This window comes from Tyto alba, unplaced genomic scaffold (assembly GCF_018691265.1).
Source record: "Tyto alba isolate M040663 unplaced genomic scaffold, T.alba_DEE_v4.0 Super-Scaffold_7, whole genome shotgun sequence".
Classification (NCBI taxonomy): domain Eukaryota; kingdom Metazoa; phylum Chordata; class Aves; order Strigiformes; family Tytonidae; genus Tyto; species Tyto alba.
Window position 1 is genome coordinate 26,742,578 of NW_024881328.1, and position 72,089 is coordinate 26,814,666.

Sequence of the window (72,089 nt, forward strand, 5' to 3'; positions counted from 1 at the left end):
GCAAAATACAGTGCAACAACAACATAAAGTACTTAGACTTACAGTTGTTTGTTTCACATGCAGTATTCTAAAATGATCAGGTACCTCACCATCTTCCAGTAAATACAATATTGAATTTACCCAGATTAAATCCTGAAGAGTAAGAAGTTAACCAAATTATTCATGCAGCTGATTCTGTTTCAATCCAATTCCCTTCTCTTAATAAATTTAATTTTATTACTAATCTCATGGTTTTAAATTGTTTATGAACTTCATGTTAATCATTTTTCATTAGATGAAAATTTTTAACCTCAAAGGTACTACCAGGGATGCTCACATATTCTAGATTATTCGTTCAAAGGGAAACAAGACTTAGAAATAAAGCACAAGAGATGTGTACCAGTTTTACATGGGAAGAAAGCTATTATTAATATAACACTGAGTTATGCACATACTATCTTACTTTTGTGTAAGTATTGCTATAACAACAAAATAATAGACTCTCAGTCCTATTAATACTCAAGAACAGCTCCCCCTATAGCTAGTGTGGTAAAGAGTATTTCGTAAGAAAAATTATACAGACTTCGTGAATATTTTGGGGGAGTGATCATTTTTACTACCATTTATCACGAAAATAACACAAATAACATTTGGGAATACAGACCAGAACAAATTTATATTAGATTTTAAAAAGATGATTTTTATTAAGCACAAACAGCTTTTAATACATTATCAATACAAATAGGAAAACATCTGTTTAATGAATTTGATATATCAAAGATTTGATGGGCAAGGTTGCATACTGGCACAATAAAAATGACCTTTCTTTAAAATAAAAAAAAAGTATTTCAAATTAAAATTATAGGGTCACCACTGTCTACACTGCAGGAACTTTACCTACAGTCTAAAATTACTACATCACGTGGGCAGAGGGGGAAGCAAAGAACTACAATTTCCTAATACGGAACTCCTAACACTTTCATTAGCACCATTCAAAGCTTGCATCAGCTGTTTATCTAAGAAGCAGCTGACAGGTCAGATAAAGCTTTACAGCAAATTTCAGTGCAAAGTTTACAGTTCCTTTTCATAAGATACTTGGAATCTATGGTTTCATAGCATGTTAAATAATTATGGCTTGATAGATGTACAGTGTTAAGATGCTGAGACATTTACTTTGAAAATAGATGAGATTTATAACAGCTGTGAAATGCTTTTTAATATATTATGCCAAATTCTGTAATATGCAAACAACATGCTGGATTACAAACTGAAGTCCTATTATGAATTCATAGATAAGGGTCAGTATTAGCTCTCTGGGGTAGTGGCTTCTGGTTGTCTCAGCTGCTGCTTTTTCAGGCTAACTAGCTTCATCTTCTCTCTAATGTGTTCTGCTGCAGAAGCCATATCACTTGGGCTCCCAAAGTACTGCTCAGACCTAAAAGAAAAAAAAAACAACTCAAAGTCACATAAAGTTATTAGTGAAAAATAAGACAGTACATGAATATACATATGAAAAGCACTAGAAAACACGAAGCAGATAAGGAAAATAGGCACTATTTCCTCCTGAAATTTAAAAGCCACATTTAAAAGGCTTTGGAGACTCAGTGATGAGATTTGACAACAGATCTTGATGAAATTATTACAAATAAAAGTGAACCTTTCATACCCAAAGGATTTTCTCAACAGTAGGGCACTCCTAAAGCTGTCTTTTTACCTCCCTTCTCTGGCTACCCTCCAAGTCAGTCTAGCAGTTTTGAGTACTATGACAATCAAGGAAATATGCCTATACGTGAATTCTGCATCTATACAATTGATCCATTATTGAAGGACTCTGTGTATGTGTAGTCAGCCACATCCTGTCAAATTATGTCATCTATCTCTCAAACTCAATAGAACACATGGCTGTGTAAGTTGATTTCTCCCATTCAAATACAACAAAAGAACAGCTGAAATGTTAGGGAAACCACTAACCAAGCTGTCAGCAAAAGGAGGATTTGAGCAGAATATGTTTCAGAAGAAGAACAGGTATCAGATCTAATTACAAAGCACAGAGGTTGAAGATTTTGGAAATGGCAGTAGGACAAAGGACTTGGGAGAGATTAGGGGGACAGGCATAAATTATTTCACACAAGAGTAGTCTAGCTTGACTAAGAAACACCAAAGACAACCGACTGCACAGCTGCACAAAGGATCACCCTAAGGGCAGATGTTTTTCCTGATGAAGATTAGAAGCCATGAGCAGGACAGGGAACAGTGACTTGCAGTTCTACGAAGATACCAACAGAAGTCCAAAGCAGTGAAGAGGCTGATGAAGATGCTTCCAAGCATTTTATAACATTTACTCTGTTCCTACACTACTTAAACTACTTCTAGCAACGAGTGAGCCATTTGCAAATTGTTTGTTAAATGCCTCAAAAATAGAATGCCTACAGATGATGAGCAGGGCATCCTGGGATTTAGGACAGTTAAGATCCCACTTTTGAGAAGAGGGACATGCAGAACTCTGCTGAAATGCCAGAGGGGAACATGATATTTTGGAAATAAGATGACAGTAAATTAATTTTCATGACCAGCTTCCTGTAACTGTATTTTTCAGATTGACTTCAGGTAACTCATAATGCAGTTGCCCGATACCATCTCGTAAGGTATCAAAATACTGACTTCACATCTCATTCATTATGGTGCAGAGACTAGTTCCAAGGCTTGGTGATACTCATAAAAAATTAACTACAAGCTTAGCATCACAGTGGACAAGTGTATTTTACTGAACACAGTACTGAGTTTTATTATGGCTGAAATTCCAAATTAAATTTGCTTTTGTAGCTCAAGCCAGCCACCAGTTTTAAATTAGTATGAATAGCTCACGAGGGAAGTACTGTTTTATTTGCTGAATAACTCAAATGTAAATTCATCTTCAGTGTACTGGCTTAAGACTTCAGCTAGATAAAATTACAAATAAATTAATCAAAATACCATAATTCTAATCTGATATCTTGTTGCAGGGAGAAGAGATTGGGACTGGTCATTCTTCTGTTACTTCTATATACTTTGCTGGTATAAAATCTGCATAAATTAATAATTACTGAGTGGGAAAAAATCACTACTATGAAAAAATGGGCACACTGTCTTTGGAAAATTTGAAATTGGACCTGCCTCCTTTCTGTGAAAAGATGGGAAATAATTTTTCATGAGGAGTAGTGCACTGCCTTTTTAATTTCAGCAATAAGCATTCAGGATTCTTCTGCATATGAGACTACTACAAAACTTTACCAAAAGCATATTCAGAAGACATTAGAAAAACATTTTGCATACCCATCGGGATAAACTACAGGCACTGTTAGTCTGTCCAACAGCGACTTCCCAACTGCTTCAATTTCATCAAATTGCTCCATTTCACTAAAAGCTTCAGGCTGCTCTGGACATTCTTGCAAAATCTGTTTAAAAAAAAAAAAGGAAATGCAGAATCAAGTACACAAGGGATAGCATGTAGTGTTTTAAATGCCATTAACTGGCCGAGTGAATGCTCTTTCATCATCTTCACTGCCACATTTGTATGAGATTAACTGAAATATTCATAGAATTCAAGAAAGGAAAATACTGATTAAGCTACATTGAGAAGATAGCTCAGGGCTACCACTGTTCTGTACTAAAGCATTTTCCATTACTTCTAAGAGGAAACAAAAAAGAAAATAGTCTTGCTAGACAATATTCCAGCAACAAATATAAAATGCATAAAAATAGTAACCTTCAACATTAAATATATGAGACAGTCATATAAAATGAAAGAATCATGAATAACAAAGATCTCTTACAAGCAATTTCAAAACTGAAATCTGTATCTGGCAGAGAACAGGTGGGATTAAAAAAAACTCTGAACGCAAGTGTTTCCAGACAGGATTAGGACCCAATACTTGTACTTCTGTATTTTCTTCCACTTCTCCCTCTACCACTTCTTGCTTTTCTCCAAAGCAGTGTGGATATTAACAGCATATTTTTTTCTCCTCACAGACTCATTACTATGTCACCATAGTGCTAGAAGAATTAAGTTTTTGAACTAGAGCATTATTTTTTCAGACATCCACTTACTTTTTTTAAACGTATGATGGCCTAAAAAACCATAGCAATTAACTACTGCAATAATGAAAGAATGCTCATAGTAAGGACTGAGACAATCAACTCTATGAGCTTATGAACCTCTGCATTCTAACTTGGTATCAAGGAAAACTTTAAGACATCTGTGGCAGCATAGATGATATTACTCCTTTTGTGAACCTCCATCAGCTCCCAATGCCTACAAATTTAAAGTATCTTCCATTAATACAAACAAGAAATTAGTAAAAGCAAAGAGCAAAAGAGCATATGAATCAGCTTTGCATCCATGAGCTCCTTCAATGAGAGAATCAATTTTTTTTTTTAGCTATGTGCAATGTTGGCTTTTTTGCAGTTACATGCAATTTTATTGTCAATATTAGAGATAAACACTCTAAAATGCATTCCACAGAAAGAATGGCTCCCAGATGAAAATGTCCTGCCTCTCATGAACTACATTAATGGACATTGTCTCGAATTCAGGCATTTGTAAACACTCAACTTGCCCCCCTTCAGCAAGCTGTTACTGAATAGCAACTCTTCCTCATAACATTCTTGGTTGCTCATCTTCCTCTGTGGCTTCTAGCATCATCCAACCAGGTACAGTGGTGAGACTTGGTTACCAGAGTTTGAAAATCATATCAAGTTAGGTGTGTTTTGAAGAAAGCATGTTCAAAACCTTCCAAGTACAAAATACAAAATGCAGCAACACAGAACGCATGGAAGCTAAACTAGTGACAGTTGCATTCATTTATTCAACATGCACATAGCTTAAAAGGCAATACTCCTTTTAACTCTCCAAAGATCTTAAATGACCCATTGCTTTGTATTATACCTTGCACAAAAACACAAATCAAGAAGTTTTCCTTGCCTTTAAGAATTACAGTCTAAAACACACACAAAAAAATGCTTGATTATCAATGTCAGAGTTCCCTTCTGAAGATTTAAAAAAAAAAATTTCTTCCTAGCCCCAACTCAATGCACCTGAACTTCAGGGTTGCTGTTCTTTTTCTTAAGCAGGCCCTATACCAATATAGGTATGCAAACAATAATTGCCTTAAATATTGAAATTAACAATTCAAAAAATATGCTTAAATTCTCAGCTTTTTGTTTAATAAAAGGGGGAAAAAATATACAGACAACTTCATTTTTCTTACATTTTGTTTGCTTACATTGTGATAAGAAATTTTTCTTCTTAAAGCCACAACACTCACCTTTTCAGCACTTGAATGAAATGCAACAGCCGTTTCCAGCCGGTGTACTCTTTCTTCAGAAGTTATTGTAAACTGTTTCCACACTCGATTCAGTCTTGGAAGTGTGTCCCCTGAGGACCTTGAAGTGCATCTCAGGGACTGGCACAGGACAACAGTTGCCTGCAGTAACTGCCTCCCATAATCGTAAGTACTCTAAAAGTTGGAGGAGATATGAAAGAAAGAACACGTAAAAACTCTGCATTTAACTACGGAGCTAATTGCTATCTTAAAACAATAGCAGACAAGTTTATGAAAGCTCCTCAATTTAGGTCCACAAAGTATATTGAACTAATCTGGTCTAATAGAAAATGCTGCTGAAGTATGAATAAAATGGCCATGATGAAACAGTGCTTTTGCTTTTTAAGAAAATAAAAATAAAAAATAGTCCCCTGTTGTCTAGAGTTTACACTGGCAAAAGAAAGGACCTTCCTGAAAATTCTGAATAGCTGCTTGGATCTTACATGAGATACCCCATATCTACTGCCAGGATGACTGCCTCATTGACGTCACTGTCACCATGCTTGTGGTCACCCAGCATCCAGATGCATTGTGGCACACCACTGTAACAGCACACTACCCTCCTGTCACTGTCCATTCTAATTAATCACAAGAGAAAAATCGGTTCCAGTGTAACAGGTGCAATTCGAAAACATCACATCTGTTAACTGGCTAGTCTGAATTAGGCATTCCTAAAAGCAGTACACATCTGATAAAACACCGGAACAAGGTCCGGCTTGTACACTTTCTATTCTTAGGTGAGATTCTTTCACATGTACCTGGCATCTGTTTGCATATTCAAGATTTGCAAACAGGTGTGCAAGCACGCCCTATGGCTTCAGTGAATTTCAGTAGACTCTTGTACAGCAGGATTCATTAGTTGGCTGCTGCAGTCAAGAATTAAAGCTGTCGGTTCTGTACAACCACTAACTCTTGTAGTGCCAAAACATGTATGGGCAGGACCATCATACACCAACAGTCAACTCTATCTGGAAAACCAACAGAAAGACAGGCTTTGCTTAATGAAGTACAGCACAAAATAGGATGAAACCAAGTGGCCCATCCATATTTCAGTACTGTATTTAAGTCCTTCAAAAAAGTAAGTATAAAGACTTCAAAATATATGCCTTTTAAGGAAGTCAATGTGAACTTTATGTTTTGTAAGTTTGCATTGCCTGGGTGAAGTGGATAAAGCAAGGCAGTAAACTGCAGCATTGCTATTGTTCATGGAACTTCAAAATCTCATTAGGCTCATCACCAATTCCAGCAATCATGACTTCTTCATTCAAGCACTGAGGCAAACCATTAAAGACTAGTAACAGCTGTCCCATGACTGTCCATACAGGTATCAATTTTATTTAGGAGATCTAAAACAGTACAAAATCCATATTGCTAAAAAAATAATTTCACCTGTGCAACATCAACAAATTTTCGATGTTTCTCCAGTAAAACTTTTGTTTCTTGAGCATCATCACCCAATCGGATGTGTGTCTTCAGCAGAGCATCCAACAGTTCACTTAACCATTCTACTGCCTTAAAACCAGAAGTTAAAAAAATTAGTAAATTAAAAAGAAACGAATCCAGAAGGGTGAAGTAACTTTAGTATTAGCATATACTTTTGATTTGGAAAAAAGTTAAAAGATATATCACAAACTGGTAGATCATGCATGCAATCACCAAATACACTATTTTTAGTCATTGCCGTATCTTTATTTTCACTGTACATATTCACTAAATAGAACTACATTTCAAAGTGGCAAAAATAATACTGCACAACTATTAACTCCCATAACCACTGGACTAGAAAGACCAGATTGATTAAATTCTATAGGCACTTCCATACCTGAGCAGCATCCTCTTCGCATTTAAATAACTGTACCATCTGAAGCATCTTCAGTCGCCGCACATCCACCATATCCTCACACCTTAAACGGTAGCACAGACAGACTCACCAACACACATACAGCAGACAATACGCTCAGAGTTTGACGAGAATGTTTTCAGTGAGCAACATGAAAAGGTGTTCATGAAAAGGCGATTAAAGCATTTTTGTGCTGCTTAGCTCGGCCAAAATACATAATGCCTCACATAACAATAAGAAACAGGTGAAAAATAGAACTGAGCACTACAACCCACCAAAATCATGATCCTCAAGACTCTTGATATGGCTAAGCTACAGGCAGTAATACCAGCAGTAGCTACAAGGCCTTCCAGCAGCATTGCAGGTTCCTTACCTTGTTGCACTCGTAAGATTTGCCACACAGAGGCCTAGATGGCCAAGACAGACATTATCCTACTGATGTCTAGGTGAAAGCTGACTTAAACCTGGCGTAATTCTGAATTGTACTGTAAGCTGGTCGCAAAGTTTCCTTGGTCAGTAAAGTAAGAGCTGTTTAAAAGATGTTAATACATCTTACAATTTTTCTTTTCAGTTAACTAAAGCTTGTGTTAAGTAAACCCTTATAAGATGATATTCTTTGCTATAACTTGTCAGGAAGCATTTCAAAATCTAATTCATATAAAAACTAATTCTAAATTCCTTGTTCTGAATTAAGCATATTTTGCAGTTCTTTCTCTAGTTAGAATTTAAAAAAAGTATTGAAATTTCTTCTTTCCACAGTGAGAGCTAAGCAAATACATTTAGTAGAATGACCTTTCCACTTCAATTTCAGAGCCTACTAAGTAGACAGCAAGATCCAGACTCCCAGTCAGTGCAAATGGAATTACTAAAGTCAACAACAGTTAGCACTATAAGTGAATGCAAAAGATAGTATATACAGACCTGTTTTTCAAAACAGTTGCAAACACAAGCACTTCCAAAGAACAGTTTGTTAGCATGCTGTGTTGTTACATGTCCTGTAGTGCTGTGATGTTTACAGAAAGGAAATTTGTTGCTCTAATAATGAAGGAAAACAGCTTATGGGTTCCAAACACATAACTAAAGCAGCAAAATGGCCCTAGAGATAAACATTATACTACATGACAATATAAATAATAAGAAGCATTCAATAGAATTTGGAAAAAAGTGTCACAAAAATTACTATTAAATGCTACTGAGAGACAGTAGTAATTAGTGTACTTTGTCTCATCCAGGCTGAAGACCCTTGTTTAATTGTTCATCATCTAGAAGCTGCTTCATACCTTTTAACATTTTATTGAATTTTTGATCCTCTAATTGACTTCCCACAATTCTACACCCCTTCTGAGAATAGGGACCAGAATTGTGTAACACTTAAAACAGAAATGGACTACAAATCTACACAGTGTCACAATAATGTTTTCCTTTTAGTCTTCTATTCCTTTCCTAATAATTCTTAGTGTTCTACTTGCTTCTCACAGTATGACTAAGCATTAGAACAATTTTTACAAAAAAGTTTTCCAACATTTGAGTAGACAGCTGGTTCAGAGTCCATTCTCATGTATATAAATTCTACCCTTCTCCCATTCACATTTCTTTTCTCAGTACTGAATTCAAACTGCCATTTTATTGCCATGACACATGGTCCTCTTTACAGTAGATCCTCTAAACACAAGCACTGCTCAAAAGTAAATAGGATTCAGAAGAAATACTTAAAACAATACCTTCTCTAAGCGCTACCCAAAATACATGGTTTCTTACACTAAGATCCCTAAGAAAACAATTTGTGAGTGGTCGAATTGATTCCTAAAATGAGCAACTTGATGCTCATTAGACCTTGTTATTCCCTAGCAGCACCTTTTTGTTCAGCTGTTGACCTCAATATTCAGGCACGTTCTATGGAGACTATTTTGTCTCAGGGGTTCCAGCAGTTATAATGAGCAACATTATGTGATTCTTCCACACCAAGTACAAAAAAAAAGGCAGTACTATAGCCAATCCAGTACTACTACATCTGTAAGAAAAAATAATCAGTGAAAGGCTTGCAGGAGTAGGATGATGACAGAATCCATCCTTCGTGCAAATTCACCTCTCCCCGGCATTTTTCCCTAATAAATTCTCCACTCTTTTTGCAAAACTCACAGAAAACACATTGTAAAAACTGAACTCTGTGCATATATGTATACAGTGACCTACCAGCACAGGAAAGCCTTAAGGACTAGAACTGTTATTACCTTTGTTTTCTAAGTTGCATATCTTCCATTACTCCTTGGATATGGTCCACATTTTCTTTGTTTTCAATGGTCACATCTTTTCCATAGGCCCAGGATGCCTGATTAGATATCTGATCAAGAAGACTTTGACCTTTCTCACGCAAGCCTTGCAAGCCTAAGTCTAAAGAACAAAACAAAAAAGGAAGAAAAAGTAAGTCAATGGTCACTCCTATAAATTGTTATTTTTTTTTCCCCCCAAAGGAGCAATGTAATGCAAGAGAATCTGAGATGGAAGGCTGGAAAGTAAAAAGGACATTACTATGTCTTCCACTGCCCTTTCCAACTTTGAAGTTCAAGTGAGCATTTGTCTATATTAACAAAGAGCTAAGGCTTTGCTCCTTCCTGACCTAGCAGATAAGAAAAGGAATAAAAGCTGACAGTGAGTGTTAACTTTTCAGCATATAAATAGCTAATTAATGTCTTTAATCCACACAGTCGCACAATACCTAAAATATCTATCACCGCTAAGCAGTTGTAGCCTAAATGTTCTCCCATGGCTGACAAAAGTTGCTACTTTATAACACATCTGATATGGCTGATATATTTTTCTATACTGCAATATGCCAACTCTTAGGATCTCCTGTTATATTTATTATTTGGCAGCTCTACTTTCTGTTTTCCTAAAGGAGCAACTAATTTATGCATCAAACTGTTACATATTCCAATTGTAACTACTTCTACCATATATGATTTTGCTTTAAATCTCTTTCTCCTAGAACATATCCAACTAGGGAATCACTGTAGGTCCCTTCAAACTGAAATATCTATTCTATATGCTTAATAGTGTAACAACCTCAAACGTGCCATTTAACATATACATTCAAAGCTACTGCAGAATATTCAGTACAAGCATTCTAAAACTGAGTGGGTAACAATCACCAAGGGGGAAGTTCTGGAGACAAAAATCATCTAAGCACTGTATTTCCAAAATACAAAGGATGATTGTGTGTGTTGTGTGTGGAGTTTGTTTACTGATTAAATGCACGATAATTGTATATAACAAATTTAAATTACATGTAAAAACATTTAAAAGAAAACATTTCCAGATCATTTTCCCAGATAGAACTACTATGCAGTAGATAGCATAAGCAAGTCAAAAGTAGTTATGTGGAGCATTACTTAGCTAGGAATCAGAAGAGATAGGTAATTTTTCTGCTTTTTTTTAAATGGGGTTGTGGGATTACTGTTTTGTTTTGATGTTTTGGGGTTTTTTGTTTGGCTTTGTTTTTTTGTGTTTTTTTTTTTTTTTCTTCTGTAATGCATTTGTCAGAACGTATCTGAAACACAGAAATATTTTGCTTACCAACACTTTTCAATTTCTCTTCCAGTAGTTTTAAAGTTTGTTGAATTGATGCTCCATCTGCTGGTGCTACATCTACACACAACATTCCTAGTAAGCCATCCAATTGCTGAGACAACTAAAATGGAAAACAACATAAATGTTGATATTTAGAAAGAAGTTTGAGCTTCAGGTGGCTGGCTCTGCAACCTTCTAAATATTTGGAAGTCTGTCATTTTATAAGTTTCTCTTTGCATCTATAGGAAATTAAAGTCAAGATAGAAGATAAATGACCCATCTGCCTATAAAATTGCAAGAGCATACATCCCTAGATAAGGGGAGGGAAGGAACCAGGATGGTTTTTTTACTTTACTTTTTTCTTTTGAACAGGTATAGGAAAGGAATAACAACCAATTTAAAAAAGAAACTATGGAAAGTACACCAAATTGTGGTTCAATTAATGCATATGCCTCAATTTATATAAATAAACGGGGGGGGGGAAGCAACTTTTTAGCTAGTAACCATTTTATTTCAAATGCTATTGAAATGTATGACATATTACAAAGCACTTCCCTCCTAAAAATGGGTAAATTCATCTTCTCACTGTTTCAATTATAGTAAATGAAGGCTTACAGCATTTTCCAAGTGACATCATATTTCCCCTCAGCCCCCTACTTCTTTTCCAACATATTCAACATTTATAATACGAAGGCAATAATACATTGACACATGAGCCTGTGAAAAGTTAAAAAGAAAAACTTACATCCTGGGCAACACTGTGGAATTCAAGTGCTGCTTGTAATAGATTCTGCCTGAATTCCAGCTGACTGGCCTGCCGGTAACATACATCACTCAGCTGTTGCTGCAATGCTTTCAATTCCACAAGGTCCTCCTCATCCCCTGCATTTAGAAGAGCTGCTATCTGCTGATTAAGCTCAACATAAACAGCAAACCATTCCTACAAACACAAAAAAAATAAGCATTAAAATAATACCAAACACAATTCTATTTCTCTTAAAATGGCATACATCTAACTGCAGACTAATAAATAATCAGATTTTAAAAAGAACTTACAGCTTACACTGTAATTATGATCTCACACAGGAGGATACCACATTTCTAGTCTCAAATCAACTCAAAAAGTGCTTAGTACATTTTGATATGTGTACTGTAGTATAAAAAAAGGTGCAGAAAGATGGGAAGATTACAAAGCATGGCTACTAGCTCCCACTCAAACTGTTTTACTGACTCAACACAGAGGAATTCTAGTACTTTCAAATAAATTTCTAATGTTTACATATCTATAGTGCTCTAATGAAATTCAAGACCTTTTGTCCAGTAGTAAATTACAAAAAGCTGTTCATAAGACTACCTAAGTGTTGCTTTCAGTGACATGACTGCACTAATTTTCATAACACATTTAGAAAAACATACTAGCATTGACAAAGTGGAAGTAATCGCTATCTTCTGAATAAAACAGAATATCCATGTACGGAAACTTCAAAAAGATCCTTATTTCTTATTTAAGGAGAGCTTTATACTACTCAGTTCAAAATATACAGATTTGCTTTTCAAAGGCTTTGATTACTGAATACATACATAGGAGTTAGTTACGTTGTCATGGTGGAATATTTGCAAAAGAAAATAGTTCAAATATTTAACAATACTGTGAGATTTAAAACCAGCTTGATACAAGATCACATTCACATCTTGCATGATTGAGATGCCTGTAAAGTAAAACATGTTTGCTCAACAGCTTTTATTTTGGCCTACAGTAAAATGACCTTCAAATGCCCTATGCATTTTAATGCTATGGAATAGCACCATCTATTGGCCTAAAATATCTGATTTAATTAGTATTCTTGTCACACTACTATCAGGATGTTTGTGTTTCTTTTTAAATTATGCCTTCAGCTTTTGCATCATTTATTTACAAAGCATGCAAAATATAAATATCCATATTCTGATTTTTTTTTTCTTTTTACCCAAAGCTGTCTCTACCATCTGCTCACAGGAAGAAACAGAATATGAAAAGATGTAAGGAGGGGAAAAAAAGTAATGAAAAAGCTGTTAGCAATCAGTCAAAAATTTAAAAGCCGAATAAATCTCTCATCTACTCCAAAACCAGCAACTAAGATGACATAATATGTAAAGATCTTCCTTTGACACACATTTACTACAGATAGTTTCAGTAACTTCAGTTTACACAACATAACTCTTATTACCTTTAGACACCGAACATACAAATGTAGCTTATTGAGTGTGACAAGTCAGCTATAACATGAGAAATCAAACAAAAAAAAAAAATCTAGACTAATGGTAAAAATAAAAACCAGAAATTATTAAAGAAAAACAGTTGCAGCAATTGATTTTAGTCAAGCTATCAGTGAAATTAAGACTGGCAAACCAGATAAAAAGAGTGTTTCTGACTCTTTCCATAGGGAAAAGTTAGGCACAGCTGTACTTGACAGCTCAAAACCATGGAGAAAATGCCAACATTTGGTCAAAAATAACAGTTCTAGTATATTGTTCATGAATAAAGCAGACAGAAAAATGAAAACACAAACACACACACACACACCCCCCCAAAAAAAAGGCAAGAAACAAGCCAAAACAACAACAAAAAAAAAAAAAACACACTAAAAAAAATTATTTCACTTCAGAGTAAATTGAAGTGAAAAAGATAATCTTTAAAACAAATCGCATACAAGCTGTCAAACCCGTTATTAGTAGAGAAAAAAAATATAGGAAAACAATGAAAGAGGAAAAGTATGCTCAGCAATGATGAGATGTTCAAAAAAATCAACGAAAAAAGGAAAGCACTTTTTCCCAGTGCTGGTGTCAAAAAATGGTTTTCATTTATAAACAGGCATCTAAATGTAAGGTAGGCCAGTCGTCTCCCAGTTACTTTTTTTAGTATAAAATTAAAAATTTTTCTGAGTTTTTTCTACAAACTCCTGCCTGCACCTGAAAACCAAGCAGCCTTGTCAGTGCTTTAGTGATGAACAAACAGTAGGCCTGCAAACTTCAGTGGGATTTCAGTGATTTCAAGGACTGAACTTAGCCCCAGCTAAAGCATAGTTCTCTGTTACAGATATCCAAGTGAGAACAAAGTATATTCAACCTTGTTTTTTCTTTTCAGTCTGAAGTGCTAAGATGACTGAAAGATATTCAAAATTATTTTTGTCAATGAAGTACGCAGGGGATTTTTTTTTCCTTTCCAATTAGGATTTTAACTGTAAGATGTTTTACACTTCAGGAGGTACTGGTTTCCAGAGTAGACATTGCTTGAGAAGCTTAAAGCAATGAGAAGACAGAGAAGATTGGTTTCACTTGACCAAACACAGACCCACACACACCTCTGCATCAGAGCAAGGCAACTGTACTCAGTACAGATATGGTCAATAGAACCAGTGTAGTCTAGGGCACAGTGTTTCTCAGACTAAATGTTTGGGTTGTTTTTTTTCCTAAATTATGTCAGAAAAATTCTAACCCAGTGACTATTTTCTTTGCCATGACTGTAAAGGGAACTTAGGAAAAATGGACAGAATTGTCGATGGCTGCATCAAGGAAAGTCAAAAAAAAAAAGAAAAGCACTGGGAGCAACACTCCCTTTGGAAATACTGAATATTCATAACCCAGTTAGAGGTAATCATCTAATGGAAAGACAAAAGTCTACTGAATCTTAGGAAGTCTTCAAAATTAGAAGCAAAGGTATGAAGTCAGTACAGTTACAAAACAGTCTCCAAGATTTCATTATGAACAGAAACTATATATTAAGTCTTGATCAATGAAAGTGTTAAGCCAGTTTCAGCTACTGGTAACTGTAGTGTAATAAAGACAAAAAGATCAACATTCACCTGAGAAGTACAGGACTTCTCAGTCATTTTGGCAGGGAGAAAAAAAGAAATTTACTCCTCCCGCTCAATATGAAAATTTAAGAGCTGCTGTAACATAATAAAAACAAGAAAAATCATGGACAGAAATCAGTATTTTTCTACACCAGAAAACAAAATAATGTGTACATATAATGACCACATTAAGTTCTTAAACTGCTCAGGTACTCTCCTCTGTAACCCATAATGTCATGCACTATGCAAAATTCCTAGATAATCATAACCAAAATACATTGCTTATAACTGTATGTACTTAGAATTATTTTGCTACTTGAAAAGGGTATGGGAAATCTCACACTGTGCTGACTCTCAATCTCTTCATGTTTCTGTTGCAAAGCTTGTGAAGCTCTAATTGAATCACCTATTCCCCACTGGGTTCTTAGCTGTTCCGATCCAGGTCCTTCAAGCCAATTGACTACCTGTCAACAAGATAAAGATGACAAAAATAAAGGAGCAAATAAATTACATCGAAACTGGAATAAAAACAATTTTGTAACATAAGCAGAAATATTTCAAAGTACACATTTATGAAAAAAAAATCTTTTTAGAATCTGTCGAAGTCTTGCTGTTGAATACATTCACACTTTCAAAAGCTTTAAGTAGAAACTACTTTTCATTAACCTTAGCCTATCAGCTCCATGAAAGCAGGTGGCAGCCAGCAAAACGTCACATACATACTTGTCATTTCATATCTGTCAATAAGAGCTTAAAACACCATTTTTTTGATAAATGACCTCCTGCATTCAAACAAGAACTTTTTTTTTGCCTAAGTCAATTACAATGCACAACTGCATTCAAGCTCACACCTGAGAGCTGTCTCCTTATTTTGTTGTATATATTAACACTCAAGTACAGAATATGTACTTATTCCAAAAGAAAGATACACAACAACTTAATATTTTATATATTTATGGCTTTCACCTTACTCAAGTAACAGAAGCCTATTATAGAGTCTTAATGGCCACATCTCGTGCAATCTGCCTCTGCAGAAATCTTTGCAGGTCATGGCAACACAATTTGACTACAGTATTGGATTTCTTTTATTATTACTATTCTTATTATTCTTTTGAAACTATTTTATTTGATGTTAATATTACTCAAAGCAAAGCAGAGTATCTCAGATTTTGGCTTCCTTACACACATCTTGAATTATCTGATGATATCTATGGCAAAATTTTATGTTAAACTTTTAAACATCTAGAAAACAGAGACATCTGTGATGAAACCTAGTGCAAAAGTCACTTACTGCTGGATTCCTGAAGTAAGGAAATACAGGAATGCCTCCACATTCTGAACCTTAATGGAAAAGCATAGGAATAGCTTCCTCTCTTTAATGTGACTTTGTTTAAACAAAGATGACAGAACAACTTCACACAGTTTTTCAGGAAATATAATACAGTACACAATGTAATACCATAAGCATGAAGACAAATGAAAAAGGAACTAACTGGACCATTTTCCTAGCACTACTAGGCTACATTGCAACAGTAATCACAAATGACCATTACCATTACAAAAGGTTACTCAACTCACCCCACTTTTTAGTCATCACATCTGTGTCTCCCCACCTCCCTCTTTTGCACTCCCCCTAAGCACTGTTTCAGAGCGTATTTCCTTCGCTCCAAAAGCACCCTAAGCCTTCCTTTTATCATATCTAGAGCAAATTAAGACTACAGTTCTAGGTTCTTTTTTGTTTCAAGTAAGACTTCCTGTTGTGCTCAGCACCCTCTGCACAGCTGTTGCTGGTTAAATATGGAATGGACCTAGAAGTAAAGGCACCCAGAGGTCCCCCTGTCAACCTCAGTGTGGCCTGGAAAACTCACACATGGAAATGACGGTTCTCATGCAAGTCTGAAACAGTGTGCAAGACTACTGCTTAGCAATGCCCTCTCTGACCAAGACCATGTCCCCATTACAGGTTTCCACCAACTACAGCATTGCCTCTGAAACAGCTTAGCTTAGCACATCACCATTCTTGTGTGACAGATGCTTGAACTGAGGAGAGGAGAGCCACTAGGGGATGTGCATAAAGCAGTGATGTTATTTTCATAAAATACATATTTTAAATGGTTAATGAGTAGACTACTGCAAGACCTGATATTCATTTTTGTGAATTAAGATTAGAAAAATAGTAATTAACAGCTCTGCTAAGGAAAGACAAAGCTAGAATTTATTATAACATATAGAGTTGCTCATCAGCAGTCTGTTTAGTAGAACTGTTCATCAGAAAACATCTGGAAATCATTTCCATCTTTACATGAAAAATGAAGGAAAGGGAAACAAAACTATGGAATAGAAGCAAGACTAGAGGGGTAGTTAAAAAGAGAGGATAGGATATTGAAGTCACAAGGGAAGAGAGGTGATTATGGATAAGAGTTTTGAGACAGGAGTAAGAACTAAGCAGTTCAGAGTGAGCAGAAGCCACAAATAGTGAAAATGAAATAGGAACACAAAAGCAAGCCAGGGTGGTTAGCAATATGAGCAGCTATACAAAGAAAACTAACATGAAATAAAACACCGGGGGGAAAAAAAAAAAGAAAAAATATTCAGCAACACAAGAGAAAAACTTTCTATGTACACACTCATTCCAACTGAAAATACTGCAAGCATGTTATACTGCAATTTCTGTTTGTTTTGGCAAAATAAATTCCATGGCACTCTGCCTCTATTGGTTTTCTTCAGTCCATCACTATCTTCTTACCTTTCTCAGTCTAATTTTCTCCCATAAACCAAAAAGGCAACTAAATCAATTACTAGATTTAGTAAGTTTTTCCCATATGTTTGTATGCTATTTAGAGCGCTTTTACATGTGCTTTATAAAACTGATTGGCTTGTTAAAATAGCAAAACACATTTTTCCTGCATTCTGAGACTCAGTTCACTTACTGCATACGTCCATAGTGTAGACAGAGCAAACACATAGCTGTTTCTACTATAAATATTGCAAAATGAAGCTGATGTCCCAGTAAACAAATTATTTAAATGTATTAACAATGTCAGATTGCCAAAGTACGTTATAAATTTCATTTCAATCAGCACATCTTGTTCAACCAATATAACACAGGAAAAAAAAAAAAATCTCACCTGATTATACCCATGGCCATGTTAATATGTTCTGTATAATAATATTTTAATCTCTTGCATATTTTTATTATTTCTAGCTCAACATATCAAAAGATGACATTTGCTTTTTAAGATTTTTTTAGAATAATCTGAATTACTACATAAGTGAAAATTATTTCCTCAGTAGATTTATATTTTCACTGCTAGAAATAACAAGATTGATTAGTTTTTATCTTTACCCATACCTGGAACAGTGTGAAGTGCAAGTACTTGATTTGCACTCCTCATGCATTAGAAATGTCAATGTTGAAAGGTTAACAGCAATATCCATTCCATTTTCTGCATATTAAAACTATACAGAAACTGAAAAACATATAAATCTAATTTCAAGTAATAAACACAGGAGGAATAAATTAATTCTATTTCCTTGATTTTTCTCTACTGAGACTTCTGAGAAAGTGTTGGAAGTGCTAATCACATGCCTGTTTCCAAAGGACCAAGCCAATTCATTACGACCTTTAACACACAATTGATAGGAAGGTTTGTAACTCATTCTTGTCAGGTTATCCTTGAAATACAGTTTAATAACTTAGTTAAAACACCAATCATTAGACAAATGAAGGAATAAATAATGACTTATCTTCAGTAATGGAAACTTAAAATAACATGGGCAGGGGATGGTTTCCAACTCTCAAGCAAGGTTACAGTTAAATGTGTCTTATTTGTCAATGTTCCTCTCTTTCCTAACAGGTCAGGCATTTACCCCTCTGACAATGTAATAGTAGACTGCCATGGTATGCAACAAAGGGATAACATGAAAGTTCTTCGACATGATGGCAAAAGAGCATGTTTCTAATCACCTCCACCATCAGAACAGCCTTCGGTAAAGTCGCTCTGGTAGCCACAATGTAAAGCATCAAGTGACACTAGCACACTGCAGTTTGAGGAGTGAAAGGAGGCATGAAGCTCTCACCTCTGATACTTAGTTTTGCAGGAAGCACAGCCTGGGACTTGAGCTACCTCACAGTATTCAAGAACAACTCCAAGCTTACCTGCATTACCTTCTGTTGAATCTCCTCTAGTTGTGTGCGTTTGCTCCGTTGTCTGCAAACTTCCTGGTAGCGTGTATATTGCTCTCTGAGTGAGTCTAGTAACTTCATGACCTGTGGCTGAGCAAGTAGTTCATCATCCATTGGAGACCAGGATACCCCTCCATCTGAACCATTGAATCGACGCTGTTGTAACTCAGAGAGTAACTCATGACCTTTAAGAATACATACAATGATGGGGTTAACTTAGATGCAAAAAAAAAAAAAAAAAAAAAAAAAAAAAAAAAAAAAAAAAAAAAAGCAGCACAAAAATTATTAGTAAGCATGCCTGCCTTTAGACCATCCAGTGGTACCTTTTTGCAGCTAAAGATCATTCATGCACTGAGCATGTTTAATGGTACTATTTCATGCAGAACACTGGCCAGTTTCTGGGGTTGTATCAGTCATAAAATACTGTTGTATGTTTCAGATGCATAGAAGAGATACCGTAACATTCATATTGACGATACTATTGATTAATGTAAAGAAACAATTGCAAAGCACAATCCTGAGTCTGAAAGAAGAATAACCATTCCAGTTTACTTCAAAACTCTGTGTAGCATCTAAAGTATTCCTATCAAACAATTCATACTCCTGTATTAAATGAATGATCTAGAAGCACTAACAAAGTGAGCATATAACTTCTCTGTTATCTTTGAGGACTTTTATAGCAAGTACAAAACCCTCACAGACAGTGTGGAGCTGAATACTAGGCATTTTGATTTTTTATTTTCCTCACTTATCTCACCTTTTACTTTGTGCTCTTAAGCACCATATCAGTGTATAGACTATCTAGAGTGTAATTACTTTACTAGATGCAAAAATAGTATGTTTTGACTATTTAATCCTCTGCTTAAATTGTCTGAAGAATATTATTGTTAAGTTGTGGTAAAGTTTTCAGGATGTAAACACCATAGTGTTAGTAAGCCCAAATCAATTTGCTCTCCCCCAAAGCTCAATGAACAAGTTAACAAAAAACACAGTGTTTGGTTAGTAAAGAAATGTTGGTGTAAAAGTGAATATCTGCCAATTCCACATTATCAGTTCTGCAGGTCTTAAGATAGTAACATGCCAGTTCACTAAAAGAAAAAAAAAATTACCACGAGAATAGTAACTGTAGTACCTCAAGGAAAAAGCAGAAATAGAGACTCTAAATTCAACTGGTATTATCTAGACAATCACAATGTCAAGGGCTTTGGACACTGCATCAAGCAACTTCAAATTACTCAGCATATATTACTGTGAAATGAACTTGTCTTAAGAATTCAAATACATTTTGCCACACTATGGAAATAAACATCTTGGATTTCATCTTTTATAATACTACACAGATGGGCACAGGTAGCTGCAGAGCAAACATATTTAAAAGCTTTTACAAGTCATAATACTACTGGGATGATTTTTTATTTTTATTGTATTGTTTCAGTAGTAAAGGATTAACGCTTTCAAGGTAAAAACATTTGTTTAAACTAGATTTCTATCAAATCCTAAAAACTATACTTTATATGTGGATCTGGAATTTGTGAAAGCAACAGTACTTGTAACAATGGGAGAGAGAAGTCTTTCATCTAAAACATGTTTGTTCATATTTACCCTTAAGAGATGGGAAAGCTTAACTGGGAAGAGCTTAATTTTTTTCTTCTCAAACTTTCAATACAGTGAATCTAACGATGAGTAATGTTGTCTCTTAGGAACTCCCATGATCTAATGAAAGTTATTAAGCTTCATACCTCAAAAAAAATTCATTATGCCATAGTTAAGAAAACAGAGAACGCATATAAACTAATGTTCTTGGGAGCCATCTTCTTACATAAAATCAAAGTGATGTTTTGTCCAAAAATTTTACCATTAAAGAGGGATACACAAATAGACTAAAAATCTAGTGACTGTCTACAGATACTTCATATTCTAAAAACTTAAAAGGCCACAGCAAGGAACTAGTTTCACCTTTCAGCCTAAACATTATTATCCCACATCTAAATAAACTAAAATCCTACACAGAGGGCATGTAAAGCCAGTAGTTCTCTGTGGCAAATATTACATGTGATCCACACATCAGTTTGTAGAAGGCAAGGATTCTGAGTACTCAGACTCTGATCACCACCAACGCTATGCATTACTCTCTCTTCTACAAAGGCACAAATCTAAGCAAATTTCTAGTCCAAATCAAGTCTATTATACTTTATCATCAATAGGAAATTCACCCTAAAAAAAAAAAAATTCAAAGAACCCTAAATTGTTTAATGCTGAAAGGAGAGTCTAAGCAGCAGTCAGAAGACTGTATGCCTCACTTCTAGAGATGGTCAGCTCAGAATGAGGCTGATGCAATTATCAGAATTGTGCAGGAAAATGCTATCTGCATTGTAACCATTTGGTGGCTACTAAGACAAATTCATTTCAAGGCCAACATATCGATATCATCTAGAAACAATGTATTCTCAAAATTACATGTATTTTATGGTAATACAGTAAAGATGTTATCCGGATTATTAAAAACTGTATTAAAGACAGACACATTTGGAGTTCTTCCATTTATTTAACATCATGGTTTTTAACCCAAAGAAGATGACATTAATTGATGAGCTTGTCACATTGTGATGATGGCTAAGATAATTATTGTGCCTTCTAGGCTTTCTCTTGGAGCTTAAAAATGAATAATGTTACTTTATTGATCAACTTCATTATTTTTTGACTTACTATACCTGTCTGCAATACTGTCTCAGGATCAACTGATGGAAGGAAGTTCAAATCTATTGATCTTGAATAAAGTAACAAACACATTATTAGTAATAATAAACATAATTACTTAAAGTAACAAATACATTATTATTTGTATTACAGTAGCACTAAAATCTTCAACTAAGGCTAAAGCTACCTGATGCTCTTAAGAGACTGTTTCTTTCTTCACTCGGTAGAGCCCTCACTATTTCAACTCATTCTATCAAAGCAAAACTGCAGCTGCATGTAGTCATTAACCAAAAAAGCATTCATCTGCACACACACTGATAAATTTTGTAGTTTATGTTGAACTTTCAGAATTTTTTTACAAGTTTCAAAATATTGAAGACATTTCATATTTTCAATATAGTTTGGATTTCCAATGACATTTTATAATCCAAAAGCACTGATTTCAAAAAACAAATCACACACCTCTCTTTTTCCTGTTGAGTTCCTTTATCACTTCCATTGTTAATTAGAGCAAGTTCATCCAGTAAAGATGTTGAGTCTTTCGTGAACTTTTCAAATACCTAAATAAGAGGCAGATTTTAATTTAAGAAATGAAAATTATATGTGATAGTATTGAAGGCATCATTGCAAATTTATCCACTAGTTCTGTTAGTCTACTTCAATCTTTACACAGTGTAATTATTCCACAACATTCAGATGGTAAGGTAGGAAGAGTTGAAAATAAAGTTTTTTTCAGAAAACACTTAAGAGCACTAAGACTCCTTAGGGAGACAGTGAGTGTTACACTGAATATAATGAAGATGGACTGAATTCTGAAATACTGAAAAATTGAGATTTCTGTAAAACCTGTAACTTTGTCGGACATGTTTATTTTACATCTTCATTTAAGCCTCCAAGTAAATCTTAAGAATAATGCTAGAGAATCAAGACATGTTACACAAGCATCTGACAGCTCACATGAATGGCTTATAATAACCAACCTGGTGAAGATTCTAACTTTTAATCACTACTAATATGAGCTATATTGTAACAAGTAACTAAGAAAAAAGAAAGATGTATTATACAGAAAGAAATACTCCCATCAGTTTCTTTGACTATAAGGGCTTCTGATCTCAGATAACAAGGCCCGTATAGTCAGACATGGGGTATCATTCAGACGATTCCTCTGTACTTGACTTCTGAGGGTTGTTTTTTGGGGGTTTTGTTTTTAACAGAACTGAGCATGATTAGGTGCCATGTGACATGCACAATACCTTTCAGGTCTTTTTGGTGTTAATAAATTATTAATCAATAGCCTGCAGATCAACGTTCTTTAACCTATCTAGGACTACTAAAATTTCAGAGAAAACATTAAAGTACATGAAGTGGACAGCTCCTAAAAGCCCATTTATAAGCGAGTGGTTTATAAAATACAAGCTAAATTCAGTTGTTACAAAAAGAAAAAAAAAATCCATATACTTAAAATGTGTAAACAGTTGTAAACTATTTTTCAGCTACCACCTTAAACATCCTTTCTTCTCTCGTCTAGTTTCAGAATTCAGGAGTTGCAATGGAGGAGGTTCTTCATTAATATACGAAACAAGTGAAACAAGGCAAGAGAGGAACAATGGGAGAAAAATTTTCAGTTGTAGTCTGAACCAAATATAAAGTAGAAGTTCCAGCCAGAGTACTGTCCTTATGAATTTTATGAATGCAGGAATGAGTAGAAGCCAGATTTGTATATACCAGACAAAAAATGACGGAAGTATGAGATTTCCCTTCTCTCCCCTGTGACCAGGTGCACTCAGTTTCAAGCAGAGAAGAAACAAGCTGTCTTGCCCTAATCCACACACACATAAAGGCCATGCAAAGACCAGTAGAAAAAAAGCTGCTCAACAGATGATGCTCTCTGCCCTTGGGTGTGAACACAAAATTTGTCAAGATTCAGTAAAAAAGAAACATGGTACACATGGTGTAAGCCCTCAAATTTCTTGAGGGAGAAGTACTGCTGTGAGATTGGCTGACGAGAATGTTTGAAGGCTTTGGGCAGTTCCTACTGAGACACACTGAAGTATTCCTTGTCCAGGATCCCACCTGGAAGACCTAGACAGAGATGCATATTTTAAGAATAGATTGCACGGGAAAGGAACACGTGGTTTCACTGAAGTTTAAAATTGAATTTTAAAAACAATATTAAGTAACTGAAAAACAAGTATCAATGAAGAACAGATTTAAAACATTCTGAAGTGCTATGTGCAACAACGGCTGCTTAAACAATTTGTGTCTATTAATGATTTTGGGGTGTATTTGCTCCTAGACGTTTTCTGCATCTCTGTATCTACTGGGGAAACTGCACTGACAGCGGTTTTAGTGTAGGACAGCTTAAAACCTGTCTCTTACTCCACAGGAACCAAGGGCTAAGAGATAACCTCAAAGATGTGCGGAGTCCAAGTACTCCATCCTCGTTTTGGATTTCTCCTATCAGCAGCTGAGCAACTTCCCTTTGTAGCAACTATACTGTATGTTCAGGCTCTTCAAGAGTAAGGGTCTACATTAAGGAGCTTCATTAAGGAACTTACTGGTTCAACAAATGGATTACGTTAGCTGTATCATCTCTTGAACAAATTCAGTGTTAGTTATCATCATGAGACTATTCATGCACACACTCCTACACATATGGCAATTTCTACACACTTAGCATGCCCTACACAAATAAAACTTCATGGCTTAAGAAAAAGACATTTAAAAAAAACAAAAACAAAAAAAGCAAACAAACATAAAACTAACCAGCCTCTTATTCAGCCAATCCATGTGATCATAGGTGAGAGTTCCTCCAAAATCTTCTGTTAGTTGGCATGGTTCTATATATCGAGTCAGCTTGTTAGCAGATACTAAAATAACCTGCAACAATAAAAGAAATTTTAGGTACATTTGTAAGTAATGCTTGTATTTTAACTTAAGTACCTGAGAAGTTGTGTTAAGTGTGTCCAGAGGTACTGAGTAGACCTTTCTGTGCTTCAGAGAAAGTGTCCCTTTTACTTCTAAATGTTTAAATGAAGTATGGCTGGTTGCAATTAACATGAGCCTAAAACAGATAGGTAATTTTGATATTCAGTGTATACCTCATGCATAATTCTGTAAGAATTTAATCTGTACCACCTTGTCTATTTACAATAGGAAAAAGAAATACATTCCTTGCATATCTGTTTCTAATGGTAACTAATGCTTCTTGATTACACCATACACCACATGCTCTTTTTTTAGTGAATATAGTAGCAGGATATCATACTACAAAGCACTTTGTAATTTTATCACTCTCTCACAATATTTCCAGTCCCAGAGGTGAGTTTGTGCCATGAAAGTTAAGTGCCTGCATCCACTGTGTAAAGATGCTCAGCAAGAGTTGGATCAATCATACTCTTTCCATTAGTAGTCAAATTCAAATCACAGTATGCTTAAAAGCCCAAGTCATTTGCCCAGGAGACAAATCACGTTCATCAACCACTTCAGGAAACGAAGGAATACAGGTCCACTGCCAGTCAGAAGACTAAATTCCTCCCTTCATTTCTGCATTCTAGAGGCTTCTAGCTGAGCATTATTTGTATAAACCTAAACCAAAAGTTGGCAGCACAGGTTGCTTTGATGCGTGATATGCTAAACTCCTGTGGAAAAAAACTCTATTGCCAATATGTCTGCTTCCATATATATCCAGAAAGAAAAAAGAGGAGATAATTTTGAGAACCCATCAGAACATGTATATATTCTTGCAGAAGACAAGAGTATGTGGAAAGAGCCTTCTTCTAATCCATCTCCACTTTTCTGCAGACACAGGAAAACAGAAAATCCATCCCAAACTTTGGGGTTTTCTCCTTAAAATTACCTCAGTGGTGTTGTCTTCCACTACTGCTGGATAGTTCAGACCTGCTTAGGTCACTAAACCAATTTGATATACCAAATCATTGACGAAAATACTTTGTTTCTGAGATGGGTTCTGAGATCAAAAGCCATTCAAGTCAACAACCATTGGTCATCTTTAAAAACTGAAAGTAGAGGTTGCATAGCCTCCATCCTTAAAAGTTTTTCAAGACCCAAATGGATAAAGCCCTGAGTGACCTCATCTAGTCTCATCTGGAGTAGTTTCAAACAATCTAATATTTAAGGTACAGAAACATCTTCCAGCAATATTCAGCAAAAATAGGTTATTCTCCTGTATTCTTAATGGTATGTAGCTGCCATAAATGGAATTAACTTGTAGTTTCTTTAAGTAATGCCAGTAACCAGCCTGAATGCCAAATGACTCCGGCTCCAAGAAAAATAAAGCATTTGTTTTCCTTCTTCAGGCACATATTTATATTTTAAGTCATTTTTATAGTTTCTTTTCATCTCTATGAGTTCATAAAAAAAGAAAAAAATAATTTACTCAATCAGGACATTTTGGTGTGGAAACTAAGGTAAATAGGGTAGCTGGTTCACATCACTGAACTACCTGTTTAAAAAAAAAATCAAACAAAAAACCCAACAAATAGCCTTAATGATGGACTACATTGAGACCACTTATTTCTGATTTTTTTAACTGAGATCCTTCAGGAAGGAGAGCAGTCAAGGCATATTCTTTATAAGCTTGTACCAGGGAAACATTTTTGTTTTTTTTTTCCTCAAACAAAACCTGTCTGTAACAGATATATTGACTATATGATAAAATAATCCTCTGACAAAAACAAACAGACCAACCAAGGGAGATTTGGTCAAAGAACATAAATTTCTTTTGCACCTTATTAGAAAAATTTTGAAAAACTTCCACCTCAATACTAAGCCTTGTTTTAACTTAAGACACTGCTCCAAAACCCATTCATTCTCTAGGTTGTTTTTTTAAAAAACTGTTTATTGACTGTTCACTGGCATAACTGCAGAAACCCTGTCTGAAGACTTCAAAAACTAAACAAGCATTTGAATTTTTGACAAGGACATGGCAGAAAAGAGGTTCCTGAGCACAATTTAGCTCTTGTTCTAGACCTAGACTAGTGGCAGTGCTAATATAACACCCTCCATATTCTTTAAGTTAGTAACTTTGGTATTTCTAGGTTTCAAATGTGCAATTTGCCTCTTGGAAGCTTCTGAAACAGTTTTAATCAGCTACTATAGATTAATAGTCCATAAGAACATAGACTGAGAGCCAAAGAGAAAAAAAAAATGTGGAAAATCAGTAGATATGATGTTGCACACAGAGAAAGTAAGACAATTCTCTTTTAAAGACATGAATTCCTACTTTAATTTCAGCACCTACAGCATGCAAGCTTCTGCTGTCACAGATTTCTAAAACTTCTCAAAATCCAATCACTATAACTGTCTTTGGTATTTTCACAAAAGGTCAGATTAGCACATCCTGAAAGAAGTTTTCATTTATGAATTGGTGTTCTACCTTTGCATTTGAATTTCATACCTCAGCAGTCACAAAGCTTTTAGTTACATGGGCTCTTCAAAATCCTCAATAGATTAATACTTTGTTAACAGGATACTTGGAATTATTTGTTGTCCTTCCCTCTAAAATTATCATTACCAAACTGCACTACACCACTAACCACAGAGGACATCTGTAGTTTCATCTGCGAAGAGAATGATGGCCTTCTATTGCTTGACCAGCTCTCAATACTCTTGACAAGACAAAGGTATGGATGAAGACAATTTACAGTTATAAAATTATCCCACTGTTTGCTTGCAACTGGACCGATTTTTTTTTTTTTTTTTCAAAATAATCTTATTGACTCTAGGAGAAAAAACCCAAACAAAAAAAAAAAAAAAAAAAAAAAAAACAAACAAACAACACAACAAAACCCTCACTTTTCTTAACCCAAAGTAAGAGCCTTTGAACAGCAGATTACAGTTGGATGGTAAAGTGAACATTTTAAACTTCCTAAGGAAGAAATGAATAGATCTGGACAGATGGTAAGAGAGATGAAAAAAGTATAAATTATTTTAAATCTTTGCTTCTCTTCCCACTTAACCCACCAACAGTGACAGCTAATAAGGTGACAGTGGTACAAGGATTCAAATATGCCCTGTTTGCTACCAACCAGAGTCCCTATCATCATCACCTCTACTCAGTTCTTTAAAACCTAGAAGAATGGTAGGAGCTCTCATCATTGCTCTATTCTAATCAGCAAACTTGCTTTGTACAGTATCGGTCCGCTAAAACATCATGAAAGCCTTTCGAGAAATAACTAAGGACAGTGTTTTATAAGAAGATGAAGTGCTGTATTTTTGAACAAAATCAAAGCAACCCTTTTAAGAACTACCAAACAAAAATCAACTACAAAATTTCCTTATTTTCAGGAGTGAGACTACAGTTATTTTTTCTAGTAACATGATTTCAACCCATGCAACAGTGCCACTAATACTTATCTCTCAATAAAAGAGCTTTGAATACTGTTTGTACAAAGCTGACTTCTCTGTCTACATCATTTGCTGTTTTTCACAATTATTTTCATTTATCATCTGCAATGAGATGTAGGCAGATATCAAGATCAGAGGAGAATTTTGGATGTTCCATAGGACATGTAAAAGTGCCCCCAAAAATGCTAAAAACATCCATCTGAACAAACTTTCTTGGGGGAAGAAATTAAAAATCTCTTTAATACAAATGTCAGTCAAACCCAGGAGCTACTGGAAGACAGGATGGTGTGAAATTTCACTAACAAGGTGTTTTTTATTAAGTGTAGAATATCACAGGAGTAACACTGAATCTAATAAGGAGTACTTTCCAAAAGAACACAACACACATGTCCCTTAAAAATACAAAATTTCAACAAGTTAAACCTAAACATATGATCTTCTGACAGAAGGAAGTATCTGTATTAATCTTTGTAGCTTGGTATCAATGAGTAATACATTCCAGTTCTGGGATAAATTAAGAAAATTATATAAAATTGGATGGTAATATTCTACTTCTATTACCAGAGCAAAAACTTTGCACTAGGAAATATGTATAAAAGCACCATAAAAGGACTAAATCATATTTTTACTTCTATTTTTAATAGGAGTGGAAAGGTCTTAAAAAAAAAAAATCAGATTTAGTTCAAAAGAATAATTGGTGTCACCTTAGAAAAAATATTTATTAAAAACTGAGATTTATACAACACTATAAACCTAAAAGTACACTGATTTTCACAGAACAGAAAAAGCCAATCCTGACAAAATCATTTCTGGAAACAGAGGAAATAATTAATTACATACACATATCTATACTGCTTATAATTTCTTAGTCTGTTTTTTGTTTTGTGGTGGTTTTTTTGGTTAGTTAGTTTGTGGCTTTTGTTTTGTTTTTTACACTTCAAGAAACCTAATATCCAACAGCCAAAAAGTCTGATCAAGTTCACAATTCTTTGTAAATAATTCTTACCAGGTGTGCCCAACCGCTGAGAAGTTTATAGGGGCTGAAAAAAGTGTATTGCCAACATGTGCCACAGTTTCTCACTTATTTTAAGTAGCCCTCATGATCATATGGGTACAAAGTGATGCTAGTCATGAAGTTAAATGCATCTTTAGAAAAGGATTCTAAGAATATAATGTATGTATTACACAGAGCATTACCTGTTTGATATTATGTAAAATTGATAGAAAAGCAACTGATGGCAAGAACATTTATGCATACACTAATATATATAAAGTTTAAATTATCTGTTCCAATTTATTATATTGCAGTGTAACTGACTATAAACATAGCTACTCTAAGACTATATTAAGGTATTTACTCAATATGAACAGCATATCACCACCTCATTTACTCATTTTAATAAACTAGCATCAAAATATTTAATACTTTTTTCATTTACTTACTGGAACATAAGAATCTGTCATTCCTAAAATACTTTTTATAAAAGACCATTAATAAAGCGTGCTAAAAGCTTATCATACTTATCTGGTCACTGATAGGTAATTTTGGACAAATTTCATTCAAGCAGGCATAAGTAGAGGAGGTTTTTGTTAATTTCTCAAAAATTCTTCTACGAAACATTGGGAAGCCTACCTAGATAGCTCTTCTCTTAAGCTTGGTTGATAGGGATATCATGCTGAATTTTGATAAAGTCCTTTGGGCTCAATATTAAAGCCGTTGTCTCAGTGGATTAATTCTTGATGATTTGTTATGTCAGCAGCTTACATATCCAAACAACTTTGCAAAAATACAGGGAAAGCTTTCATGAACAAGGCAGATATTTTGCGAGAATATGTTTGCACTTCAGAGTGTGCAGAAATCCAAATTGAAGAATGTCTATGTACATTTTTCACATTAAACTGAAGGCAGCTTTTGTATAAAACACAGCAATTTATTTATTTTTTAAAAATTAACTGTGAATCCTAATTGTTTCATAAAGCACAATCAGATTCACCTTCAGCATTTGTTTTTTTGAAAGTTAGCTGTGCTTATTCTTCAGTGAACTCAGTTGCTGTAAAAACTTAAATACAACCTCAACAACTCTCCTGGTGATTTCTCAAGAATAACTATGGCCCTTTTAACAGACAAAACATAGGTGCCCAAGTATCTGGTCTGACAGTGATTCATTGCCATGGAACTGTAAAGCAAAGACTTACTCTTCCCAAGAAAAATCCTTTTGTTTGATCACAAATTATTTAAATCCTTTTTTTGAAACACTATTTGATTAAACACTGAGTGGGATAGAGTGTTATTTGTTAATATGGAACACTAATCTATACAATGATCATTTGCTTTAATATTACAAGAACCAAAGTTAAATATTTATCTGGCCAGTATCACACAGAAATCTGTCATACTAGAAAGCCAAGAGCAGCTAGCAGGATCTAGATATACACTAAACTCAACTCCATTCCCTGTAACTGCCATCCCCACTTTGAAGCACTCATGTTTTTGCCCACTCATTCACCTCCCCTCCAGGACTCCTGATAATAATTAGTACACCCTTTTTTCCAATCCCAGAGAAGACACTAATAGGCACACACAAGCTAGTATTTTTCAACACACTTTTCTTTAGGACTTAATTTAAAATGTGATGTAAACACATGCTCATGTACTCCAGCTCCACAGGAACAAATTTCCTGATTTGGCCCAGGTTTTTAAGAGAAACAAGCCATTGCCTCTGGTGTTAAAACAGCCGCATAGATACATGAAGAGATTAAAATAGAGGTGTATTTTGATAAAAAATTGGAACTCGTACACATTTTGGGTAAAGGCAAGGAAAGCTACAAATTTGAGTGCTTCAGTATTAAAACACTGGACTGTAAGATCTGATACAAAAATATTTCCTACAAGGTGTTAATTCCTTCTCCATTCTGTGGAGGAATACTCTGTTTACTAGCATTATTCTTAAAAGGTAAATTGGGGATAATTGTGCCACAATTAACTTCCAAGTAGAATAGTGAAAACGAAGATACCAAGATACATGTAGTAACAACGGTTATTTTCAAAATATAAGAACAGTATAAAAACCTCCTGTAGTTACACAGTAGAAACTTTTGGATCACAATGTGTTTTCGATGGCACCAGAAAAAAAAGCACATAAAGGTGTTTGGTGTGGGGATTTTTGTGTTTTGGAACATTAAGAATTGCTATAACCACATAGTAGGCATGTAATAACTTTCAGAATAAAGACCAGTAGTCTCATGAAGGTAAGTATCTACACTTCAGTATGTACCAGTGACTTAGAGAAGAGTTACTTTACTTGAACTGGGGACTGATATGAAAGACTGTAACCAAATTACATTGAATTTAGCCTTTCTAGTTGCTTTTTAAAACAGTTTCTACACTTTTAGACAAATTACAAGATCTTACTAGCTATTTTTCAGCTATGTAACATGGTAAAGTCAAGTCAGCTACCTAATACTTCTTTCAGAGCAATTCTGATATGCAAGTATACAGACCATAAACAGGTTGATATGCAGGAAATTTTCACAGAAAAATGTGATTTTTATGTTTCTGTACTCCTCTGCATTTTGATGACTTTAGAGACTTGAGGTTTTCTGCGGCACATTCTGCTGATATAGTACCATAGGAAATTTTTGACACCATTACTAGAGACAGAGTTGTTAGCTGATACAGTACAAGCACGAAGCATTTAGAACTACTCCGACCTTGGAGTTCAGGACTATCCAGGCCCTTTTGCTATACACTTTCATATTTCCAAGTAGTTCCCAGTAGCTTACCAATTTTTTTTTCCTTTTTCTTTTTTTCTTTTTCTTAAAAGCCCTTGATTTCTTATCTCACAATCCTAAGTGAACTTTTATATTTTGCTCCATGATATCCACAAGGATAAGAACAGCAAGCACACCTTCCTCCTGCCTGCTTTTGACAAACTGATTTTCAAAGCATTAATCTAGTATTTAAGCCAGGATCTAATGTTACTTTGCCTCCCAGTCCCTTAAATTAATGGCATATGCAAAAAACACCCCCACCAGCCTATAAGCAACTTTGCCTTGTGTACAAACTTGTACATTTCTTGTACCTTTATGGTACATATTTTCCTCCAGTTATTGTAGTTATCTCCACATGCAAAGCTTACAATCAAATACAACACACTACAGCTACTAACAACCAATCATTTGTTTCACCTCACTATGTATATTTATTTAAGAAGCAAAAGCAACACCTCCCAACTCTCCAAATCACAGGTATTTTTATATTCAAACCATGCTCTTCATTCACTTAAAAACACTAACTGTATTAAGTATTACAGTGTAATATAAGCAATATTTCAGCTGAAAGACACCGTTAGAACAATTATTAAGACTCTCCTTTTACAAAGCATGGGCACAGGACCAGAAAAAACTGCTTCTATGAACACATTAACTGGTTGCTAATAAGTATTTTAAAAGAAATAAAGGGACAGAGGAAAGCTCTGCTGGAGGATGAATGGGAATTACCTAAGGCAGGTCCAAAACCAGCACTAATACTAACCAGAAATAAGGATATGCACTTTTGCTCAGCTCAATCAGCACATCTCTTTATACTTATTCACCCAGCAGCCTTTTGATCTAATATCCCACATTTATTTTCAGTGCTTTGCAACTCATCATCACCACATCTCACTCTGAAGCAGAGGATCTCTGCCTTTGAACAGAAAGGAAGGCACTGTGATTAATGCCTTCACATGGCAATATTAAGCAAAGTATTAAAAACAGATCAGGTAGCAGGAAATAGGAGGCAGATATGATGCCCCATTAGAAATTAGAAATTACAGTTACATAGCATTTACTTCAAAGAAGATTAGATTATGCTGAAGTGAATAAAAAGATTTCATACTTTTATTTAAATTTTTAGATCATATTTATTTCATTGGTGCAAAAGCAATCTTGGATTTTCCTAATAGTTATGCAAATCTAACCAGTGATCCAAAACACAAGTTGGGCATTGCTTATTGTATCACTGCCAGTAACATACAATTATACAGCTGTAGATCTGTGCACGAGCTAGAGGCTTCCACAGCCTTATCAGTGCTCTGCATTCGTATCAGGAACAGAGCAAAGACTGTCTCTAACAGAAATATTATTTGGAGCACAGAGAAGGTGGGTCATTTTTACGGAGCCAGTTTTCCCGTTTCACAACTAACAGATAACCAAGAGTTAACGAATGGTGAGAAACAAAGGCTTGCCTAATACCAAGGGTGATTCTTCATTATCTGGGAAAGCACAAGATTTTTCCTACTGCTCTCTCAGCTTTCCCTCTCCTTTAATGAAGAATGCCATTTAAGAATATGAGTTACTGCACACACACACAAAAAAAAATAAAAACAAAAACCAAAACACAAACACACAAAAAAAACAAGGAAGTGCAAGGTACAAGGAAGGCCATGAGCTAGGATGGTATCAGTCTCTTTAAAAACATCTAGAGCAACTCTGTACCAACAGCTGCTCGTTATCCAACATCAGTTAGATGACAACTGCCCCAAGGCTGATGGTAGCCCCTCACACAAGTAAGCAGCCTCACCCTGTTTCACTGCTGCTAAATTAGGCAGACGGGAAACTCAAGAGCCAACACCTTTCAACCAAAATGAGAATTCAGCATCTACCTGTAATTATCCTCTACTCACACAAACTTCTGAACTGCCCATGCATCAAGCCAAGACACAAGGAGTCATTAGGGAACTAATTTGAACTTTTCCTCTTGCCTAAGAAGCAGCTGCTATGTTTTAATGATATGATTATTTTTCTTGTAAAATCATACCTCACTGACTACTTTCTTACAATTGACACGTTTTGATACATTTTTACATTAAATGCATCTCTAATACTGTAAATATTCTTCTTCCTAAAACTTCAGAACTATTAATAATTTAAGAGAATCTTAGATCAAAATTTCAGGTCAGGGAGAAAAGTTTACGGTTCAGTAACGAAAAAAGTTTATAAACAGAAACCAAAATGTTTAGTTACACAACTCCAATAGCCTGTGCCAACAATGCCAACATCATCACTGGCACAGAGCACGCTTCATAAAATTACTAAGCTTACTAAATTTCATTACAGAATTATCACTTAATGACTGTTAGCTAATCCTTAAAGTCAAACAAAAAAATCCTTTTATTATCGTAGCCATGTAAAATTATCCCTGCTTCATTAACATATTTTCGGTAGGCTTTCTGCTCATTTGTCTAGAAATAGATTCTAGCTGAGTCATATTAAAGAAAAATCCAGGAAGAATCTTCTAGAGGATTAATTTCCAAACTGGCAATATTATGATGCGTACAGTAACAGCCACTGTATAAAATTCTTTTATACCACAAGTTCAAAGGCTTCCTAAACTTGTCCAAGGACGACATTTATGGGTGTGCAGATGGGAAAAGAGAGCCTAAATCACACAGTAGGGACTGCTGAAGAGGGGGGATTCATCTTTATTGCTGCCACTCTCTGGAGTTTGGCGTTTGCCTTATGTCCTGAAAGCATCTATGTGAAACTGAATATTGCAAACTTAAGTCACTTTCCAAACACAAGGTCTTAAATCATCCTTTTGTGTATAGATGGTTGGTTCAGTCTCTTCTTTAATTCTCATCTTGGATGTGCTCCAAACAATAGGCTGGTTTATAAAAGGTGGCCACAACCATACTCATGTTTTTGATTAAAGCAGCTATGACATGCTGAACTTCAAGATGGGAACATACTTTGACCACACCTCCTTGCCAGTCCCTTCAAGGGACTGAGGTGAAGGGACAGACATCTGTGAAATCCAAGGGAGTTTAACTGTAATTTAACTCACAAGATTATCATCATAGGAACTACTTCCAGAAGCAAAATTTCAGGTACTTCACTACCTGTACTAGTGAGTATCTTGCTGGCTGCAGACTTTTAAACACACAAGTGGCTGTTCAGAGATTCTTCAGATTGCTCTGTTGAACTTGGGCTACTTTTCACATCTGTCTTTAAAGAACTACTTAAAAGGAAATATGATCTTCATCTGTAAGATAAACAACCTGAAGGCAAATGTACAGAATTTCCTTACTTCTAAGGCTCTAAAGCAGATTACAAAAGAATGATGTAATAAAAGGAATCTTAAAGTAGATTTAAATAAAAAAAATGGTTTTGTCATCTGATTGAAAATAGGAACCTTACTCCTTACCCCCATATTCCTTCAGAGATACTTTCCTAGGTAAATTCTGATACAAGACTTAAGACAAAATTCATATGAATTAACAGCACTGTATCTGGATGAAAGAGTCTTTAGGTTAATATTATTTAGCAGCTACATAACCTTTCAGCTGCCACCTTCCAATTCCCATTTTCCCTGAAATACGTTTTCTATAGGAAAATTCAAGAATGTTATAATCTTATCAGAAAGAATTACACAGCACTACACAATTACACAAGGCTGAAAAACACTTCGTTATTCAATCTCCTTCACAAAAAAGATGGTCTCCTAGAGATTTGTACAAAGCAAGTAGACATTTTAGTATTTGGTGAGCACAGCAAGCCTGTTGCAGTTCAAACAAAATTAGCTTCAAAAATTATTAGAAAGATTGATGATATAGATAATTTTCTAAAAATATGGGAAATTGAGTTTTCCATTAACCTCCCAAAAGGATTAAAAAATGGAACTGCTAGTATTGGTGTGTAATCTCTTATATGCACAAGCTAAGAACAATATGAGCTTATATTTGGCAAACCGAAGGGATCTATAACCTTTGTTACTAATGTCAAATAACTACAAGACAATATGCATTGTCTTGTAGTTTTGAGATTTTGAAGACGTTCTTCAAAATCGCTACCTCTGATTTAGTGATACCATACAACATGCATCTCTACAGTCTATTACAGAAGTCATGAAAAAAATTCACACTAAACCCTGTACAAAAATTTCTTATTCAAAACATCCACAATATTTATCAATCAGCTTTATCCTCTTGCTGAGCAAAGAATTAAATGCCACACGTTTTAGTTTGAGACCTACTTCACTGAACATTCTTATTAAAGAAGGACAGATTTAGAAGACCACAGTAGTTTAAGGATATTCACAAAGCATGTGGAATATATCTATTTTTTTAAAGATATATTAATTTTCATCCAATTATTCTAGTATTCCAGAAATTATATTTTTGATTGAAGGAGACAAAAGTTCTACACACCTCAAAGCCAAGTCTATCTTTCTCTTTCCAAAAACAGAAGTGCGTAACCTTCTTATCCCAAAATTCATCTGGCTTTACTACACAAACAAGTGACACCTCTGCTGGAACAACATTCTGTAAAACACACACAAAAAAAAAAAGTAAAGCATTCAAGATTAAACCTTCATCTGCCAGAGAACTGAATTAATCATCTACCCAAGAACTTAAAAATTACAGACAGAAATTAAAATAAATCTGTTGCATCTATGCCACACGTTGGCTCAATGCTGTTTTGTAGTAGAGTGCACTAAGTTTCGTAGGAAAAAAGTGTCAGAACTGAAAAGAAAATCTAACCACATTACTCCCAGTTCTGAGGCCTAACCATTAGTCCATGCTACATCAGTACAGAAAAACATTAACTATCGGCCAGACATAATTTTACTTATGGCATTTCATTTTAAAAAAGAAAAAGTTATGGACAACAAAGCTTTCTACCAATGTCATTTGCTACGTAGAATGAAACAGTAATCAAAGTTAGAAGAGAATTGTGTACTTTGTTATTAAATCACGTGTCAAGATTATATCCTATAGTTCTCTAGTAGATATTGATTAGAGTAGAACATTAATATTTCTGTATATTAATCGTAAAAGTATTACCAGAAGAACATTCCTCAACCTAACAGGAATTTTGTGTACCAAGTTGATTTTATGTAGTTACAATGAATATAGATCAAAGAACAGAGACTCCTGATTATTCCCAAGTCATCAGCTACAGCAATAAGCAACAGTTAGATAATCACAGTACTGACATAAAGGTGACAATCCATAACATTTCTCTTCAAATATTTCATTTTATTTATAGATATATACTTCTGAAAAAGTTAAGTATGTCCAACTCAGAAATTACAGCACTGAAAAAAAAAGATATTTAATTCTTGCACCATTTTAATGATTATGCAAAAACTACTTAAAAGTAGACAATATTTTTAACACAGAAATGTCTGATGTCCGACCACCACTTTTGAGAACATGTGTCTAAGAAGAGAGAAATATCAAGTGGTCTGCACAAGTGATCAGTTTACACAGGAAAATCTTTATTGTTTCCTTCTCAAATTAAAGATACAGATGTGCAATTTATGATTCTGCAGGCTTCACCCTGGCAGGAAGTGTGCTGACAGGAAGGCAGTGAAATCTGAGCCTGGGCAAATAGCTACCTTCCCTGCAAGCTGAAGTTCCCACTAAATGTCACAACTGCATATTAGCTGAAGTGAAAGCTCAGTCAAGATCATAATCAGAATATAGTGGATCCAATTACTACAACTATTAATAGCAATGTCATCCTAGTCAAAAATATGTGAAAGACACCTTGAAGCAGGAATTAAAACCCAGAAGCAACAAAGAGCCAGCAGGAAAACAAAATGAAATTATTCATATCTGATACACTTTCTGAGGCTTCATCTAAGAATGAGAGTAAAACTGCTCTGATAAAGAAAAATCATCTGTACAGTAAAAAAGGTAGTAGTCCAAATTCTCTAATCTATCTAGAGTGCTGTATCTTACATTTTCTTTGACCACTGAGACTGGAAAATAACCTATACTGTTTAGCAAAAATAAGACTTTACTGTAACTCCACAGTTCTGAAAAGCTAAAATAATAAATTGTTACGAATTTCTTTAATTTGCAATTGGCACTCTTTCTACTTTGTATATTATGCAGAATATAATTTGTCATTGGGACCATTATACACAACAGAATCAATCTAATTCCAATGGAAACCAAATAGTACAGCACATTACATCAGAACCTCCTCATCTGCCCTATTAGCGTGAACTGTTGCCCTACACATATTCCCACTACTAACAGTCAGTGATGCCAAGAGCATGTTACTATATCTTTTTAACTAAAACTGATTTACAAAAAAGGTCTACAGTTGTGGGTTCTCAGCATGTAATGAATTTGTTCCCTACTCGAGTGAGGTGTATCATCTGCTTTTCAGATTGTTTCTTCCTACACAGAACGGTCACAGACCCACATTCTGCAATTTTAAAAGGCCATAAATTGTCTATTTCTCAATAAAGAAATTATTGCCTCTACAATAGCACAGCTGTTGGGTTCACATCTATAAAACTAGTAAGTCAACTATGAATGTATAAAAATTTATTTACCTGTAGCATTAACACAACTGTCTTTACCACATTCCATTGAGATTTTCTGCCATCCACTATCACAGTAAATCCTCTAGCTTTGCACTTCTCGCTAAAAGAAGAAAAACACTTAGAAAAAAATAAAAGTCATGAACAAGTGTCATATCACAATGACTTTGGATTTTAACTCTATCAAAAAATACAACTACATTTTTTTTACTTATAAAAATACTGTCTTATAAACCTTAAGGTTATTCATTTAGGAATAACTTGTAATTTCAATGCTCAAGCATATTAATAGATACTCCAAATTATAATTTTTCAGTAGCACTGAAGTATATTTCATAATACATGCATTTATTTAAACTTCAGCAACTCTGAAAAGGTTTCATAAGCATAAAGTTCACAATATCATCAGAAAGAGGTCGATTTACAGTTTCATAAGGAATACAAAGGGAAGTCAGTTTTCACAAGGTTACCTCTTCTCAAGTACCAAATGGGAAAAAATAGCAAAAACTTTGCTCGCTCTCTGTGCATTCCCACAAAGACCTCTCCAGCTCATTCCTAACTGAAGCTGGCAACAAGGTGCTCACAACAGCTGGGCAGTGTTCAATGGTGGCAGCAACCTCTGCATGTCACCCACAGCTGGGAAGTGTTACCTTCTCACAACTAGCACAGCAGCAGCCAGAAGAGGACATGGAAGCGAGCCTATAATTTTAGCATTAGTTACCCCGTTAGATATCATATCTCAGGTTGAAATTTTTGTGTCCAGCAAAGTTATAACTAAAAAAAATGACATTTATAAGAGGTAGAAAAGTTATGTAAGCTTTAGCACCCAAATGTGCAAACACAAATCAAAGACATTTCTGTGATCTCTTTAGCTTACAAAAAACAAAGCAAGATGTAACAGTAAGCATTATGACTCCCACTGAAAAAAATTGTTATTTATTTCATGTTTAAGCTGAGCTTCATAAGGGATGGGTGGAAGACAAATTTATCTTGGAATCTTAAAAAAGGGAATCTTGAGACATGGCTTCCTTAAGTTCACTGGAATCTTGCAGTATCAGCATCTGTTCTTCCCTACTACTAAACCTATTTTAAAAAAAAAACACCCAAATAAGCAACCAAATTCAAAAGCGAGCTACCATTTTGGAACAGTTCAGCCAACACAAACATAAGTGTCTGTATGAAAATTAAAATAAAAAAGCTCTTGGTGATTTAGGCCACAATACAGACAATACAGCCAAGGAAGCAAATTCTAGTATCCACAGATAATAGCATAACATTGCCACTTATTTTTCTTGGAATCTGAAAAGGCCTCTTCAGAACCCAAAAATTTTAAATTGCAAAGAAAGGCATAACAGTAGACTTAAACACTAGGAATAAGTTGCCTGAAGTTTTAGGAAAGATTTACACACAAACACACTCCCTCCAAAGAAATTTACCCAAGACACTATGAACAGTTGTTATGTCTCAAATTTTGGACACAGCTATCCATCAACACTAGAACGTATATTTCAGAAGAGTTACGGTTACAACACATATCATGAACAACTGAATTAAAAGTTAAACATATTAGGTTACCTTACACATAGAACTTGGGGAAAAAAAGTAACATTGATGTTTCTTGGACAACTATCTGGATTTGGGACAACATAGATCCCCACACCCCTTCCTTTTTCAAATACTGTTCAGCAAGTCTTTCCAGAACAAAAGAGGCAAGTGGTTAGGCCAAAAAGTTTCTATTTCCCACTAAAAAACAACATGCAAATACAACAATGATTTTTCCATACTGCCAGCATAAGAGAGGTCATTTTTTCCACAACTGACAAACAGAACATCAGATGTGGGAACACTGAACTTTGCTTTCAAACAGATTTCCCAGTTTGTACAGAGTACAAAGAGTATTTCGGTTGAATTTTCAGACAGTTATTGGTACCCTAATATATGTAAGAACATACATCAGGATGAGACTGTGGAATAATTAATGTTTGCTAGAACAACAATGCCTGCATCTGTTCCATAAATACATCATTTGCGATTTTCATCACTTTGCAAAAGACAAGCTGTTTGAAAAAACATAAAAATTCCACGACTAAAATAATGTGCAATTTACTCATATACCTACTGACGTTTTATTTGTAAGCAACTTGAATTTATTCTTTACTTCTCTCTCCCCAATCAGAATCTTTTTAAACAGTTTTAACTACAAAAAAAAAAAATCAGATCATTTAATCCTGTTTTAAAAAAAATTATAGACTGCAGCAAGCAAAGTATTCTAAGCATTGTCTAGGTATGCCATTGTTGCTGTTTCCAGAAGAAGAATTTAAAGGGATACAAAAGCAAGCATTTATCAGATGTTTTTCCTTTTTAAATCAGTGGCACAAGAGAACAAAACAAAGCTATGATAAAGATTGATCTCTGGATCTTAAGAAAAATATGCAGTTAACTAAGCTAGGGCCAAGAACTGTCACTATAAGCTTGCAGGGTTACATGCACAGAACTTAATCAACCATGATTTTACAGCAATGTCTGGATGACAGGATACTCAAGTCATCATTCAGCACATTTACACAGTGTCTTACCTTTAAACATTTGAGTTGCTCACTAACCAGTAAAACTTCGTTTGTTTTTAGACTCAATGCACACTTGAGCACTACAAGCTACAAAAGTTAGGCACATAGCAAAGAAAGAGGAGGAAGCTTTTTTTTTTTTACTTTGGGCAAGGCTACCTTTTCAAACTTAGGAGTTTCATTAGAATGGCTCATTAATTTACACAGTATTTTAAGTGCATTGTCATCAAAAAGAAATTACCAAAAGATAACCCAAGAAAAGAGTGAGGAAACACACAAGACAAAAAAACAAAGCCAGATAAACAGAATAAAATGACATATGCAAGCCTTAGTAGATATCTCTTAGTTTATTGGGATGTATGTTTCTAATTCAGTCAAATACTATCACATTTTAAGCAAACATTTACGTAAAACTCATTTGGTATTGAAAGGCAAATAAAAAGAAACACCAATAAAAAAAAGATCCCTTCCACCACTGGAAAAGAGGCAGCCCTGAACAGAATGCCTTTGAAATCACCTTGGGATACTTAGAAGGTAGTCCAGTGTGACGCTCAGCTCATCCATACTCGTCTGTTCAAGGCATAATGGAATTGTCAGAATGAGGCCACTTCTTCTGTCCTTCCCTCCTATTTTGGGGAGGGGAAAAGTCATTAGAAAGGTAACGTGATGGCTTTAAGGTGAAAGAAATACTTAGTAGTTATGTGATGTCAAAATACACTGTAAAAGTAATCTCTAAAGTTGCTGTGAAAATCACAACTGACATTTCACCTCTCAGGTGTGAGGATTCATTCGCCACATTGATATTTAAGGCATCACCAAGGCTTCAGAGCATAGGACACATCTGTAGCTCTCAGACTTTCATCTAGTACTACTTTCAACATAAACACAAAGTTTTCTAGAAGCATTATTTCTGCATACGTAGATTATATTGTTAAAAAGTATCTCCTAGACCTTCTACACTACCAGCCTGACAGAAACCTGGTAAGCTTCCATGATGAACATGTACCCAGCAACTCCAACTGGAACACACCACCTCCTAGAAACATCAACTACATAAAGGAGGATCTTGTACCACACGGGCTGCTCATGGCACATACTCTAAATTGGTAGTTTATTCATCAAATGCATAAGATTTCCAGACTTGCTTACAAATACATAACAGTCACATCACGATTAAGATAAGTATTTCCAACCAGGTGCTTCAGTTTTCATATGCATTTTCTAACCTTCCTGGTAAAAGTTACACAAACAGTATCAGCAACAAAAATATTGAAAGAGCTAGCCTCATATTTATATGTCCATTATGAGATCCAGTAAGATCAAGTGTTAAGCAATGTTGATGTGTTGCATTTAAGTAGACTGTTCTGCAACCGTTGTTTGGGTTGGGTTTGACTACATAAACTCTCAAGAAAGTCTCTGGAAATGTACAGTATTGAAAAAAAAAAAAAGATCTTTAAATTTAAGGAAGTGGAAATTTTCTCTTCTGGTCTTTCTTCCAAGACTGACTTTGGAGCCACACAGATATGAACAAGTAAGCAAAATGAATTTGGATTAGGACTGGGTTCTTACTCATTGCTTGAATTGGAACTGAAGCCAAATCCACTGAATACATCATCACATGAAAAATAAATACTGACACAGCTCCCTGAAAGGGTCAGTCAGTAAGTGCTGTAGAGTGAAGGAGATCAGGTGTGCAGCTGACTTATCACCACATCTCCAAGCACAGGGTCATCACTGGTGATCTTCTGAAGGCAGAAAGCCTTGAGACCAAAACATTTACCCCTAAATGGCTGTTAACTCATGAGTGGATTAAATAAAAGGGACAAAGGTAGCTGTGACTCGTCTTACCACTTAATTTGGAGCAACTCATCTAGTTCATGTATTCACCATTTTGAGCAAACCACCTTATGTATTTTTGCTTTCTCTTGGACCTTGAATCTTTTAACATCTACAACCAGCAACAAGAAAAGAGATCTTCATTTCAAATCCCAATCAAATATTTTGGTGGGGGGAACAGGAAGGAAAATATGAGAAGACAAGTGGGGAGAGAAATTCACACATTAAGTAAAGGACATTAATGAATCCAAACATACTGCAGAAGGAGACAGTGCTTGAGTTTATAGCTTATTAAACCACAACTTCAGTCATCTTAAAGTTTGAGGGTGTTTTTTTTAATCCTTGGGGGTTTTTTTAAGCTAATACCCATCTCTACATTAAACCAGTTTCAAAGTAAGTTTTCCACAGTGTGGAGTAGCTGAGAGCCTTTTCCATTTTATGCAATATTATTTCTTAGAATAAGTCAATGTATTACCTATTTTATTAAAAATAAAAAATACTACAGAGACATTTAAGTACACATTACTAAACAATTTAAGTACAGTTACTAAACAATTTTCCTCTGTATTTTAGAAAAACTGTAAAAAGTTAATGATAATCTCAGCTTTATTTGGGGTGAAGAAGAAAGTAAGTTTCCAAAACCTAAGAACACCTTTATTCTCAAATTAAGTGTGTTAAAGCCATTAAATCATGCTTTTTCTTCATAAAGTTACTTAATATTGGTAGAAGTGAAGTTTTAACTAATCAGTAAGAACAACTTTTTACAGAATAATAACAGTTGTGTCGAAATAAGACAGTGCGCATGAGCACAGTAATGCTTGCAGAGGTATACATGTATACTGACATAATTTGTAAGAATTCCCCTCATCCATTAGAGATGCAGGCACGATAATGAAAAAACACTGCTTGTTTACACAACATATGTTCACATCTTAATTGCAGTAGGTTTTTTCTTTGTTTCCAAAGCTGTGTGAACTCCCCAAAGAGCATTCAAAGATCCAGTGTTACACAAATCTTCCACATCTTCATAAAGGACCTACTGCTTTAAGTGGTCCACTGCAACAGTTGTGTTGCCCTCCCTTTCTCTTCTTTGGGGGAGAAGTACTGCTGGAAAACGGTAATATACTTTCTAGTAACTATATTTCTAAACAGAAGAATTAAAGAGCAGTGCTATATGAAAAAGGACAAATGGATAGATCCTTTCTGCAGAAAGTAAGAGGGAATCACAGTTTAAAGCAAGTTATTTACAGATTATCTACCCTTCTGTTTTTGAATGGCAGAAAGCCTGAAAATTGGAGTAGGGAAGAAGGAGAAAAAGGAAGGAAAAATACCTCAATGCTTTAAAAACTGGACATTTGTTCTCATATGTACATTTGGAGTGAAAAAATAATTTCTCTCCACTTGCTACACTGCTTAGTGAGCACACATTAAATTCAACAAGTAGGAGGAAAACAGTAAGTTTGTAAATATAAAATAATACTTCAGAGGCCAAACTTATTCAATGGTAGCTTGTTAACTACCACCTCTCATGAAGAATAAAACATCAAAATGAATCAAGAAGCCCTTGCTTAAATGTTCAGGCATGGTTTGATATTTCCATAAGGAAATCCTCAGAGAACGGAGGGTAGCAGTATTTAGGAATATAGAAAATAAATCCATTGAAACTAAAATTTGCAACAGCCAAGTTAAAAAATGGGTTACACGTTGTAAAATAGAGGAACTATAAAAAATTACTGGAGCAGAGAAGCAAGGAAACATCGTCACAAATATTAACGAAAATTAAAAACAGACTGGACAGAATTTGGTGATCAAACTGAGTAAGTCTGCAATAGGGAAGTAAGAACACAAGGGGTTATGAAGGTATTTCTACAGGGAACAGTAGAAGTGTCACCTTGAACCAACTTCCATGGTCCAGAACTCCATGAGCCAAAGCAGCTGCTCAGGACTCTATTGGATAATAAACTCTAAGAACTGTATCTAACACTCCCTATCCTCTCCTACCCATGAACTCATAAGTGAAGCACTAAAGCTGTTCATTTTATTGAATATATACGTGGCTGGGAAACGGATGGTTTGCAGAAAAACACATTTTCTTGTATTTATAGAAAGTTGGTCTTACCATAGCCAATTCATAAATGGAAAGCATTTGTCCTGTTCAAAGTTACTTCTGGATTCATGAGACAAACACCAGTCCCCACAAAAGTAGTTAACTATTAATAGTAGTTCATCTTTTGTTTACACAGACTTGAAAGACTCCAGTGTTGAACAGGGTCTAACTAACTTTAGAATTGACACTTGAAGCTCATTCATGCAAGATACCAGACACAGAAATTTTTGCTTTTATACCTGGATTTAAACAGCATTGGCTGAACTGACAAAAAAACACAAACCAAACCCAAAAACTATAATCTCTTGACATTTTACAAAAAGACTTCAATAATTATCGTAATTATTCAGTTTCATGACAAGTCATCTTGTACAAGAACTGACAGGTTTTTCCCTCAGCTTGTTCTGAAGAGATTCAAGCATCTGTACTCTGCTTGCACTGTGATTTTTTTACAGTTTTCTTGCACCAAAGTATATACAGATCAGCTAAATATTCAGCACAAAAAGAAAACTAGGTAAAAGCTATCACTGATTCTTCTCCTCAGTGAAAAATGATGGACAGTTATTTATACTTTAAAGTTATCTTTTATATATCTTTATCCATCTAAGAATAATTTTAACTCAAAACTGTTTTTAAAGGAAATACTACAAAAAACTGAATGGGGCTTTAAAGGAATATCACCTAAAGTTACCAGTTAAGAAGTGATGGCTACCATGGATGTAGTCTAACATTTCCCATACTAACACACTAATCATTAAAATTATTTAATTAAACAATAAAGTTGTTCATTGATCTTTGTTTTATTCTTTGGAACTCCTTTCTAAAAATTAAAGGTTGTATAAATATTTGTCACCACCTTCAGAACGTAATGTTTAGTGGGATAAACCCAAGTCACATTGTAATTTTAGGCATGGCAACCACCACCTCCTTTTCTTACATAAAGCACTACAATCAAACTATGTGAGTCTTTAGGCTTAGAATTAAACCTGAAAAATAAAATCAGGGGAAAATAACTTGTGTGTTATAACTCAGAAGTGGTGTAGTTTATAAACTGAAAACATTAAGTTAAGGAAAGCAACTAAGAGCATCACAAAAAAAAAGTTTAATACATTTTGCACCAAAGTGCTTGTTCAGGGTTTTTGCTGAGTCAGTAGTTCGCCTTTTTTTTCCCTGCTATTTGTAATGACCTACCAACATGGAAGCAACACAGCCATGAATTCCAAATGTGAGGAGACACTGCTCCAGTAGAAACCACTGTTTTGCTTCCACAAAAAGAAGGCAGGGCCAACATTATTTGTACCAATTAAACTCACAAATGACAAGAGAATTCAACATATAAGCACTGCAAATCATTTTTCTAAAAACATCATTTTTCTGATTATTTGTTTTTAATCATTAATACGTTTTCACTTATGAAACTATATGGAATAACATTGCTTTAAAGAGACGTGATGAACTGATTTCTCTGTCAGGGTCCTTTGCTTACACTAAAGAATGCTTATGAGAACTACTGCACCATTCATTAAATTAAAGCATCCATTAATACCACACAATTCCAAAAAGGTCAAACCTACTTAAAAAATATATAAGTTCAAAAAGGATCCTAGCATTTAAACCACCACTCAGTAAATTACTTTCCACTAAGAACATCTGTATTTTGAAATGCATTGGGCAGCTTTAACAGCAAATTGAAAATGCACTCTCATTAATGAGAGCTTCTGCTTGCAGGATAATGCTGAACCACCAACATACTACGCATCTGCTATTACTATGGAAGAAATTGCCCACTGTCCCAGGCTTTAATGTAAATTGAGTGTTAGAAGGTTTTTTGTTTTTAAACAGGAATTGTTGGATTTGCAGTTGCTGGGGACAGTGGGCAAATTGAAAGCAAAACAAATTCTTTTAACAAAAGGTACAGGTTTCACTTCAAGTGACTGGAGCAGGCTAAACTAGACTAGCTAAAATAAACTAAACCAGAACAGTATTTATTTATGGCAACACTTGTCCATTTGTGAAGTTGAGAAGTGTTCTGCAAGTTATCTGTCAACCCTAGAGTAGGCAAACACCAAGAACTAACACAGCTATCTATCACAGCAGTGAAATCAGCAAGAGAATGTCATTCATCATTCTAAGTATTCCCTTCCCCCCCTCTCCCCTTCTGGATTGGGCAGGAGAGAAAAAGTTACCTTCAACCCAAGATTCAAGAAGTTTTAATAAATACAATGGTAATTCCAGCCTTGCCTGAATCAACTACTTTAAGGAAAAAATTTCTAAAGAAAATCCTGAAAATATTCACTCTGTATTTCTAAAACCACATAAAATAAAACCAGAAAGGATTATTCTTGAATATCTGCTAAATCATCATTCTTTTATATATGGAATGAAACTTCATGACATCAACTTTGTGGGTTGAGTTACGGACGACAGCAAAAACAAGTGTTAAATGCCAACAGCAATAGCTTGGACACTTGATTAAAAGTTTCAGAGATGCTTTTGAAATATGACAAGGTGCTAATCAATCGTATGTCTGTTAAACACATCCAGCAAATACAAGTAACCAACCTAAAAATCCCATCCAAATTATTCAGTGAGGGACTAAATGAGGAAACCAGAAACAATACCTGAAAGAAAAGCCAATTTTTTCTTCAGAATGGGTAATATTACTGAAGCTTCCATTCTACTTCGGATAATTTTCACAGCTCTGAAACACAAAAAGTTAAAGTTATCAAGCATGGGAAATCAATTATGTTTCACTAGAATGAGCACAGGACAAAACACTTCCATATTCTTCTGAAAGAAGCACAGAATACTAACCAAAATCCAAAGTATTGTAAAAACTGAAGAAAAACACATTATCGTATGCATTTTCCTGTGTAAATCTTTAAAGTTTTCTTCCTCAGCATCATCAAAAAAAAGAAAATCAAAGCAAGATCTCAACCAAGGACACAGAGCTAATGTATATAAAAGTCCTATTTCCCATTCCCATTATTTACAGGTAGATCATCTGTTTGCTCAGTCATTCAGACATAAAGTAAGTATAAATACAATTACAATTTTACATGGTCTGTCTGTCTCGATACCAGGAATATAATAATTATGTAAATATGTTATGATGCATTTATGTGAGGACACTGCCATTACCCTGCCATTAGAAGGTCTTCAGTTAAAGAAAAGCATCCAACAGACAGTGCAGGTGTGCCTAACTTATAGCTGGAAATGCTTCTGTTCCTTTTGTCTCCAAATCCCTTCTTACCCTCATCCCATTTTTATTGCATTATGAACTGGAATTCACTGCAATTAAGCTTCTGTGCTTCAGTGACAAATCAGGAGGATACTTAAACTGCAAACTCCTCTTCCAGCCTACATGAAGTAGCATCTGCTTCTAAGTTTTTCTGAGTTCACACTTGCACACATCAATCCATAAAATAAAAAAAAACCCTAATTCTACATAGGAATACTCAATACAGGATATGCAGCAGTATCCAGTCAAAGTAAGACAGAACAAACAAATTTTTTTCCTTTAATTTGAGGCACAGGTCTTCAGACTGCAACCTGGAGTTCTCCATCTAGATACTTTGGCATTTATGCACACAAATAGAACTTTTTTTTCTGGGGAAGGTGGGAGGAGTGGAGGGAAGCGATAATAGGGCGCTAAATGAATCAAAACTACCGCTGATCTAGGAGAAAGTAAAAAGAAAACCAGAAAACTCCAAATAGAGAACCTTACATAAACAGAACAGTTATTCTTTTCTTGTTAAAACAATGAGCTTCATTACAAACAAAAAAAAAAATGCAGAATTATTATTATGAAACAGAAATAACACTTCAACAACTTTTTACTGTCCTTCCCTAATGCGTAATGCTTCACAATGTTCATTCTCATCCCTTATCCAAAAATCTCCATATTTAAGTGTCATTTTTGTCAATTACATAAAATATACATTTCCCATATTACAGAAGGAAACAGACAAATCTCAGTTCTTTCAGGAAACTGAGTCACAAGACAGCTTGCACTTCAGTGATTACTCAAGTAAGCATCCCATTAAAGCTTCCTCTATGCTTCAAACAAAAATTTGTAGGTTATTTGTTGCATAAAACACAAAACTCAATAATGACTTAGGCAGTCACTTTTGTCTCTGAAACACCATACTCAAACCACCCTGTGTAAACTATTTCACTTTGGTAGTATCTTTTTCTTACAATGTGGAGCACATACCTGGTAATAATTTTTCCCCTCTCCCCAAATTATATTTCAAAATTATTACAAATAGCTCTTTATTATAATCTATGAAAAAAGTCCAAAACTACATACACATACTTCATTATCTTCATACTTTCACATATGAACAAAAGTTTGCATCAACTTATTGACTCTAGGGAGCATGTTTCTTTGCTGTTGTGAAAAGACCCATTTATTTAATATGAAAGCACTGCCTGGCTTTCTGCCACAGTAGTGGCACTGGCCATGGATGAAAATAGTGCTTTTGTTCAGTATTTCCTGGAACAAACGGAAATATTCTGTTCATTCAGAGTGGAGGGAGGTTGAGTCAGAACAATTAGAACAATCACCAATAATTTCAAACACCTAGCCTTTGTTCCAGAAACTCCTAAAGTTTTCAATTATCTCCGAGAGCTTTCATGTGCTCCATCTAGAATAAAATTCTCACCACAGAAGGTTATCAGAACATATCAAAAAAAAAAAATCTTCATGTTTAAAAATAAGGTCTAACATCCTTCTCTAACACTTCATAGAATCTCAGGATGAATTGAACTGAATGTCTTTTTTTAGTACTGAAAAGTGAAAATTTCAAGAGACTGGGCATCTACTTTCCACTAGAATCTAAGGTGTTTTTAAAAGGTACGCTGCTAGAAAGCAGATATAAGTATATTTAGACCTACAAATAAAATGTAAAGTCTTTTTAACTTGTCTGGAAGAAGACAAAATGACAGGATCTTAAACTGGTCATCAAGCTCTCAATTTAAAATGAGGAAAGAATGATGTACTACTCAATGTCATACCACTATATAGCCAAAAGGAACAGATCCAGTGTCTATTCATCAATAAAAAAGGCATTTGGACTCATTAATTAGAAAAAAAGCTAAAGATTAAAAACAAGAACACTGAAGAAAACAGATTTCACCTCAGAGAAGTAAACTACTTCAAGAAGATCTATTTTATCACTTCCAAAACGAAAGACAAAATTTCTATATGCTCAAATCTTACAGATATTAAAAAAGTTAAAGAGGTTAAATGTTTGCTTAATTTCAGAAACAGTGCTGCATGCCTACCTGCAATCTACTTTGCCAATTAAAATATCATATACCAAATTGTAAAACTTGTGTATATAGGAAACCTGAAATAAAAGGACTATATTTAAGAACCTCACTGAACTTGCTTAGAATGACCTAGGCTTTCATGTTTTTAAATCAATATAGCAATGTTAATCTCCAACAATGTATCCATTCTTTTGAAGATTTCCACAGAATAGCGGCAAGACTAAACCCACATAATATTTGTATCTAAAACCTAAATATTTGAAAGGTATTCCAGTGAAATAGAAAATTCTTCCAAACCCTGCCTCCAAGCAGAAACTAACACTTGTGGAGAAAATTCTCTTTAATACAAGCTTAAATTAAATAGGGAACATTAGGGGGAGAATAAGAGGCTGGGGCAAGAGTAAACAAACAGTAAACCCCCCCCACATTTACAGAACAGATAAAAATGAAAACAGTATTTCAGGCTGCGCCCCAGTGTGAAATCCAGTCATGACTTGGTAGGCTGCATCCCCTATCATCTAGACTATGGAATGACTACAAATTACATTGTTTCACTAACAGTTTAAAATTTCAGACCTCCTTTTAAAAAAAAAAACCAAACCACACAAAACTCACACACCATAAGAACTATGTGTAATTAAGCATAAAAAGGCATAATTACTGATGAATGAAGAATATCACCTGCATTTTCTGCTACATATCTTTGGCCTCTTCGAATAAAAAAAAAAATAAATGAGAACCCATGTCCAGACACTGTTTAAAACCATTTTAAAAGTCTATTAAGAGAGAGGGCAGAGGGAGAATTATGACAGACTCACAATAACTCGATGACTGGAAGTAAGATACCCAGAATATGTTAGAGAGAAGCTGCCCTGCAAGTAACACGTTTTCTGTCTAAGTAACCTGGGGGAAACACTGGTCAACAACATTAACATTTAAAACAAATTCAGGCTCAGTAAAAATTAATATAAACGTGTTTACTCAAATCTGTTAGACTTGAAACATTTAATACTCTCCATACGTGGTGCAAGGTCTTTAAATGGGTTAGTCTGTTCATGAGCCTCTACTGCAAGTTTCAAAGAATGAGTACTTTATTCCCTCATCATGTATCAAGCAAGACACAGGACTAAAAGTCAGGAAAAAAAAAAAAAAAAATCTGTTTTCAATTCCTTGTTCTGCTATGAAATATACATATGGCTTTCAGCAAGTCATTTACCCATTTTAGTCTTCATTCAGTCCCTCCATCTAATTCCCTTTTTACAAGAGTATTGTGATGTTTAATTCATTAATGTTTTTGAAGACTTGAGAGATTAGAAGGAACTCAACAGATCTGCCTATAAATAACCAAGTGGCAGATGGGCAGCTGCATTCAAAACTGTAGCAGCTTGCAAGTCCAGGCACAAACAATAGCAAAGAAACAATAGACATTCTGAAGTACTAAAAAAAAAAAAAAGCTTCAAACATATAGGATAATTTTTTTTTCCTCTAAAATCAACTTCTGAATTTCAGACCTTCAAATTTCACAGCTTCATTCACTGAAGCCAGTATGCAAGTTTTTTCAGATGTTGACTTCAACCCACAAAGCCTTAACCTACTCTTTCCCTGGATCAGCTTAAACAAAAGTTCATTTGTCCCACACAGAAATAAAATCCATGTGCAAAAGACAGAGAAAGCTGAATATCACAATTATCTCTGATGATTATTACTTCACCTTTCTTTAAAGCTACATTAAAAGATGTCATCTATCCCACAGCTAAATGGCACAAAGAACACTAATGAAGACTTTTCCAGGGCTGATACTCCAGGGTAATTTAAGCAGCACAAACCTGCCCCAAAAAGTAGAAAAAGGCTGTAAGTATTCATTAGTTAATGCTGTCGTCAATTAAACAGCACATGGAACTGGGTTACTCAGATGGACAGTTTCAAAATAACAATAAAACCTGACAGATGAACATCAGCTTAGGTACTCAAATGCAGTGTTTGGCTTTTACTCTCTAACATATTATGAGCAGCACTAAAATTTTTAACATTATACCTCTTTAAGACTTCAGGATAAAAGGTAACTTCACATACTGAGGGAAGATCCAACCAAGTTGCTTTGCTTTTTCAACTTTTTTTTTATTTTCTTTTATTTTTGTTTTGACTATCTGTAAAAACTATCCATTAAAAAAGAGCATACTGAAGTTTTATATTACGCCTGATTTTCAAGTTGTACAGAAAGAAAATATTCTTCATTTTCCATGACCTGTTAATTCACACTAGAGGATTAAGAAAATAAAAACATACTCAGTAGATTTCATCAGTATGTAAGCTTGTTTAATTTTAAAGCAAAATGCAACCATACAATGTCAGTTCCGTTACACATACACAGTTAGTATTCCAATTCAGCAACTTGTGACAGCAGATGAATTAACAGGTTGAAAACATGCTCTATTTTTGCTTTAACGCAGGGTTAACAGTTTGCTAGGCCATGAACCAAAACCACATTGTCACAGCCATACCAAATTTAAGCTTGGAAAAACTATTTCTTCTGCTCATTTTCACCTGGAGGTTCAAGTCTTACCTTGTATGCTGTGTTCTAACTATAGCTAATAATAGAATTTAGAAGAGCTGTTAACTGCTTCCTCTATTTAATCCATCTTCCATACTCATTTCCCACCCTTCCGCTCCCCTGACATTCTGTGAAAAGTGAAATAAAAGATGAGTGGCAAAAAAGTTATGAGCAATATAATGAGTAGTGAACCAACAAATGGAGAACAAGTGAATAAGACAGGTTATGCCATCCAAGAAGATGACATTGTGCTTGTAAATTTTAACTTTGATCTCAGTCAACTATTTGTTTCACAGAACAGTAGAGCTTTTCCTCAGACTCAGAACAAGTGTCAGAGGGAAAGAAAAGAAGGAAGAGTACCAAGCACAGAAACAATATAACTAAGGATGCACAATAACATCTGCATGTACAGCTGTGAAACAATACCAATGCCTCAGCCTTTTCATAAAAGAAGGGCAGGCACAGGATACTGTGCAGCAGTTAGCACTCTCTCAAAGAGTAGCACTTCTTTGGACTCAAAGGCTACGTCCAGACAGGAGTATAGCTCCAACCCAAAGGAACACATGCAGAAGTTTATAATGATGCTATAATACATGACATACAAAATTATAGATTGATAGAATTTTCTACCCTTTCCAGCCTCAGGCCAAGCTAAACACATATGGTGTATGTTAAATTCCAGCAGTGTCCAGGCTTCTTTAATCTAGAATAGTAGAATCACAGGTTTTGAATGCATCCCCACATTTCATTTTCTGCCACATTTACAAAGACCCCACATTCACCCTCCTGCAGAATCCTACAGCTTGTCCTCGTAGGATGTTACTACAGGCATCAGAAGACTCTGATCTATCTATCTTATACCCTCCCTTGCAACAGGCAGCCAAACCAGCAGGAGTTGCAGTCACCTGGTAACGTCCCAACTTCACAACATCAAGTCATCATAGAATTATGCAATTTGGGAAGTTGCTTCTTCCACCACTTTCTACATAGCAATAGGTCAATTGACACGCTATGTCCAAAGCATAGCACAGATGTTTCTTCATCACACTTCCCTAAGACCCATATATAAAAAAAAAAAAAAAAAAAAAAAAAAAAAAAAAATCATCTTAGGTTCAGCTCTTTTTACTTAGTCAGAAATCATGTGGAAATAAGACAGAAGTCACACAGATTATAAATTCTCCACACAGAAATAGTTTTTGAGTCACAGGTTTGGGGAAGAAAAATAATCAATGAATAGTAAAATAAAGTTACATACACCTCTTCTAGCTTCCTCTACTAAAAAAATCCCAAACAAGTCAAAACCTTGCAGGAATGAATCGCGGGAAATTAGTACCTTATCACAGGTTCTTTAAGGAACTGTCCTAAACCAGTTTGTGATGAAAGATCACAGAGAGCTCTTATACCTTTAGTACTTCACAAAACTAACTAAGGCAGTGGGAGGACTGAGATTGGACAATTTGGGCCAAAAGCAGACAAGTCAGAAGACAAACAGCTGCACTGATGAGTACAACTGTTGGCAGTGCAGAGCAAATGAAAAATAACTTTCCTCTGGGGTGCAAGATTAGAACTTCTTGTTCCTTTTACAACATTTATATAAGAAAACAATCTATAACTTCATAACAATACACATACTTGGCATTGTTTACAACTGCATGTGGCTGAGGCCCTCAGGAATCACTTCTCAGATCAGTACAGTGACGCTACAACTGAATGGAAGCAAAAAGAAATGCTGAACTGAAAGCAGGAGGTATGAAAGGGCAAGGGGTTGTTTGAGAGGAAAATTAGGATGAGGTGTGTATGTATAAGTGTAGCAGACAAAAAAAAGGCATTATTTTTAGGTGGAGAAAACTGACCCAAAACAAGAAGAAAACAAATGATAAGCTAACAAAAAGACTGTTTACAAATCTCTAAAACTTTGGGTTTGATACCTGACCTAAAGGTTCCCAGCTCAAGAGTAAGACTTTGTGTGGACCTTGAAACATCCTAAACAATTTTCCCTGTATTTAAAAAAAAAAAAAAAAAATGGCAGTGGCTTCCCCCACATTGACTGCATAACACACAAAGTAGACACAATGAGGATAATAAAAATCCCTTCATAGGGAATAAACAAGTAATTTGAGAACTTTGCTAATCTTAATCAAACATGAAAGTAGAAAGAATTGAAAAATGCCAGAAGTGGTATATAAATAGCTTGTTTACTCACATTTTTAAGTTTCAAAATATTTCAGAATTACAAAAATTCATTGCTATACAAAATAAAAATAGTTATCTATGCTGCCCTTGAATTACTGTGTGCAAGAGAAATCTTTCCTTAACTTGCACAGATGTCTTCAGTTTTTGTACTCATGTTAAAAATTCCAAACATTTCAGCTGCAAACCACCAATTAAATTGGTCACAGGAAGCACCTGCAGTAACCACAGCAGCACCTCTCCCTCTCTCCCACTCCCTTAAAATAAAACATGTAGCATTCCACTATCATAAATAAATAAATGGTCACATGCTTCAGATAATATAAAATCAAGCTCTCTAAACTGCTACCTGGAGCATCCTGCATGGATGTAACTCATACATTTTCCACTGATACTATTTACTAGGTTCAAATTAGAATGTAACAAGAAAGAATTAGCAAATTCCATGACAGCAGAGAAAGAACAGACAACCTGCATTGAGGGTATACTGATTAGAAAGAAACCATTGCTTTCACCAACACTGAAAAGCAAATAAGCCATGGCACCTTTCATCTAAATATTATGTGTCCATCCTGGCCCTTTCCCTCAAGAAGAGCTGTTTATTTTCTTAAGTTCAGCCACACATACCATTTAGTAACCAAAACATCAAGTTAACATCAAGTCCATTTCTCTTATTCTTACAACACCCTTCTTTTTTGGCTTTACTTGGTCTGATCAACATCCATCCCTCAAATTCAACTCTGCCAACACCACAGTTTAGCTTGGCTCTCACGTGCCTACTACATCTACCTCCCTTGAATCATTGATTCTATGGAGCCCTAAGTCATACCTTCATCTCCTCTTAACTACTGTAATTTCCTTCTTAATGGGTTCTTTATGTCCCAGCATTCCAAACTTCAGCTTGTCCAAAATGCAGCAGCAGCTCATCTTCTCACCTAGAAACAGGAAAACAACACTCCATATTGATTTTCACTTGCTTCCTTGTCAAGCTTAGAGTCTGCTGTAAGGATACCCTCACTTCAGAAATCTCCCACTCTCTTTGGTCTAAAGTGTAAGAAGCATTGCCAATGTATTTTTCTACTTACTCACTTGAAGTGCTCAAGTCTCTCATTTCTCTTCTGTGCGCAAGCTTATCAACCCCATCAGAGCAGCAACAATCTACCTCAATTCTTTTAAAATTTCTTTCCTTACTCTCACCCACAACCACAGCTCTCTCTTTGAATTAGAATTCACGTATCTACAGTCTTAGGCTTAAAACATTATCTAATAGATCTGCAAACACTACTCTGTGTGAGACACTAACACAAGATACATTATTTATAGTATCGAAGCCAAACTATGTAACATAACTTCAGTATGAGAAGCTTTGGTTATGTTATAGTGCCTTTTAAAGATTTTTAAAAGTCACAAGACAAAAACAAAATAAAGCAGGTAAGTTAAAGAAGGCACGAGTTACAGCCTAAGTAAGTTTGTGCAAAACCAACTGCAAAGATTTTGTTCAAATCGGTGTATTCATCAGTGTCAAAGCTTCATAAGAACCGAAGATATTGCATGAAAATTTTAAAGATCTTATTTTTGGAAGAGATTATTCTTACTTACCATTGGCATTGGAATGCAACACTGTCTGTTAGGGAAACAAGTTTGAGCTCTGGATCCTGGATTCTGCAAATTTAAGTGAAAAAAGCATTCAACTGTATTTTAAGATGTTATTACTTAACCTAAAGCTTCATTTCCTTGGAGGATAAAAACAAGGATTTTTACACAGCTACATGATAGGGGATTCAACATTCCCATTACACATTCACAAATACTTGTAAGCTAGGCATTCAAGCTCAGTGGGACAGCAGGAATCCCGTATTTTCTACCAAAACATATGGTAGACATCAACATTGTTTATAATTAGCAGGCAATGTTCCTGAGGCAGCACCGGAAGGAGTGGGAAAGTAACAAGAACCAGAATCCTTGCAGTGTGCTTTCAGTCAGAGGTAATCTACACACAGTTTTAGGCAAAATTGGAAATAGAACAGTTAAGGGTTTTTGTGAGGAGAAGGTATTCCTACAAATTAAGTTAATCACTGCTATAAAATTTAAAAAGGCAAACTATAACTTGATTTGAAAAATGCAAATAGTCCCTAGAATATTCAGAACTAAGAGATAAGCACCAAATGTAAGACCTCGACAAATTCTTTAAGACTTGCATGAAACCTTGTAACTGATCACATTCCACCCACCAACAAAACCCAAAAACTCAAAACCAATGTGTACTGTCTTATGGGTGAAACCAAGATGCTAAACACACTTCATAGGTTTTACAGTTACTCAGATGCAGCAGTCATTACAATAATCTCTCTCGCAACAAGTTTTGAATTTAAAAAAAAAAAAAAAAAAAAAAATGAAGCATATATTACCAGAAGTTCTCTCGTCATGCAAATAAACTAGCAGCCTCAAAAAGTTTAAGAGAAGGCAAGAATACCTTGCCTATAAATCAGGAAAAGCAGCAAGTGCTCAAGATAGCTCGAACAGAGATGCAGTGGAAATCCTGCAATATAATTTCTTATCCCTACAAGATCCTAGGGTAGGCTTTGCCTACTTTATTAGAAGCTACTTACTGAAAGTGTCCTGTATTTCCCCAGCCACTCATACTCATTGGGGAATAAAGGTGTTCCTCTCCATACTCTATTCTTAAAGACTCTTGACAGTTCTGTAGCATTGTATTAAAGTTCACCATCAACTCATCTAGTCTATTCCAGATGTACCTCCCTATTACTACTCTCAAGCAGCAGCCAACCAAAACTGAGCTGAACTTCACCTGACTCCTTTATTCCACTGCTGGAAAATAACAAAACTATGTACATTTCCCATTTACATGAGCTCTACCGAGAAATGCGATTCCACAGACAATATAGAATTATAGCCTACAACTCCAGGAGACTTCATGGCATTGTTTCTTATAAGAAGTACACGTATATTTTCTGCTCCTTTTTTTCTAGGAAAACTGATGCTACAGATCATCTGACTGCAAATAAAATATCATCTATTAGCATACTACTTTAGGAAGAACAGTTGGCTGAGGTGATTTCACAGGATTCTTCAAGAAGCAGTCCACGCTGTAAAGAGTTATGCAAAATTCTAAAATCCATCACTTGAAAAAAAAAAAAAAAAACAAAACAAAACACAAAAACCCATTTTCATTGTTCTTACTTTTGGTGGGGTTTTTTGTTTTGGCTTGTTCCTCTCCCCCGAGAGATCAAAGCACAATCACTACCTTACCAGCAAGCAGTAGGCCCCTCTGATCAAGCTTCAGTTCTATTCTGTGATCCACCTTCCCCCTTTTCTCCTCCTCAAGTTTCTGCCTGGTATAGACAATGGGGCTAGGACTATAAAAACTCATTCAGAAAAATGAGAACCTTTATCAGCATGGAAGTTCATCACCATCACTGTTCCTATAATGTAATAACAGCATTATTTACTAAACACTGAATCTCAGCAGACGTCACAGAATGGGGAAAGGGGGTAAAAAAAACAGTACTTCCTCATTATAGTGAATTTGAATTCATGAAAAAATTCAACACCCAATCGTTAGGACAATGCAGACACTGCAATGCTAAAAATGCAGAGGACCAGTATTTCCTTCGGGATGAAGATGAAAGAACAACTGACAAAAGCATCTAATATCCATCCATTGCAAGCCTTACCAATTTTGCTCATTAAAAAAAATATAAAAACTAAAAAAAAAAAAAAAATCATTCTCCACAAATTGTCTCCACTCTTGCTTCCATACACTCGTTCAAATTCCTTAAGAAAAAGAGTGCTTTAGAGCATCTCCTTCCTACAACTCCCCAGCTCCACAGCTCTGTTAAGGGGTAGTAAGGGATACTACAGTCATAGGGGGAAAGGCAAAATTGCTAGACAATGGACCTGTCAAAAACCAAAGAAACGGCAACCATGGCTCTGAGCAACCCCTGCTTCAGCAGTGAATCAGCTTCCCGACCAGGCAGCACTTCCAGAAGCCGAGGAGCGCCCGTCGCCGGAGCAGTGACACGGCCGTGACTCGTCCCCCGCAACCCGCCGCCGCATGACCAGCGGCCACGCACCGCGAAAATCCCCACGCGCAGCCGGGCGGGCCGGCGAGCCGAGGAGGGGGGGAGCCGGCCCCGGCCCCCTCCGGGCAGCTCTCCCTCGCCCGAAGCCCTCTCCTTCCCTCCCGAGCCAGCCGTGACACCCGCGGGGCGGCCGCGGCAGGCGGGGACGCCGCCCTCCCGCCCGCACAAAGGCAGGCCCCGGCGGCAGCGGCCGCTCAGCAGCCCCCCCCGCCACCGCGGCCACGTATGTAGCGGCAGCACGAACAATACCCAAAGCCGTTACACGGGTTCCCCCGGGCTGCACCGACCTGCCGCGCCCCCGGCCCGGGAACAGCCCGTGGGACCCACACAGGGGCAGGGAAAGCGGGCGGGGGCGAGCGGAGCTCCGCGACCAGCCGCCAGGTACCCCGCTAACCCTCCCGCCGGCCGCGGGGATGCGGCGCCGGCCAGCGCGGACAAGGGCCGGCGAGGCCGGGCCACCGCCGCCCCCCGGTGGGCCGGGACCCGGCCGCCGCCCGCCCGAGCGGGGCGCCCCGCAGCTCCAACGCCGCCGGCCAGGGAACAAAGCGCGGCCAGGCCGCGGGGCCTGCGCCGCGCCTGGGGCCGCCCCTCGGCGGGACTCGGAGGAAGGAAAAGCCCCTCCGAACGCGGGTACTCACCCGGCGGCGACGCGCTCCGGCCGCCCGGGCTGGGGAGGACGCCGGCGGCAGGGCGGGCGGACGCGGGGCGGAGCCTGGACCCGCCCGCTCCGGCCAGGCTGCGACGGCTGCCCTCAGCCGCCTCGCACCGCCTCGCTGGCCCGGCGGCAGCCCCCGGGGACGGGGACGAGGGCGGGGGCGGCTCCGACCCCTCCCCCGTCGGCAAGGAGACAGCGAGCACCGAGCGCTGCCGGGCCCGCCTCCGCTCCGCTCCCCCGCCGCCGCCTGCAGGGCGCGGAGCCGCGGTACCGCCCACCCCCTCCCGCGGAGCCGCCGCGGTAGCTGCGCGGATCCCTGCCCGGCCGAGAGGCGGCAGCACTGGGACCCCCCCCACCGGGAGACAATGCGCCGCCGCCCCGCAGGCCTCGGCCTCGGCCTCGGCACCGCCCGGGCCGGGCCGGGCCGCTTCCCGCCGCCGCGGCCTCCTGCCAGCGACTGAGGGGCCGCTGGAAACATCCGGCGTAGGGGCAGGCTAGCAGGCTGCAGACTCTTTAGCGCTGGCAGCCCTCTTAAGATAACAGTAGCCCTTCTTTACTGCTTGGAGGGCGCCGTGAGTGAGTGTGGGCTGAATGAGGGGCAAATTGATCACAGGTGAAAACCGGTCCTTGATAGCATTTCAGGCTGATGCTGGCTTCCACCTGCGGCCGGTTGCCATCAGTGTTTCAGTAACCACAACTGGAACACGTATTCTGTTTTCCCCCAGATTGCAGCTAATAACCTGTCGTCTGTTCAAGCTCCTGGACAAATATCCTAAAACTCTGTCCCGCCAAGACTAAAATAATGCAAGTAAAAACATGGGAAGAAATGCTGTGAAGAAAGCCAGCCAGGACACTTGTCTTGCTTTTAGTCTAACCGCCCTAGGTCAAGTTGCTGTCAGTCTTAAATCTATTGAATGCGTCATTTTTAGGCTACATAATGGCTCTTAAGGAACAAAAAAAAAAAAAAAAATTACTTATTCAAACTCTGTCTTAACAGTAATTTTGCTCTTGTTATTTGCAGAACAACTGAATATTATTTACTGTATCTCATTCCAAATATGAAAACTGTCTCACATAGGCTGCAACTGCTTGGTTTCTCCACACAAAACATAGTTTGCGAATCCTGCACTCTTTGCCCCCTTCCTGGTGGCTGCCAGTCAACATCTGCTGTAGCAGTAGCCCTCAGCGTTGCCATCAGAGCACGCCCCTGGTACTGACCTCATCTCTAGCCTCTGCCAACTCAGAAAGCTGTCCCTCTCTCAGCAACACAACCCACTGGACATGCAAGAGCTAAAGATAAAGACTTGTCATTAAAATATTCAGAGGCAGCCTGTCAGCCTCAAAAACATACCTTCTCTGTCAGGTCTTTCTCTCCTGAAAGAATACTTAAAACAGCAGCAGCAAAAGAAAACAAAGAGAAAAAAAAACAAAGCAAAACAAAACAAAACAAAACAAAACAAAACAAAACACTTCCCAAACAACCTGTAGAGATAGAGATAAGTGATCTTCATCAGCTTCCCACCAAAAGCAATTGCTGTAGAGAACCATGTACATTATTTTGTACTTTATTAAAAGAGAATAATTTTAACAATATTTTAAGTGTGTGCAGTAATGGTTTAAGAATGAACCAGATAAAACTTTTAAGTCACTCTACATTTATGCTTATTTATTGCATACTTGTGGTAAGAAGGTAAGACAATAGAAAGAAACTTTCATTATTCATCAACATTTACTGAAGATCCCACAGGCTGTATCTTTGTAATCTCTGACTGTAGGACAAATAGTATTTCAGAACACAGGATAAGTGAACTGATACGCAGCACTGATGTCCAGCACAAGTGAAAACTCAGTGGAAGTCACTGGCACATAGATCTTTAAAAGGAGCAAAACTAAAATCAATGAAGGGAAGATTACAGCTCACTGTCATGCTGAGTTTTTCTTTGTTATTTCACACTTCTAGAAGCCTCTGTAGTGCATACATTACATTCTATGTACCATTCCTATCACATAGCAAATACAATAAATGAAAATACATTTGTTTATTTGTTACAAGACTGTACACTTCTGGTTTCGCTTGTGGATCTCAAACTTTTCAGTATGCATGAAGTAAGTAATCCTAATAAAATTTTTCATAGTTACTTTTGAGAGAAGAGAGAAGAGAAATTTAGGCCAAAAGGACATAGACCCACCTTCTCCTTCGTTTTCCTGGTCACAACTGGAATCTCTTCTCAATGACTGATCGAGACTTCTCCTCCTGCAGAGAAAAGGGGCAGAACTCTGTCAGCAGCATCCCACACTCTAAAATAGAGCAAACCACAAGTCACTCATCTGTACTCTGGCTGTAGCTGTGCTAGTTTGAGTATTGAGATGTTGTAACAGGTTTTCTGACTTTCCTTTTCCATGTATACGCTGCTAACTGATTTGCCAAGACAAAATCTGAGGTGATTAATTTTGTTTAAGGTCATGCGGGGAGTTCAGAGTTGTAGTTAATTGTCTTTGCCATGCAAACTACCAGTATGAAGAAATCACAGCACATTTTTGTATCGAGGATCCATTTGATTTAAATGGCCCTTAATACATCCTATTATTCTCCAGCAGCCATGCCAGATTTACTCAAATACGAATAAAAGTAAATAGGCTGAAACATCCTGAGCTTCGGGTGCTGAGCTGCACGCCAACACAACAGAGCCTTTGTTACAGGCAGAGCAGTGCTCTCACAACAGAGTTACTGCTTCCAGCTTCAGTTGCTGCACTTCCAGAAAAAACAGCCTTCAAAGAAAACAAACTAACCCCCCCAACACTTCTAGTGGACACTACCTCATCACCACGACACTGGTCCCAGGTGCCACCCAGTGTGACAGTGGCCATCCTGTGCAGCACCTTCACTCTTGCTCCACGTGCCACTGGGAGCAGGGAGGCACAGCCTTGCACCAAGCAGGTTGGAAACCCTCCACCTGGAGTGATTTACTGTGCTGTTTTGCTTGTTATTTGTTTCTACATCATTTTTCAACAGATAGACAATTGTTTTTACCTGTAGCACAAAAATGAATGTGAGTAGTCAAATTAGTGTAAGCGAGCACTCTCAGCCAAAGTGGCTAGAGATGTAACTTGCAGACCAGTGCAATTCATGAATGATATATACAGTAAATAAGCAAATAACTATATGCAGTGGGATTAGTGTAGGCTGGCAGTGATGAATTGTAAATAAAAACTGGAGAATGTTTTGTATATGGAGCTTTATGATCATAACAAGATGGTATCATCATATTCAAGGATAAACAGCAGAGACATCTACTACTTTAAAGCCTTATGTATTTGTCATACAGCCAGATTCATGTTGACAAAACAGAGGGAAAAGTCCTTTCTATGTTGATAAACAGTATCAGGAGGTTTGGGAAGTGGAAGTGACAGAAAAATATAAGCATTCAGTGCACATTCGAAACATCACAGAAACAGACGAAAGATCTGCTACAGTACTCAGTATGTGAATTACCGTTCACTGGCTTCTGAAGGTAACACATTCACCTGCTATTAGCGTAAAAAATTGAAATGTCCTTTTAAACACAAATACTAGTTTTTAATCCTGAACTGAGGAGTGATTGTTTCTTCTGAAATAATTAGCAACAAAGCCTTAGATCATGCTCTTAATAGAATCTGAAACTCGAATCCCCAGTAGCCGCAACCCAGGAGACCGCATTTACTGATTAGCACAAGCTGAAAGCCTGGCACTCTATGGGCAGGGCCTAGCAGGTTTTGAAGGGTCTATGTTTTATTATATTCATACTTATTAAAGGGTGTATAAAACAATCTTTTAACTAGCTATCTCATGTTGACAATAATTTTTAAGTTCTTCAGTTAAATTATTGTGGAAAAAAAAAAGATTTTTTATAAAGGTCTTTGCATGAGTGACACATACGTAATGAGAGACAGCTATATGAGACTTTGAAAGATTCTAAAGAATCTGGGGGGTTGTGTGTGTGTGTGTGCGTCTTTTTTTCATATGCTTCCTAGTGCTCAGGTAGAAACAATAAAGCATACACAGATCTCATCATACCCTTCCAAGTACTAAAGGCTGTTGGATTGTATGTCCAGGAGCAAACTCTGCAGTGACTTTCATTACTTTGTTTAATTACTTTTTATTTTCTATGAAATACAATCTTTATAACTTGTCCTTTTCTACCTACTGAGCAAATAAGGGCTTTCTTATAAAAAATAAAACAGAAGCCTAAAGGCTGCACTGCCTGAGTAGCTACCTGAGAAATGTTTAGTGGAAAGCAAAGCTATTTGTGGTCAGCATCTTGCTGCCCAGGTTTCTTAAAACAAATATGGTTTCTTCACAAGTTTATTTCATTTTGTGAAGGAGAAATGGTTTCTGGCTGGCAGTAGACCTCAAGCCTCCATAGTACAGGTGGAATGCTTTCCTTTCTACAAAGTAAAACAGTCCACAGGGTTTGGCCTGAGTCTCATGTGCAGTAACAAGGGTATGGATCTTGATCCCATCTCTGTAGCTTCAGTCAGAAGGTACACGACTGCAGAATGGAGATGGGCATGTCTCAGGTCACATTTGTGGCTGCAGGGGGAGGAGATGAGAACCAACTTGCATGTCACATTAGGTGCTTGTGCCATACCACTGAGCAGGTTTGGTGGGATGTCTGCAGCATACTCTGTCACCTGATGGCTCAATCTGATCAGGGATTACTGCTGTAGCGCTTGCTGAAGGAAAAGAACAACTATATTTACCATACTAGTTGTCACATGAGCCATAACAGGTCTGAAAAAACATGACTCTGAAATGCTAACTATAGAAGTACCAGAGAGAGTGCTGATAGTCAGTGACATTTTGAATGACTCCTGTACAAAGCACCTAATGTTCTGCTAGAGCCATATTTGCAGCTCCATGCTGCTTTCTTCTGCTTGCACCGAAAAACAGAACAGGGATTTTTTCTAATGAGACTTGGTTATTTGCTGTTTCCCTGGAACTTTCTCACTCTTTGGCCATGGGGTTTATTAGCATTAGCCTGTAAAAGCTACATTCAGTACTCATCACCATTCTTGCTTACATTAGATTTACATTTCATTTCCAGCTTCAGAGTGACCTATTAGCAAAATGTTAACAACATAAAGGAGGTTAGATGGTAATGTGTGTCAGAGATTAAGACATGGGTGTCCTGTACTGTAGCTGTTACCTCATGCCATTTTAGAAAAGGGGAAGACAAAGACAACTTTACACTTTTTGTGTGCATTCCCCATATTGGGCAATTCTAGATTTTAGTGCAGTTCTGACCAGGAGGTGGTAATGAGCACATTCTTGAGAAAAAATTCTGTAGTGTGTTTTTTTTTTTTTTTTTTTTTTTTTTTTTTTTTCTGGGGATGACAAGGGTGATCATTTGGAAAGAGGATAAACCGAAAGGAGTTTCCCAATAGTATTTTTTTCTGTATGTCTAAATATCAAATCTTTCTATGTTAACAAGAACTGGTCAGTTATGGATTTTAAATACATTCTCTGTGTAAGTTCCACTTCATGTAGCTTGGAATTCTAACTTTGCAAACAGCATCTGGCTCACAGGGTATATACTAACAGTAATCACAATCATTGTTAGTGACAGTGAATTAAAAGAGGATAAGAAGTATGATCTATTTTTAGAGGCAATAAGCCAGAGCTCTTCATTCTCAGAGAAAAGCCATTTTTAGGACTAAGTGGCTGAGCTGGTTAAAATTTATCACTGTGTCTGTTAGTCTATGGATGTCCTTAGAGCTTCCTGACTTTATTATGTTTATTAAGCATTTAGGAGCTTTACATTGTAACCTTTGGTGTAGAAGAGTGCTTATTTTACAGAGATTCAGTGTTACTCTGTGTTGTTACTCATTCAGTGTTCACCCTGCGTGTCAGAAATCCTCTTCAAGAAAGAGAGAATGTCATGACTAAAATCCCAACTATTTTACCAAAGAAAGGAATTACATCTGTAACTTAATTAACAAGTAAAACATTTTGGAATGTGTGAAGGTAATTTCTCATGGCTTTATCAAAATATTGTATACAAACTTTAATTCATTTTGAAAGAGTACTCTCGAATATAAATAAATGTGGGACATGTTTCTAATACACGGAGGTGTTTTAAAATCCCACTCATTGGTCCTTGTTTTGTTGTTGTTTTGCACAGTTCACAAGCAGTTTGTAAACCTCTTCCTATATCACTTTTCTGCACACATACCTCAGAAGTCATGGGTGACCAGGCTGTAATACTCATCTTATTCACAGAGGTCATACACACTACAAATAGGTTGTTAAAGTCATTCAGGCCACCTTGAGCATAAGGTACTATTTAAATGGAATATGAATAATACTGTCTAATCCAAAGTGCTGATAATTTTCTAGTCTGAGGCAAGGATCTCTTGATCTTTTCATCTTTACAGTATTTGGTGTTATACAACAACTGAAATTTGGATGTAACTGTTGAGTACTAAATTAGGTACTTGGCACTTAGTCTTCTAGTACATGAACATAATTTCAGAACAGCTCATACTGAGACGTAGGAAAAATAGGGCAGAGACGAATGAAATCACACAACAATTTTTACTTAATAAGGTAATATTGAAAAACTTCCATAAAAATTAATATTGTTGAAGAATGTTTTCATTCACAGAGTTACTGTATGTAATAAAATTTTATAAAACATGAAAATTTACATTTCTATATGTAAAAAAAAAAAAAAAGAGAGATAAAAAACCTTCCCTTACAGACTCATAGCAAATTTTACTTCAGCAAATGATCCTTTCTAAAGAAATCATTAAAACTCCTCATATTCTTCCCATGAGCCAGTAAGCAGGTTGAAAATTCAATGTACTATGTAATAAACTTTCAGTGCTACAAACTATACAGAAACTTATCAGATGCACACAAATAAAAGGAAAGAAATCTCAGGGAGCAGAGTCAGAGGCAGCTCAAGTACATGTATGACACTCCACTTTTAGGGCATGGCAGGGGGAGAAAACATTTCTATATTTGCATTAGGCAAGAAATTTAAAATTAGTCATTTTGAGTGTATACAAGCCAATTTCTTACAGTGTAACAAATATTGATGGGTACCTTATTGCTTCAGTAGTTTTTTTCTTGTAATGGTAATTATAGCGTTTAAATCTAACTCACTTTTTGGCATTATGAGCCAAAGATTAGTTATTTCTTAATATTTAACTGGTTTAGCCTCAGAGAGGCAGGAGTTGGGTGGACTCTTTCCTGCAGTCCAGTGCAGGGTACGCAGCACCCGACTCATAACTATCACAATGGCCTGTCTATACCTACCCATCAAATCCGGCCAGTCGATCTGTGTGGTTTGTAGATCCTTTTATGGTGAGCTATTCAAGCCGCTATGTTTGCTGTCAGACTACAGAAAAGGAACATCCGTTTGCAACATCATACACTCGCATCTTTCAGAAAACTGTGGTGGTTCCATTCCTTTTCATGTTTTGCAAAATTGTGTTTTGAACTAGAGGAGGAAGCAGAATTTGTGCCTAATGAAATGGCCATCTGGAACTAGGGCTTTTCAAGTTTTGTGCTCCTTTAGTAGATGTAATGCTTCCTAACAGTTTGATACTATTACTGAATTTTATAGCTTATTTCTACAGAGGCTCACATTTCAGGATTTTCGAAACGTTTAACTGAATCAGAAGTATTTTTGGAATGTTGATATATTTGAGACAATGCAATAAATGCAGAGCTGTGAGATTGTTTTGCTCAAGCATTTTGCAAGGACTCTGCTAGTTTCACACGGGTTTATGAACTAATTGGTTTTCATTCATTCATTCTTCTCTTAAACCCTTTTTCAAAACTGACTGTGACTATCTTTCATTTTTATCCATAAGTAAAACATGTGTGTCCTCTAGTTATAATCAGCAACTGGAACCAGAGTACTGTTTGCCTTTTTATCATAACAGCAAATATTTTGCTTATAATTTGCTGCCCTGTATTTGTGAATGCCTGTATGATAAGAATCTGCAATAAAATAGGGGAAAAAAACCTATACAAAGTTAGAATTCTTAGGTCTGGCAAAAAACATTTGAGTTTCCCATATCTTGACATTACAGCAAATTGTCCTAATGAACATTCCTGCTTAAAATTCATGAGCATACTAAGTGTGTGCACTCAGAAGCAGCATGCCTTTAAACCTTCCTTAGGCTAAAGAGGCCCCATCTGTGTTCACTAGCTTCCGTACCATCGAGGCCATCTATTACCCTTTCACAGAAACGTGTCCTTATGCTTGGCAGTTGTTGTCACTAGTGCTAATGCCAACTCTTCCCCTATAGCTTCCTTAACATCCTCACTAGCTCAAGTGAAGTCCTTTGCTGAACTCCAAACTTGCAGTTTAGTGCCCACAGTTTATCACTTCAGTCTTGTGCCATAAGGTAAGTAACCAGCCTTCTCAGACTTGCCTTCAGCTAACAGTAAAAACTTTGTTATGCACTTCTCCCTGCTCTAAACATGTTTTGAGTTTAGCTTAAAATTCTCTCACTGTGCCCATGCTGCCTGTCACCTGGAAGTGCCTCTATCACCTGGAAGATGGCACAAGTCTCTCCATCCTCCCACCTATAGGCAGGTTGCCCTCCATGGCTGGTCATCTCAGGCAAGTTTAAGAAGCCCTAACTTCATTTGCACCTGCCCCTCTCACAACTGCCTTTTCATTGTGCAACTTTAATTTGTGCAGCCACACAGTGAGCCGGGCTGGAGAACTGACTAAGATCAAAACCAGCACCTTTCCTTCCCTGCAAAGCTGATTCAGCCAGCACTTCCACCGAAGGAAGTATTCGTCAAATTCTACCTCAAGTTAAAAAGTAAATTCCTCCTGTTAAATCACACACGCCCTTTCCTCTGAGTACTCAGTCAGTCCTTTGTGCCTTTCCTGGTCTCAATCCTTTACTTCACTAGCCCTCTCTTCAAACATTTTGCTGTTGTCCAACTAATTTAACTAGCCAGGTGTTTCTAAACTGATGCTGTGCCATTCTTCAAGTGTCTTCCACTTGAGTGCAACCCTCAAAGTTCAAGGGCCCTCCAATATTCCAGTTTTCGAACATGTGTCAATCTCTGGCAACATGCAGCAAGTTACACATATGCTGTGATATTTAGTGATACAGAAATGTTTTGAGATCAACCAGAACTTCTAAGCCATGCAGAAATTCCCTGGGTAGTTATGTATGATTTATTCCTTTATTCTTTTTAATTTTCAACCCAATGTAAGAAATTAAACCACTTTTGATAGAATGAGAAGAAAAGCCTTTTCATAATTCTTACTCCAGTCCTGCTAAGCCTCATCAGTATAATTAGTGCTCTTGTATTTATAATTCAAGGTGACTACTCATGTATATGAACTTGCTTGTTTCAGTAAAATATCTGCAGAATTAAACATATTTTTTACACTGGAGTGCAAATCCTGTACTTGGATCTGTATAGGTAGCCACTACCAACAAGAAGCCTTATTCATTTCAAACATTTCTGTAGCTCCACTGGCAGGACTGTGATCTGGACTTTACATCACCTATAAACCATGTAAGTATATGAGCGATATAAAAGATTTAAAATCAGATTTCTAATTACCAGAAGCCTTTTGGAGTAAAACAATGAGCTTTTAGCTGTGTGAAAGATGAGTCAAATGGACAAACCTGTCTTTGGATATTTCTGTTCTGTAAAGCAGACATTAGAGGCCAGACCCAAGTTGCTCTTAACAAAGGGCAGTTACCTCCCAGAGCCAGAGTGTATGGGATACAGCCTGGATTGTGATTGAAAATGCACAGCGTTTACTTGCTTCTCACAGGGAGCAGGACACATACGCAGTTTTCAATACTCGCAGCAGCTAATCAGCAGCAAAGCAAAACAGAAAGCAAACAAAACCCTAAAGTATTTCTGTTGTTCTAGTTGGCAAATGAAACATTGTATTTGGGTTTAATCCAGATTATACCTCAAAATTTTCACCCTTGAATATGTTTCAAGTTTTTCTATTCTGCATATTCATTAATATCCTTATTTTTATCAGTGGCCACCATGAATTTTTTTCAATTACCTTTTTAGACTTCCCTGGCAGAGCATGCCTTCAAAAGTCATTAATAAACTACAGTATCCCGAGCGCTGAGCCACTATACAATCTTTTAAAAATATAATCTGCATTTCTAATTTCAGGTTTAAATGCAAAAGGAAAGATTTTTCTCTTTGCCTTGCAAAAATCTCTTTAAGACTCTTCATTTGAGGAATTGGAAATAAGTTTCCTAGAATGTGCGAAATGTTTACTGTTTGTTGCAGTAAAAGGACTGTCCTTTTTTAATATGATCATATTCTCATTTTTATTTATTATTTTATTAACAATAAACACCAGCAATAATAAATTTTATATATATAGTAGCTAGGTATAACAAGGCTACATCCAATCATAAGGAAACTAAAGAACCTAATAAAAGCATATGATTATTTTTACATTATTGAATCAATAAATAAGATTTTCTTCTTGGTAATGGAAACAGGTTGCACATAGTTATTTTCCAAACAATTATAGTAATCATACTTCCTTTTTTTATTCTAGTTACACATAACAAAACAGAGCATGCACTTGCATGACAATTAATTTCACATCTATTTTACTTGTGAGGGAAACTGTTTCACACTGATTTTGAAAGCTTAGATGTCTGTAAGCCATTCCAGTGAAAATTCACTTTCTTTTTATTGACCTAGAGGTTTTCAGTTGCTCAGGAAAAGTGGGAGGCTGAAAAAATGTTAGCAAAGGAGGAAAGGGAAATGGCAGTTATGGTCACATTATTTATGAACTGCATAATAAAATAAGTCTGATGTTGGCTCAACTTTCATTTTGGCATTTCTTAAAAATAGCTATAAATGACAGTACTACAGAAGCATCATGTAGGTTTTGTGTTGTTTTGTTGTTTGGTCTTTTTTTTTAAGAAGAAGAAAAAATAAGTAGCTTTACAGTAGGAAAGCTGCAGTGGTGGAACCTCGTGCACAGGAGAGAGGAAGACATGCTAATCAGCTTCATGTTGTACGCTCAGATCCCTGATAGAGCAGCAAAGTGATAATCCTTTCCTGGGCAGCACAGGAAGATATCACTTTCAATCTGGACCTCAATATGAGAAGCATAATGACAATTCAGAGCCTGACGCTGATAATTAGGAAGCTAGAGGGACTGATTTATGAGGAAATGACATTGATTAAAATTTGCATTTAGAGCACTTTCTCACAGAGGATCACAACTGCTGTATTAGTGTTAGACCAGCATTTTCAAAAGCAAGCATAAATGGGCTGCTGTACTCCCGTGGCCTCTGGTAGTCAGCAGATTTTCTGAGCAGGTGTTTAACAAAGCCAAAGCCTGCTGAACACCCTTGTGCTAAATACTCCATGAGGAAGTGGTGGGGATATCGCTGAAGCAATAGACACATTACTTTTATTTGTGAAAACACTCAGACAGCCACTTCCCTTTGTTTCCAGCCAGGTGCCCCTAATTTAAACATCTCAAAGGCATAAATAAAGTGAGGACTGAAGGGTCATTAGGATTGTATAGACGCTACTGGTAATTCATCAAACTACGTACCTTGGAACCTCTAACAGAAAAACAAAACAAAACAAGCTCTCTGCCACTACTTCCCCCTAAACCTCAGCCAAAAAAGGTAAATAAACTTTGACAGAATATGAATGGCACAGCATAGATAAAAGCATGTAGAAAGAAAGAAGTGGCTATTGAGGTGTTTGGGTGAAACAGGAGGGAATTGCAAATTAGAGAGTAGTTGCATCAGCCACTGTCTGCAGAATCGCATCTGCCACTAAAGGTACATGATGCAACCAAAAAGAAGAATATTGCAGAAAGGAGAGATGCGGGTATGTGATTAGAGATAAAATATATCCACGCCATCAAAACGGGGAGTGAAAGCCACAGAGAACTTTCTGTGATTTTACCAAAAACTATTGGGAAGGCAAACTTACCTACAAAAATTAGGAACTAGAGCAGGACCTGAAGAAGATATGTAGACAGATATGTGATTTGCAAGTCCTAACAGTGTCACTGTAACACTGTGTACACTAACCACCGGAACTTTAAAAATAATAATAATAAAAAAAAAGGTAAGATAATTCGTTTAGGGAGCAGACAGGCTTCTGACAGATTTATGCTGTACATGTCACGCTCCAGCGTTTTTTCCTACCCTTGCTCTCCTCCTCTTTCTCCAATAAATACCTCCAGTTCCTCCCCAAGTTCCTCCCCTTGTTATGGAGAGAGTTGTAGAGATGTTAAGACTGGGGTGAGTGGAGAATGAATGGGAGTGCCTGGAACAAAGGGCAGGAGAGGACATAAGGGCCCACGTGTTGATGGCACTTAAATTAGCAGGTCATCAGGATCCCAGCAGGTCTGTGTGCAGTTCTTAAGCATGCCCAAGTTAGGAGACAAAGGAGAGTGAGTAAATCCTGATGGCATGTAGAGATGGGACAGGACAAGGAGGCTGACTGTCAGCTCCTAAGGGATGTATAAAAGGCATATCCAAAATCAGCACATGGGGCTCATTGAGAAACTACAGAAAATCTCAGCATGCTAATCAGCTCAGCTAACAGAAGCCAGGAAATACTTAAATCTGCTACAAAAATAGAAAGGGATTATAAAGCCTTTACATTGTTTT

General features: G+C 36.5%; 1 protein-coding gene across 6 annotated transcripts; it reads right to left on the bottom strand.

Moving 5' to 3' along the window:
* Window positions 1–658: 658 nt before the first annotated feature.
* SESTD1 (SEC14 and spectrin domain containing 1) lies at window positions 659–59,668 on the bottom strand. Of its 6 annotated transcripts, none has more exons than XM_033010888.2 (20): window positions 59,419–59,668; window positions 56,277–56,339; window positions 55,507–55,612; window positions 47,281–47,360; window positions 41,234–41,342; window positions 38,165–38,255; window positions 36,021–36,134; window positions 24,229–24,342; window positions 21,925–22,022; window positions 21,477–21,532; window positions 18,748–18,950; window positions 14,921–15,043; window positions 11,492–11,686; window positions 10,753–10,867; window positions 9,411–9,570; window positions 7,162–7,243; window positions 6,729–6,851; window positions 5,283–5,474; window positions 3,292–3,413; window positions 659–1,414 (listed from the first exon to the last, which is right to left on the bottom strand). In XM_033010888.2, the coding sequence occupies exons 4-20, from the start codon at window positions 47,333–47,335 to the stop codon at window positions 1,285–1,287; spliced, it is 2,082 nt and encodes a 693-aa protein (XP_032866779.1). In that variant the 5' UTR covers window positions 47,336–47,360; window positions 55,507–55,612; window positions 56,277–56,339; window positions 59,419–59,668; the 3' UTR covers window positions 659–1,284. The 6 variants fall into 6 exon arrangements, with proteins under 6 accessions (XP_032866779.1, XP_032866777.1, XP_042640053.1 ...); XM_033010886.2 differs by having other exon boundaries at window positions 18,739–18,950; window positions 59,419–59,666; XM_042784119.1 differs by lacking the exon at window positions 59,419–59,668 and adding an exon at window positions 59,068–59,228 and having other exon boundaries at window positions 18,739–18,950.
* Between the last annotated feature and the right edge of the window lie 12,421 nt (window positions 59,669–72,089).

Bases quoted from the DNA above. Each gene is read 5' to 3' on its own strand.
- SESTD1 (XM_033010887.2), bottom strand. From the start codon at position 47,335: ATGGAAGCTTCAGTAATATTACCCATTCTGAAGAAAAAATTGGCTTTT. The intron at 38,256-41,233 runs GTGATTTCAAAG...TTCTTCTTTTAG, and splicing joins TACCTTCTAAGTATCCCAAG to CGAGAAGTGCAAAGCTAGAG. The intron at 5,475-6,728 runs GTGAAATTATTT...TCCAACTTTTAG, and splicing joins AATTTGTTGATGTTGCACAG to AGTACTTACGATTATGGGAG.